Genomic DNA, 72,089 nt, shown 5'->3' with positions numbered 1-72,089 from the left:
CAGAAGGAAGACCTTTCTCTCTGTTTCTCTCTCTCACTGTCTAACTTTATCTGTCAAATAAATAAAAAATTAGCTGCTCTTTAAAAAAAAAAGGAAAAGGAAAATATTTTCTAAAAATTTCAATTCTGATGAAGCCAATATCTATGCAGTTTGCTGATAGGATTACCAATTGATAAAGTGATTTCATCATATATGGGCATAAATAGCATACCCAGTGTACCTAAGTTCTGGACTCTCTGTAAATGAACTGGGAAGAAGACTTTGGCCTCTGAATCCTTTTCCCTGTTAGAAGCTCTTATCTGCTTTGCCAGTACAGATGGATTCAGAGCAAGTCTCTGACCAAGTGAAGCCAGGATAAAGAGAGCTCTCCAAGGTCTTTCCAATTTGAGTTAAAACCCTCATTAAGACAAAAAATCCAGACATTTAGGGTAGGGAGGATAGAAAAAAATCGAACAGCAATGAATGAGATGAGGTTGACTGCTGAGCCATGGAAAGAAATAAGGGAAAAAATCCCTGGTTCTAGCCATTCCCGTCCACTTTGCTTCCTGCTGCTACATTAGACAAGATAATGTGTTAAAGTCTCCCTTTATTTCCAGGTTAGTTCGTGTCTCTTGGAAACAAAGGGAATCTGAATAATATTTGCTTCAGGAATTATTAGAAGTAGTTGTATAGATTTTTTTCCTACTAATTTCTCTGTTAGAATTTTCTTTTAAGAAAGCAGTCACAATCCTGGGGAAAAAATCATGTGCACAAAAATATACACATTGCAATGTTTTTCTCACTTGCAACAACAGAAATAGAAACAGTCTAAATACCAGTTACATGGAAATTTTCATAACTTGTAGCCTTAAGAATGTGATGTGTCCATTGCGTACGGTATATGTTTACCTTGTTTCAGCTTTTTTGTTGTTATAAACACAACTAATATTTATAATACCAGGTTTTTAAAAGTCAGGATAAACTGTGAAAACACCATGATTACAAATGTTCCAAAAAATATTCATTGGAAAAAAAGTCTAGAAGGAAATAAACCAAAATTACAGTGTGAATAATATATGCGAAGGCTTCTGGCCCCATTTTACATTTTTGTAGCAAGCAATCATTGGAAAATTGTTAGAAAATTAGTAGTTATCAATTACATAAGTGAAGAATATGGCCTTTTCTTCCTTTCTACACTCAGAAGAACAGGAAGTTGAGGGGGTGTGTTGGCCGTGTAACATTATAAATACTACAGTCTAATTTCTTGAATTCTTAACCACCGTTTAAAGATGCAAATCACAGGCAATTCACTGCTCTTTTGGTATTCAGTTAACCTACTTGTGCTTTGGAGAACTGAAATGCAAATTGAGATCATTACTGGACAAGGTTCATGTTATCCATGCCATTATTGTTTCTTAATCATGCAGTTAACCACCTAGGACGACCAGTTTAGCCATGTCCCATAATCATTCTGTTGAGGTAATTACATGTTCTCCAGTTTCACTTTTAAACAGCTTTTCAATAGAAGCAGAAATTCAACACCTTAAGCAAGTTATCTTTTGCCATATGTTTGGACAACGGAATAAAATCTTTGTCCACCAAATGTTAATAACTTCTAAAGTATTGAAAAACTATTAAAAATGTTTAATTATTAAATGCATCATGTACATCACTACATTTAAAAAAATAATCTCTCCCCAGTAATTAATACTTGTGACTCATTCCCCAGAACAGACTTATAAGGGAAAATGCAAGATAACTCTTCAGGAGATTCAAATTATTGCCCTAAAATTATTGTTAGCTATTAGAAGTTAATTGAGTATCAATTGATTATACAAAGGAGCAATTGCTGAATCTTCTCAAAGTGCAAAGATTAAATTAGCAAGTAGCTAGCTGCTCAGGTAGCACTTTCTTTTTCACTTCCACACCAATGTCTAAGTGTTCTACATATGACCTGGCTAATCAAATGAGTTAACACATGACTTTAGTGCTTATTATGTGCCACATGTGTGCTGGTGTTCCAGAGAGGAAAACAGTAGACTGGCTACCTGCCGAGGTGGAGCCGACTCTGCCCTCCTCTGCTCTATCCGTTGGCTCTCAGGCCCTCCCAATGCTCCACACACTGCTTTGCAATGTGGCACATTTTGTGGCTCCTACTTGTTTGTAGATCTGGCACCTGAGCCACACCTCTGACTTCTTTAGGAATCTTTCTTTATTCAGGACTAAAATAAGAAAACTTCTTCAGTCTTGGGCTGCTTGTAATTCCCCCAGAGCAAGGGTGCCCAGTCAAGCAGAGCAGAAAGTGACCAAAGACCGGACACCTTCTAAGGTGCTTTTCTATCAGCTCAATGTGACATCACCAAAAACTCCTGCATCCTTTGGTTAAAAATGAGTTTGTCCTCTCCCAGGGAAAAGGGTTGTGTTTAATCAGCTCCCCATCTATGTAAACTAGGTTAAGGGAGTAAAAGACTCAAAGTGAGAGTGAGCCAGGGAGGAGAAGCCATATCTATTAGCCAATTTTAGAAAAACTGATACTAAAATTTCTATCACTGTGTTTATCAGTGCATTGAGATTGTTTTAATTCAGAGATCAAATGTTCTGCAGATTGTGTTGTCTGTTATTCTGCCTATGAAGGTAATGGAAACTTGAGACACAAGCAGACATTTTTATCACTACAAGTAAAGATTGAAGCTTAGGGGCTGGCACTGTGGCTTAATAGGCTGAGCCTCTGCCTAAAGCACTGGCATCCCATGTAGGTGCTGGTTCAAGCCCCATCTGCCCCTATTCTGATCCAGCTTTCTGTTATGGCCTGGGAAAGCAGTAGCTGATGACCCAAGTGCTTGGGCCCCTGCACCTGCATGGGAGACTCAGAAGAAGCTCCTGACTTCTGTCTTCAGATTAGCCCAACTCCAGCAATTGCAGCCATTTGGGGACTGAACCAGCAGATGGAAGACCTCAATCTCTCTCCCCCTCTCTTTCGAATTCTACCTCTCAAATAAAATCTTAAAAAAAAAATTGAACCTCAGAATAACACTAATGGAGACCAAACAGAGAGATATAATTCTACAAACAGTATCGGTTCGGCGCAGCACGAGCTGTGGCGGCCATTAGGGGAATGAACCAATGGAAGGAAGACCTTTCTGTCTCTCACTGTCTTAACTCTCTCTCTGTATGTCTCTCTCTCACTGTCTAACTCTGCCTGGTAAAAAAAAATTTTAAAAAAAGGGGGTAAGGATGGATGAAATCAGAATTAATCTAAATATGAAATTAAAATAAAGCCATCTGGAATGATGGTTACAGACCAGAACACAATTTTATAGTACCACAGCATAATGAAAATAAAGCAGGGGTTGGTGCTGTAGCATAGCTGGTAAAGCCACAGCCTGCAGTGCTGGCATCCCATATGAGCACCAGTTCAAGTCCTGGCTGCTCCACTTCTGGTCCAGCTCTCTGCTGTGGCCTGGGAAAGCAGTAGAAAATGGCTGAAGTCATTGGGCCCCTGCACCTGCATGGGAGACCTGGAGGAAGCTCCTGGCTCCTGGCTTTGGGTTGGCGCAGCTCCAGCCATTGCAACCATTTGGGGAGTAAACCAGCAGATGGAAGACCTCTCTCTCTCTCTGCTTCTGCCTCTCTGTAACTCTGCCTTTCAAATTCATAAATAAATCTAAAAACATAAAAATCAAGTGGCTATCAAAAATCAGGAGATGAGAGAGAAGCGAAGGAATAAATGAGAGTCCATTAATTCTGCCTAAAATGTAATGGTAGTGTTTCTAAAACAATGACATTTGCTTACTAATGTTATTCCAAATCTTATTTTCTTTTTTTTTAAAGATTTTTATTTATTTACTTGAAAGAGTTACACAGAGAGAGAAGGAGAGGCAGAGAGAGAGAGAGAAGTTTCCCATCCGCTGGTTCACTCCCAGTTGGCCGCAACGGCTGGAGCTGCTGCACCAATTCAAAGCCGGGAACCAGGAGCTTCTTCTGAGTCTCCCATGCAGGTGCAGGGGCCCAAGGACTTGGGCCATCTTCTACTGCTTTCCCAGGCCATAGCAGAGAGCTGGATCGGAAGTGGAGCAACTGGGACTCCAACCAGTGTCCATATGGGATGCTGGCATTGCAGGTGGCAGCTCTACCCGCTATGCCACAGCACCGGCCCTTTATTTTCTTAAATTTAGAGGTAGCTTTATGCAAAAAATCATGAAGTGTTCATCTTAAGTTTAGCAATTCCTTCACTTTCTTTTTTAAGTGTTTTAAGTAAAGGCTAAAGTAACACTTTATTTTAAAAGTCATATAGAAAATAGTTTTATGTTCCATAACTAATCACGTGTCTTCCTTTATCTTCAGAAGTAGATGTCAAGCTAATAGTCATGAGTTATTGATGGCTATATTCTGAGCAGTCAGCTCTAAAGTTGGTCTTTACCTTTGTCTACAAGCTATGTGATTTGCATACATTGATTAGTGTGTACTTACGTAATTTTGTTGAACAAGTTTTTACAAAATTATAGCTATTGTTCTTGAGTAATTACACCTTCCTGTTATCTATGTATTTCTGACTCTCATTATATTTCCTTTGGTTACAAGTAAAACTGAGAATGAAGTACATACTCATTGTGCCGAGACAGAGCCAGGGCCACCACTCCTTATTCACATTGGTATTGCTCCCTACCACATTCCCAGTGCCAGAAATACAGTGGTTAGCAAAGAAGACAAAAATGCTACATTTACTGGAGTTTAAATTCTACTGAGGAAACAAGCACACAATGAAATAAGTAGTCGAGTGAAGTAACTACATACTATAACAAGGATTACAAGGGAATTAAACAAGGTAAAAACGCTGAGACTTGAAAAGCGGGCTGTGAGGTAATGGAGAGAGGAATGTCTCATCTTGCAAACAATTGGAAGGAAGCAGATTCTAGGCAGAAGGAACTGCATACTTAGAGGCTCCTGGATGGAAAAGACTCTTCTGAAAAAGAGGAAGAAGTGAGGGTTGGAGGGGGAGGGAGGCAAGCAGAGGTGGCATCTAGCTCTGCAAATGCAGGGTTTTGTTGGCGTGATGAGAACTTTGGTTTTTATGCCAAGTGAAATGGAGAGTAACGGATGGCTCCTGAGCCAGATGGCAACTTTGCATGATTTCTCTCTCAAAAAACACAGAGCATTTTGGCTGCTGTGTGGAGTTTGAGGGGAGGGACGAGAAGGCAGTTGCTGCAGGAGATTAGAACTGTCTGTTGCCATCCATCCCACTGTCCACGTTAGATTGCATGACTCAAGGAGAGAATACCAGGCATTCAGCCATGCATGTGACATCTGGAACCTAAAGGAAAATTTAAGCAAAAGATAAAATCTTAGGCATTGTTGACATAAGATTGGTTTGCATGAACATTATAGAAATAATCATAAAAGAAAGTGGAGAGAAAGAAGAGGCTCCAGGGCTGGTAAGTCGGGGGCAGAGAAGGAAGAGAGTGACTTTGTAAGGGGAAGACACTCGGAAGGGAGACAATCTGGAGAAGGAGTCAGAGGCTGGGCCTGAAGACGGCCTCAACGGTTCAGCAACTAAACAGTATTGACTTGACTCAGCTGTATGTGATTTTTCATTTAAAAGAACTGCCAAGAGCAGTCCCGAGGAAGCATAAGCAAAGGATTCAAGTTGCAATGTTTGTTAACAGTAAGAAAGTAAAGTTAAAGCCATGGAAACATGGCCTCTACCAGACAATAGCTCACTTTGCTCATGTAACATGACAGCTGGAGGTAGCTATTCTAGAACCCACACTGATGAATCTACAGTGTCTTCACTGAAACTATACAAGCGATCCTCAAAAGTTCACAGAAAATGGGTATAAGAGGGGAAAAAAACCGCATGATTTCAAAAAAAAGTTTGCTCCAAAACATCTTTTAATTCAGTTTTTATATAAGCTTTTTGAAATACCCCCATACATTAATATCTCACTCTTCTCGCCTTCCTGGCACTTCAGTTTTACCATAGGAATTCAATCCTCAAGTATGCCTCGTGGTCATACAATGGCTGCTAGTTTCAGCCATCACTTTCTGCATTCCAGTTAGGAAAAATGCAAAATAAAGGAGAGGCCAAATAGCAGCTACCAGCTAAGTACTCATTTTTTTTAACCAAGAAGCAGCACTAAAGATTTGCACTGTATCTCATTAGCCTCGTCTTTTGAACAGAATACCAGAACATGTACTCAGCACTCTTAACAGAACCAGGGACCTAGAGAGGAAGAGAATTTTGTTGCAGAAAATTAGCCATCTCTGCTACAGCCTGTTTGCAGAATGGTGGTGTAAATGATTCCACAGGAAGAGAGGAACTGCTTTGGGGTCAGTGTGGTCAGGAAGCAGAACAGTGTCTTTTTTTCACATTTTTTTAAAACTTTTATTTAGCCGGCACCACGGCTCAATAGGCTAATCCTCCGCCTGTGGCACTGGCACACAAGGTTCTAGTCCCAGTCGGGGCACTGGATTCTGTCCTGGTTTCTCCTCTTCCAGGCCAGCTCTCTGCTGTGGCCTGGAAAGGCAGTGGAGGATGGCCCAAGTGCTTGGGCCCTGCATCCACATGGGAGACCAGGGAAGCACCTGGCTCCTGACTTCAGATCAGCGTGGTGCGCCAGCCGCAGCAGCCATTGGGGGGTGAACCAACGGAAAAGAAAGACCTTTCTCTCTGTCTCTCTCTCTCTCTCACTGTCCACTCTGCTTGTCAAAAAAAAAAAAAAAAACTTAATAAATATAAATTTTCAAAGTACAACTTTTGAATTATAGCGGCTTTCCCCTATAACCTTCCTCCCACCCACAACCACCATCTCCCACTCCCTCTCCCATCCCATTCTTCATCACGATTCATTTTCAATTATCTTTTTATACAGAAGATCAACTTAGTATATACTAAGTAAAGATTTCAACAGACTGCACCCACAAAGACACACAAAGTATAGAGTACTGTTTGGATAGTAGTTTTACCATTAATTCACATAGTACAACACATTAAGGACAGAGGTCCTACATGGGGAGCAGGTGTACAGTGACTCCCATTGTTGATTTAACAGTTGACATTCTTTTTTATGACATCAGTAATCGCCCGTCGCCCGAGGCTCTTGTCATGAGCTGTCAAGGCTATGGAAGCCTCTTGAGTTCGCCAACTCCAATATTATTTAGACAAGGCCATATTCGAAGTGGAAGTTCTCTCCTCCCTTCAGAGAAAGGTACCTCCTTCTTTGATGGCCCATTCTTTCCACCGGGATCTCACTCACAGAGATCTTTCATTTAGGGTTTTTTTGTTTTGTTTGTTTTGTTTTGTTTTGTTTTGTTTTGCCAGTGTCTTGGCTTTCCATGCCTGAAATACTCTCATGGGCTTTTTTAGCCAGATCCGAATGCCTTAAGGGCTGATTCTGAGACTAGAGATTTTTTTTCACATATTTTTAATGAATATTTTTCTCTTCTTGCTCTAGATCAATGGCATTTTTTTGAGGTCAGTCCAGTCTAGAACAAGAGGTGAGTTTGAGTGGGGAATAGATGTTTCTGAGGCCAAAGCGCTTTTGAACTAGCAAAAGCTTGGAGCTAAAGAGAAAAGGTATTGTTCTCAAACTAAGTTGAAGACAGAAGTAGGCAGCCATAGCTCTCAGTGGGATAGGGAAGATTGAGGGATACCTCTTAATACCAGGGAAGGGATTATTAACATTGCCCATCCCTTTGGGTTTATTGTTTCCTTAGGCTTCGCTTTTGATGTATTTAAGATCCTGAAAAGAGGAGACAAATCAGAAAGAGTTGACTGTCCATGCAGGTGGAGGAAAAAGAGGCGTGGTTACCATCCAGGCTAATGACAGTGAGGGGTATGACACAGAAGTCCCCAATATTTCTTTAGGAATTTCAAGACAGAAATCTTAGGGGAGGCAGCTTCACAGAATGCCTCACCCATCATGGAGTACAGAACAGGAACAGGAGAAAGGAAAGGGAGAAGGATGGAGGATCCTCACTCACATTCCAGACTCCCTCATTTCCTATGAGGCAGGTAGAGGCCCAGAAGGTTCCTCTTACATCCTCCGGAGGAAAATAACTGAAAATTAGGAACTGGCATGTCCGCTAAGATCACGAAGGTGTGAGGTGAGTAGACCCCACAGCCCAGGTACCAGGTGGACAGCCCCAGCACGGAGCCTGTCACTGTCTATTTGCTGCTGCTGCTGCTGCTGCTGCTGCTGCTGTAGAATACCAGAGTGAGTGAATAAGCAGAAGTTTATTGCACGTGCGGTTCTGGACGTGGGTAAGTCCAAGACCAAGGAACTACCCCTGGCATGGGTCTTCTTGCTGTGTCATAACATGATGAAAGGTATCATGTGCCAAAAGAGTACCTGTGAGAGAGAGAGAGAGAGAGAAGCACTGAACATCCCCCTTTTACTAATTAGGCTATTCCCAAGATAATTCCTTTAATCCACTCATGACCTAATCATGGCCCCACTTCTCAGCGCTGTCGGGAGAAATTTGAACTGAAATAACTGAACCGTACCAGAGGCCAGTGGAGGATTCTTCCAAGTCTCAGGAATTTGCAGATCCGGGGAAGGCAGCCACCAACACCCAACAACAGAGGACACACGTGCTAAGCGAGCAAGTGTGGAGGAGCTACAACAGCAGTGACTGTGGTGGGAAACCCGCACATCCACAAGAGGAGGCCCTTCAGAGATGCCAGTCACCTGGGAACATAGTGCAAGTAGGGGAACGAGCTTTCCCTTGGCACAGAGCAGTGTGCTTCCTCCATGGCCAGGAAAATGAACTTTCACTAATGGTAGAATTACTGCTGGCGCCGCGGCTCACTAGGCTAATCCTCTGCCTTGCGGCGCCGGCACACCGGGTTCTAGTCCCGCTCGGGGCACTGGATTCTGTCCTGGTTGCCCCTCTTCCGGGCCAGCTCTCTGCTGTGGTCAGGGAGTGCAATGGAGGATGGCCCAAGTACTTGGGCCCTGCACCCCATGGGAGACCAGGATAAGTACCTGGCTCTTGCCATCGGATCAGCGCGGTGCGCCGGCTGCAGCGCGGCAGCCATTGGAGGGTGAACCAACAGCAAAGGAAGACCTTTCTCTCTGTCTCTCTCTCTCATTGTCCACTCTGCCTGTCAAAAAAAAAAAAAAAAAAAAAAAAAGAATTACCATAGGAAACTCTTTTAAAAGATTAGAAAAATCAGTATTTGGAGAAAAATGTAGCTTTGTGTTATTTTGCTGTGTTACCAAAGTGTGTTTCATTTTCAACCTGAGCTGTCCAATGGGCTAACCCCTACCCCATGTACTCACTGAGTGGCCAGTCTGAATGGGACTGCCTTGTACATGTAATATGAGCCCTGAGCTTCAAAAACCAAGCCCACAAACCATGTATCTAAAATATCTCTTCAATCATACTGTATATTAAATGACTTGGCTTTGCCATAGTAAGAAAGATATTATTAAAATTGAATTTTTTGTTTCTTTTCATTTCTTTTAATTTGGTCATAGAAAATTATATAATATCACATTCACATTTGTGACTCACACCATATTTTTGTTAGTCAAGTTGTATTTCTGCATATATTTATTCTGAATCAAGGGGCAAGTGTGGAAATAAAAATACTTTAATGTGTCAATTTATATATGGCTGTGTTAAAAAAAAAAAAAAACTTAGCGGGCTGGCATTGTGGCATAGCAGGTAAAGCCACTGCCTGCAATGCCAGCATTCCATATAAGCACTGGTTTGAGTTCCAGCTGCTCCACTTCCTATGAGCTCCCTGCAAATGAGCTTGGGAAAGAAGCTGACGATGGCACAAGAGCTTGGATTCCCGCCACCTAAGTGGGAGACTTGGAAGAAGCTTCTGGCTCCTGGCTTCAGCCTGACTCAGCCCAATCCATTGTAGCCATTTGGGGGAAAGAACCAACAGATGGAGGATCTCTCTCTCTCTCTCTCACTTTGCCTTTCAAATAAAATAAAAATTTAAAAAATATTCATGAAACTGGATTTCAGTCAATATTTATCATCTCACACATCTGTGTGTCAGGAATTTGAGTGCAGCTTAGATGGGTCTAAAGGCTCAGATTCCTCCCAGGATGCAATCAAGGCATCAGATGATACCAACCAGGATATAAACTGGAGCTAACCAGGATATAAACCATGATCTCATGAAGGATTCACACCCAACCTGGCCAAATGCTCATTGGCAGGAGGCAGTGCCTCGTGGGTTGTCAAACCAACTAACTCCATTTACTGATCCCATCGGCTCATGGTTGCCCTCAGCTCCTCTAAGGGGCACTCTCTATGAGGCAGCTCCCAGTAACGTAGGCGCTTCCTCCGAGCAAGCAGGTGGGAGAGATGGAAATAATCCTAACTTGAAAATGAGCAACGCAGCATCTGTGCCATGTGCTCCTCAATAGAAGCCACTGAGTAGGTCCAGCCTACACTCTAAGTGAGGAGCTTGCACCGGGAATGAATCCTAAAAGATAGGGATCACGTGGTGCCAATTCAGAAGCTGCCTGGACGGCACATGGAAGTGCATAAAACACACAGGAGATGATGATCAGTCTCAGAGGAAGAATGACTCCCCTATCACTGAGCAGAGAAGACACAAGCAGGTGAAGGTAGATGTGGATTGTTACAGCTGTTGATCAGAGGTAACAGGATTACAGTTGCTGACTTTTGTTTTTAATCTCCAAGGTCATCTGCTGAGGGATAAGAGGAAGGTTTGAAAAAGCAACCTCAGCAGACAGGAAAGAGTACCTACTGAAGAAACACAATGGGACCACCAGGCAATGCCAAAAGAAGTCTTAAAATAACTTGAAGGTCACAAACTAGTCAGTCCAACTGCATGATTTTTCTCCACCAAGTTTCAACTGCCAGGATACCAGCTCAGAGAAAGTGGCGAGAGATACATGCCAGCTCTAGAGTAGAAAAAATTTCGCATCTATGTGTGAACACAGCCAAGAAATAATAGTGTGAATTATACTCATTTATACATCTTCCTATCTGATTCTTCAAACCCACCCTGCCCAGCAGGTATCTTTCTCCTGAGCAGGCCAACAAATTAAATAGCCTGGTGTGTGAGCTTTTGATATGGCTCTCTTGGACCTGTAGTGCATGTTAATAAATAGCTTTTATTCCTCTCTGTACCCTCAATAGCAGCTCAGCGGGTAAAGCTCTCCAGGACTTCAAAGGAGATCTGCAGCGTGAACAGGCCCAGGAGCCCTGTCGGCATGTCGCAGATAAGCGTTGATGATAATGACCTCCAAAATACCATTAGGTCTTCCAAGATAAAATTGGCTGTTTAAGTCTAACATTTATGGTGGGAAATGTACAATACTTCAGCAATAACAGGCTCCGACCCATCTTTCAGACACCCAGACATTTGTTGGTTGGTTGAGTGGGTGGGTTTAAAGATGTAGAAAGAATAAACCCCCATAAAGATAGCAAAACACAGCCCTGTCGACCAGAGGCACATACTTTCTAGAATTGCCAACTCACGCTGACTTGTTGCATTGTGGGAAACTCATTAGTCCCAGCAAAGCTGGAATGGTTGGTCACCGTATAACTCACCTACAAACCCACTCAGCAGCAGACCGAGAGCAAAACTGACCTTGTGGTAACTTTTGGTTCTTTGCACAATCCCAGCCATAGTGCTTTCCTGACACCTCTGGCCCTTTATACAAAGCTGACAGTTTCCTACAAAGAAACACACTTTCTCTGCTTACCACTGCTTTCATCTTGGAATTAATCAAATCCATCAAAAAATATTTATTTGATGCTTATTATTTATACAGTACAGTGTTAGGAGTAGGGACATCAAAGTATAAAAAGCTATTCCTATATTCAGTGAATTTATTTAATTATGAATATGACAAAATTCCATAGAATTAAAGATATTAAAATAATAAAACTAACATAAAGGACAATGATTTTTAAAATGATACAACATGCCTTTGGGGAAAAAAGCGACTTTCAGAAGCAGAGACATTGGAGTTTTTTCATTTTTCTTTTTTTTACAAAACAAAGATAATATTTGTAATGAGTTGCTGCCATCAGCAAAGCAAAGCAAAGAGGAATGGGTGTCACTTAGGACAATTTTTCAAGCTTGACAACTGTGAACCCAGGTTTCATGCAGGACACACCTTGGTCTCAATGTCATTGTTGACACATGTGAGGAACTAGAAAAGTTGTCAAAATATCCTATCCTCATCAGAAACATGGGGATAGTTGGTGAGAGAATTCCTTGGAAGATAGTTCATAATCATTTAGTGGCATTGCTTAATGTTTACCCAGTGTTGAATAAAAAGTTGCTACTATGATGTGTGCAAGCATTATGATCATGGCAGGTGATCATCTCTCCATATTTCACAACTGCTCTGATCTAAAAAGTCTGATGTGATTAAAAGTTTATATTGTCATCAGTGTTGCTTCATTGTACTGGTGGACTAAAAGGAAACCATGAATGCTTGCATATTCCTGTCCAAATGCACTTTCATTAGAATGGCTTTCATTTTGAAATGGCCAAATTAAGGTTATATATATCAACAAAAAAAGTAGTATGGCTGGGAATACATTTAAATTATTTGTTCATGTATTTATTTTAGAGGCAAAAAGACAAAAGGGAACAAACAGAGAGCACCCATCCATTGGTTCACTCCCAAAATGCCTGGGCCTGGGAATCCAATCCAAGCCACCCATGAGGGTGGCAGGGACACAAGCACTTGAGCCACGCCTGCTGCTTCCCAGCGTGGCATTCACAGAAAGCTAGAATGGAAAGTAGAGCTGAGACTCAAACCCAGTCACTCTGATATGGAATGCAGGCACGCTGGCTGTCATCATAACCACAGGTCAAATGTCTATCCTAGCAACACATTTAAATTTGTGGAGTACTGGAATGACTTTGTAACTGTTAAAAGCTAGTCACAGAAAGCAAATAAAATCAGGTCACATGTTTTGGGCCAAGTGACTTAACTTTTTCAGATCTTGGTTTCCTGCTATCCAAGACTATGTCTCGGGCTCCTTCCAGCTCCAAAATGCACCCCCCCCCCCAAGACTTTCAGACTAATTATTACTGAAAAGTCTGCTGTGTGCTAAGGGGCTTCTCCCCACATCCAGGATCCTGCCACCAAAGACATAGCCTCAGGAGAGATAATGAAAGGTAGGGTGCAATTAAGGTCTTCATCTGCAAAGTAGAGCTCAATTTTCTCTCTCATTTTTACCACCCAGGAAGCTAGTAAAATTTATTAAAGCTTTTCAGAGGTTAAATGAGCATCTGGCAACAACAGCACCGCATCAAACTCTGAGAAAGGCTCAGCTGGGGAGGGAACAGAGAAAAAGGCTTGTCAATATTTCCTAGTGGAAACTGGCCCTGAGCCAATGGGGCATCCTCTGTTCTCTCCCAAGAGGTCTTGCAGAGTGGCATTAGCCAGCAGTGGGTGCCTAATAAACACTCATTGACTGCACAAAGAAAACTAGGTTTTCTTTTTTTTTTTCTGTATGCTTGACATGAGATCTATTGTTTTTCAGATAGAAATTCATAGTAATCAGGTACATAAGTCAAATATATGTCCACGGACTTGTCAAGATCCATTGACTCTCTAAACAGAAATGCCCTGTGTACCTATAAGAGAAACAAAGTGCTATTTTAATATGCATTCTGGTGAATTTGGAATCAGAAAAGGGGGATTAAGATTAACTGGAAATGCCTAGTGCCTCTCAAATCTCTGGAAATATCTCATCTCTAGCACAAGAACAGTGACATCAAGGTGAGTCTTTAGCATTTCAGTTTCTTGGATAAATTTAAGCTTTCTCTAGATAGTGCTTTGCTAGGGAGTGCCATGTTTGCCATGGGCCTCTCAATCCAAGCTTCCTAGTGGACACAATGTCCACTCAAAGTAATGGTGTTACTACATTTAATGAAAAAGTTTTCACTGAGTTAGAGGTTCGTAAAAGGCATTGTGTCTGTTTTAAGAATCTTCTGCATAATATTGTAATGTCACATGAGCTGATTTCAAAGTTTGATTCTTAGGAGGAAAGTGTTTTTCTAAGTTCCAAGGGAACAGGAGATGCTAACCTTCTCAACTAACCACCCAACCACCCCCGCCAAGTACTGACAGTTGTACTGGCAACTTTGCATCTATAGTGAGTTGAAATTTTTACTAAGTCTACATTCTTTTATGAGCCACAAAATCATAAGGCAGGAATAAAAACATAAGACTATAATGTATCCCTTCGACCAGCCCTTGGCATGTCTGGTTGATAAATTGCTCCATTTGGCAGCATGTATGGAAAAGGGATGAGACACGTCGCCTCCAAGCATACATCATACATATGGTCACAGTGTCATGATTCTGTGGCCACATAACCCAATGATTCCCTAATGATGCTTTCTCAACAATGGAAAAAATACCAAAAGGCTATAAATATGGTTTACTTCTCTATTTCATTACACTTAACATTATTTCTTTTCTTTACATGTGCATAAGCAGTAACAGCTAATGTAAAGTAGATATTGTAATAAAATTTCCATACTGTATCTTCTTGTGTCTACAAAATTATATAAAAATGTGCCTTGCCCTTTTGTTGGGACCATTTATAAGCCAGGGGGGCAATTACACAGAGTGGATTGGAGTCACTCACCCAATCTCCTAATGGCAGTTTGGCTCAGAGCCAAGCTTTAAGACAAACCTCAGGGAATTCAAATTTAAAAGTCAGATACATTAGAAGTAGTGATTCAGTTTGGAGAAGATATCATCTTTCATGATTTATTACTGCCAGGACTTTCAGTACATTTAAAGGATGATCTAGTTTAGTTGCATTTTCAAGGGAACACAACTGCATAAAATGAGAAACATCTGAACTGGGAGTTAGCAGAACAGGAACATTTGATGAGAGCTTAAATTATATGCAAAGCAAAAAAAAAATTTTTAGCAATAAGACTTCAAATACCCCAGAATCTTCAAAAGTGAGCCACACCTTCAACCTCCATTGGTTGAGATGGTAGAGGTGGGTCCGTTACGGCTAGTATTTTTAAGTGACAACAAATATATGATGTGAAGATAAACATTTAGCATCAAGAATAAATCTATGACTTGAAATGTTAATCTTACTGCTGCTTATAGTCTTTTAGCAAGCTGTGCTTACACTCAGAGAAAGATCCAAATTTTTCTTCTCTGCTACCGTAAGAATTTACATCAATCCTTAGACATCATGGATTCTTATGGTTTTCCCCAATGGATTAACTTGATGTCTTCTACCTTCAACTAGAGATTCAAGTATACTGGTTAGCCAGGGAAACATTCTCAAAATATTTGTGTTCTTTAATACTTAGTTCAGATTTACAGTGAAAAAATAGGAACCACGGTCCTATTTAGAACAAAACAGCTTAGAAAAAAAAAGGTTATTTCCTTCAAAATAAATCTATCTATCTTGAATTTTGGTTGGGGAAAAAAAAAGCAACACTATGAACTTAAAGTCAATTTCCCACTAGTGTCTTCATTTTTATGATTTGTTGCATTCCACAGCGGTTTTGAAAACAGCTATATAAGGAATATCTAAGAAGAATGTAAACAAGGCCTTTGCAGAGATTTGGGCTAGAACTCATGAGCATGAGTGGGAGAAAAGATTTTTAAGAAGAATCTCTAGGTTCCAAATCACCACGGAGTTCCTCTGCCCACACGTCAGGAAATGAAATCCATCTACCAGGAAAGACTCTCCTATCTTTAGGAAAACATCAACACCGTTGTCAATTAAAAAAAAATGCTTGCAAATTGTATACTTATCACTTCATGTCTATGTGTAAGGGGAAAACATGAGATATGAGGGCACTTAAAAATGTTCATGGAAAATGTGTTATGAAAAAAAAACTATGCCTGTATTTCAAAGATTTTTCACAAAACAAATTTGTCTTTAATCTCATTTTCCATGAATTTTTTTAAAAGACTTTTTTTAAAAAAAGACTTTTTTTTTTTTGACAGGCAGAGTTAGACAGTGAGAGAGACAGAGAGAAAGGTCTTCCTTCTGTTGGTTCACCCCCCCAGATGGCCACTACAGCCAGTGTACTGCGCCGATGCGAAGCCAGGAACCAGGTGCTTCCTCCTGGTCTCCCACGTGGGTGCAGGAGCCCAAATACTTGGGCCATCCTCCACTGCACTCCCGGGCCACAGCAGAGAGCTGGACTGGAAGAGGAGTAACCGGGACTAGAACCCAGTGCTCATATGGGATGCCAGCACCGCAGGCGGAGGATTAGCCAAGTGAGCCATGGCGCTGGCCCCTTCCATGAATTTTTTTAAAGTATACTCATTTTTTCATTTTTTTTAACTGGAATCTGTGCCCCTATAGATTTTTCCCCAAATAAGTCATTCCTAATAGCTAAAAAAAAAAAAAAAAATAACCCAAATGACAAGCAGCTCCACTTCACTCACTTATTCACCCATTATTTTTCTCAGCAAATATTTACTAAGAATCATGTATATGCAAGACCCTGTCCTGAGTGCTGAAAATAAAGCATTCAGCAAAGGAGACCCAATCATTATCTGCTCTACATTCTAGTTGGAAGAAATCAGTGAACAAATACATTTTAAAAGAAAATATTAAGTACCAGCTGATGAGAAGTCCCAGCTGTGGAGAGCCACCAAATCCAACAATGGGATAAAAAGGGCAGGAGGTGGGCTGCTGTCCTCACCATTAGTTTCAAAAGCCTCCATGTAGATCTAACACTGGAAAGTCATCCTCATATCAGCCAGAAGCTATGTGTTCTGTCTTGAAGATGAGATGAAGTTTGCTCAGGCAAGTGGAAAGATTCAGAGACAACAAGGAGGATTTGAAGTTGGCAGGTGTCTGAGAAGGAGCCGGTACCCTGCCACCCTCTACTTCCTATCCTAAAGGAGGACAAATGGGCTTGGACACCAGAGGTTCTGGACAAGCAACAGCACCCATGGGTTTGACTGGCCCTTGCCCCAGTGCAGAGAAGGAGGGATGGTTATGCCATGAATCATAGGTCAGTCTTCACTGCCCTTGCTGGAAGCAGGAGTGGATCTTTCTGCAGCCGTGCTTGGCTGAGATTTGGACTCTGATAGCCAGAGAACCCACCAGGACAGGGATCTGAATAAGTGAAAGCCCAACATGCCTCCAGAAATTAGTGTCCTCAGCTGACAATACTGTGCACTGATGGTGGTGACAGACAGACTTCCTCCCAATCCACCTGGCAGAAACACCATAAAATACTCCTTGGAAATGAGGTCAGATCCATTTAAAATGTGAAGGGTATGTGAGAGTCTAAATTGGCTTAGATAAAGGTTTTACTGCCTGCTAGAATGACTGCTTATAATAGAACTCAAATTCCATTAAAGAAAAATAAATTAAGTTACATTTCCTGCACTGAGGAATCAGGCTTTTGGTTTGCACCCACTCGGTCATATGTTAGAGAAAGATAGGGAAGAAGTGAAAGAGAAAGACAGGAGAGGGAAGAGAGAAATAGTCAGGTTTAATTCCAAGTCCAGAGAACACAAAAGAAGTGAGAAAAGGGAAGAGCTGGAGAAGGTGCCTCCCTCTCAGAAAGTTGGTCCCAGGGTGCAAAAGAGTATCTCTCCTCTCCTATTACAAAGCCCTCTCCAAGGCTGAGGCTCCTAGCATTAGGCTCCTTTCCTTTAGGGAGTTGGAGCTAGGGGTTGACCCACATTTTGCAGATGCAAGCTGATGAAATAGCCCATTTTTAAATTAAACCTACTTTTCACTTGAAATGCCTGTGGATAAGGGTAACAGGACTCCTCGGGTTTCTCTAAGAGTGGATTATTATGATTAGTGGGTTATTATGAACAGATCAATAGATCCATATCTGGAGTCATTATATACCATGAATCCCCATTGGTATTATCAACATTGCAAGGAGTCAAGTGTAATACTTGTAAGCATTTATCACACAGTAGATGTAATACAAGTGATAAATGCACATTAGATATTTTCATTTTCGAAAAATCATACTGGGTACAACTTGTTTAATTAAAAGAAAAAACTCATAAAGATTGTTAATCCAACCCCGCAGAAAAGGTTTTTGTGTCTGAGCCCCAAAGGGATGAATAAGCTATATTTTTAACTGCTTTATTTTTTGTAATACTCTATTGTGAATCCTCAGCATACAGAATGGATCAGAAGAAAGGGGTACAAAGAAAAGAGGGTAACGAATAGAGGACGAGGGTATTGCAAGGTCATGTTCAAGTGGCTGGAAGGCAGCAGGAAATGTCTGGAGTACATCATGCTGGACTTTTCAAATCTTAGACAATTTAAATATCACGGCCATTTGCTCTTTACCACCATCCACTTTTTGAAGTATGAAAATAAGCTCTTGTGTAGAAGTCAGAAATGCACCAGCCAATGCTCAGCCACATTAGGTGTTTGCTTGGGTCCTTCCTGTAGGCTGTCAGCCCCTTCCTGTTACATCTGAACACAAAATCCAATTCAGCAACTCCCAAGGTCTCTCCAGTTCTCACATAGAAACAGACTGATGCAGACCCTGGGAAAGAAAAGCCCACAGAAGCCAGTAAAGAACATACACCACACACAAACAAGACTTCCAGGTTTTTTTTATGTCCCATTGGAATAGAGAGAAGGTGGAAATGATGGAGTTATATAAATCCTGAGAGGGGCCGACACTGTGGCATAGCAGGTAAAGCTGCTGTCTGCAGTGCCGGCATCCCATATGGGCGCTGGTTCGAGTCCCAGCTGCTCCACTTCCGATCAGCTCTCCGCTATGGCCTGGGAAAGCAGTAGAAGATGGCCCAAGTCCTTGGGCCCCTGCACCCACATGGGAGCCTCAGAATAAGTTCCTGGCTTCAGATCAGCACAGCTCCAGCCGTTGCAACCAATTGGGGAGAACCAGCAGATGGAAGAATGATCTCTCTCTCTCTCTCTCTCTCTCTCTCTCTCCCCCTCTCCCCTTCTCCCCCTCTCCCCCTCCTTCTCTCTGTGTAACTTTCAAATAAATAAATAAATCTTTAAAAAATAAATCCTGAGAGAATTTCCGTAAGAATGGCTGGAGGTCAGCAGTTTGGAAAAAAGAAATGCAAACCTGCAAGATGCTTGCCAGCAAGCAAAACGAAGTAAAAATGAATTGTCAAAGAGTCAGTCCAATTTATGAAGTACAGAAAAACAGCCATAGTAAGGGCACAATCTGATCCTTGGTACCATTTCATGATTTTTTGGTAGATCTTGGTTTGCAATTCCTCTGTCATTCTAAAGGAAATAGTTCAAAACCTTAACCACTCAACACCTGCCTTCTTCACCCTCATCAAAAAAAAAAAAAAATCAAATCACTTCTCTTTTCACAAAGAAAGATGCTGTGATTTGATTTGTATTAGCTAAGCACTGTTCTGCTCTGTTTCACCACCATCACCATCACCAGTTCTGCCCATTTCTATTCTAACTTCTTCCCCCAGGAGGCAGAGGGCCAAGCTCACCTTTTCCTGTTTGAAGCTAGTTCATATTTACCCTGTGTGTTCTATCTCTACTACTCTTACCTCCCCCAGGGCTTTTGCCTGTCCACATGAGGGGACTTTAAAGAGTTCATAGAAAGTGAAATCATGGCCGGCGCCGTGGCTCAATAGGCTAATCCTCCACCTTGCGGCGCCGGCACACCGGGTTCTAGTCCTGGTCGGGGCGCCGGATTCTGTCCCGGTTGCCCCTCTTCCAGGCCAGCTCTCTGCTGTGGTCAGGGAGTGCAGTGGAGGATGGCCCAGGTGCTTGGGCCCTGCACCCCATGGGAGACCAGGAAAAGCACCTGGATCCTGGCTCCTGCCATCGGATCAGCGCAGTGCGCCGGCTGCAGCGGCGGCCATTGGAGGGTGAACCAACGGCAAGGGAAGACCTTTCTCTCTCTGTCTCTCTCTCTCACTGTCCACTCTGCCTGTCAAAAATAAAATAAAAATAAAAAAAAAATTAAAAAAAAAAAGAAAGTGAAATCAAAGGATAAGTTTATTTGGCTTCAAAAAAAATTGGAATCACACAATTTTCATGATTCCCATTTTCCATGAACTTTTTGAAGACTTCCTGGAACTCTTTTCTCAGCTGTATCTTCACATATTCATCTTTATTAGCACCTGTCCATCAACATTTAAAAGGATTCAAGGCCTCCATCCTTATAGAACTAAACATTCCTAAGAATAATTTTAGGCCTGTGCAGCGGCTCAGTAGGCTAATCCTCCGCCTAGCGGCGCCGGCACACCAGGTTCCAGTCCCGGTCGAGGCGCCTGATTCTTTCCCGGTTGCCTCTCTTCCAGGCCAGCTCTCTGCTGTGGCCAGGAGTGCAGTGGAGGATGGCCCAAATGCTTGGGCCCTGCATCCCATGGGAGACCAGGAGAAGTACCTGGCTCCTGCCTTCTGATAGGCGCGGTGTGCCGGCCACAGCGTGCCGGCTGCAGCGGCCATTGGAGGGGGGGGGGGAACCAACGGCAAAGGAAGACCTTTCGCTCTCTCTCTCTCTCTCACTGTCCACTCTGCCTGTCAAAAAAAAAAAAAAGAATAATTTTAAAGATACCATTAAACTAAAAGCAGAGAATTAACTTGTCGCTCCCCCTCTTCGTGGAGGAACGACACTAAACCCTGCCTAGGTTTCCTATCCGAGTCACGGCACCATTATGTCGCTCCCCATCTTCGTGGAGGAACAACACAGGACCCTGCGCTGTTCTTTTGTCTGCTCGGCCCTCCCCGGGTTTGCTGCTGGTTCTTCTCAGGTTGGCTACCGTCCCTTCCACCTCCGTGGAAGGGCGGTTCCCCCTGCCACTTTCCCCACTTCCGCGGGGGAGCGGCACACCGCCGGCTGGCTCTCTCGGGGGCTGCTCAGGTGTTCCTTCAGATAGATGTTCCTGGTGCATGTTGTCTCTCTCCTCCTTTATAGTCCTCTTCCACCAATCCCAACTCTGCTACCCACACGCCGAGTACGCTGCTCTCCTCCAATCAGGAGCAGGTCCTGCTGTTTATTGGTTGAACTGGAGGCAGCTGTGTAGAAGCTGTTTCCTCCTCTCCCAGCGCCATATTGTGGGAGAGCAGATGCATAGAATAAGTCTTAATTCGAGTAACAGTCTAGTCCGAATTGCTCCCCACATAACTGAGGAAAAAAATGCATCTAGTATATTACTATAAGGCTTCTTACAGCAACTTTAATAGCTGTTATCAAGTAGTTTAGGTCCTCAAACTGGATTACATAACACTTTTTAAGTTGACATCTCAAAATTTTAATTCTTTAAGTTGTTGCAAAGAACATAATCTTCGCATATATTTAAACTATAATACTTTGAAGTAGAACAATTAATTTAAATACTAGAGCAACTTAATCAACCATCACCAGTTTTGAAAATATATTAATAAGCTCTTTCATAAAAGTCAGAAACTTGGGGCTGGTTCCATGGCTCACATGGTTAATCCTCCGCCTGAGGCGCTGGCATCCCATATGGCGCCGGTTCTAGTCCCAGTTGCTCCTATTGCAGTCCAGCTCTTTGCTGTGGCCTGGGAAGGCAGTGGAGGATGGCCCAAGTGCTTGAGCCCCTGCACCTGCATGGGAGACCAGGAGGAAGCACCTGGCTCCTGGCTTCGGATCAGCCCAGCGCGCCGGCCGTAGTGGCCATCTGTGGGACGAACCAATGGAAAGAAGATCTTTCTCTCTATCTCTCTCTCTCACTGTCTATAACTCTACCTGTCAAATAAATAAATAAAAAGTCAAACTTTAGATTATCCCATTTTTCCTTGAAATCATGCTTGTGTTTCATTTTCCTGTATAATTTACCATAGGTGATATGTTTTTACGTTTGAATGTCTTCTGTTGATTACCATATCAGCAGTGATTTAACACAGGCAGATAAGTTTAAATTTATATTATGTGCAAGTCACTGTGTTCATACAGCTCTGTGTGTTAAAATCTAAGGGGAAGGGGTTTTAGAAACCCATAACATTAGGCCAGCGCTGCGGTTCACTAGGCTAATCCTCTGCCTGTGGCGCCGGCACCCCGGGTTCTAGTCCTGGTCGGGGCGCCAGATTCTGTCCCGGTTGCTCCTCTTCCAGTCCAGCTCTCTGCTGTGGCCCGGGAAGGCAGTGGAGGATGGCCCAAGTGCTTGGGCTCCTGCACCCGCATGGGAGACCGGGAAGAAGCACCTGGCTCCTGGCTTTGGATTGGTGCAGTGCGCCGGCCATAGCAGCCATTTGGGGTATGAACCAACGGAAGGAAGACCTTTCTCTCTGTCTCTCTCTCTCATTGTCTAACTCTGCCTGTCAAAAAAAAATTTTAAATATTAAAAAATTAAAAAAGAAACCCATAACATTAGTCCACAATTGGTCAAAATAATTTAAAATGTAATAAGTTTTAGAAATTAATAATTAAAATGTAACATCTTGATGTATCTTTTTAGAAATTTTTTTTTCAATTTGCCTATTTGAGAGAGACAGAGAAAGCTATCACCTGTTAATTCAAAATTCAGATGCCTACAGTGGACAGGAGAGTTCCAGGCAGAAGCCTGGAAATCAATACAGATCTCCCACAAGGGTAGCAGGAACCCAAATACTTGAGCCATCTCACAACCTCTCAGAGTGTGCTTTTTTAGCAGAAAACTGGAGTCAGGAGCCAGAGCCAGAAATCAAACCCCCACACTCTGGTATGGACACAGGGGCTGAAGACCTGGTCTAGAAAGCATCCCTTAATGAGATGGATAGGCAAGTTTTGGTGTCTAGATTAAAAGAAACTCCTCTGGCCGGCACCACGGCTCACTTGGCTAATCCTCCACCTGTGGCGCCGGCACCCGGGGTTCTAGTCCCAGTTGGGGCACTGGATTCTGTCCCGGTTGCTCCTCTTCCAGTCCAGCTCTCTGCTGTGGCCCAGGAAGGCAGTGGAGGATGGCCCAACTGCTTGGGCCCTGCACCCACATGGGAGACCAGGAGGAGGCGCCTGGCTCCTGGCTTTGGATCAGCGCAGTGCGACAGCCGAAGCAGCCATTTGGGGGGGTGAGACAATGGAAAGAAGACCTTTCTCTCTGTCTCTCTCACTGTCTAATTCTGCATGTCAAAAAAAAAAAAAAAAAAAAAAGAAAGAAAAGAAAAGAAAAGAAAAAAAAAAAGAAAAACTCCTCTGACAGCAATACAGTATGGAGGTTGTTCATTTTTTGGCCTTCCTGATGTTTAGTCATCATAAATAAAGCCAACAATAAGAACTGAAATAAAGAGGACCACGCTGTTCCTTAGAACATAATAAAAATAAGATTTGGAAAAGAGAAACAGAAAAGGGAAAGGCAGAGCCCCTTCTCGGACATTTGCAAGGCAGCCCTTTTCAGAGAAAGACAAATGGAAACTGGCTATCCAGAACCTTTATCAAAATGTCAAGGCTTCCCCCAAATTTATCAAAATTTCTATTATGCACCCGCTGTCTGAGGCACACATGCCCTGGCTTGGATACCACTGGGTGGGATTAGTGCTCATCCAAATCCAGCTGGGCCTCTTTCACTTAATTTCCTTGTGTTTTCTTCCCTAGGCATTGCTGAAAGGGAGGGGAATCCACAGCTACAACACAAATGCTTTGCTCCCCCTTGATGAAAATGAAGTACACTATACTGATCAGGCTGCGTGACATTCGACATGACATTTCCCCTGTATTCATCCCATAGTTTGAGACCTTAAGTGCTATTTAAAAGGTCACATCGCTAGTTCATTCATGAGCATATGCCTCACGCATGTTGCAGGGGGCATAACTGCATGTCAGTATTAGAGTTCTCATGTCAAAGGCCATCTACCAGATGGGGGTGGGGTTGGCGGGAAAAAGCAGGCCAACCAAAGCATCACATGAAGTCATTGTCACATTGTTTGTCATTACAGGGGACAACTTCTGAGTATGACTGCTCACTCACAACACAATGAGCAATGGCAGGATATATGGAAGCAAGAATTGAAAACATTACAGGTGCCAACGCTGTGACTTAGCCGATAAAGACATCATCTGCTGTGCCGGCATCCCATATGGGCGCTAGCTTGAGACCCAGCTGCTCCTCTTCCAATCAAGCTCTCTGCTGTGGCCTGGGAAAGCAGTAGAAGATGGCCCAAGGCCTTGGGCTCCTGCACCCACGTGGGAGACCAGGAAGAAGCTTCTGGATCCTGGCTTCAGATCAGCCCAACTCCAGCCGTTACAGCCATTTGCGGAGTGAACCAGCAGATAGAAGAACTCTCTCTCTTTCTGCCTCTAACTCCACCTTTCAAATAAATAAATCTTAAAAAAAAAAAAAAGAAAAGAAAATATTACAGTGGGTAAATATCACAAATTATCTTCGTCCTCTGCTGGAATCTAGGACAGAGGTCAAGAACAGATAGCTGGCTGGCGCCACTAGGCCAATCCTCCACCTGTGGCGTCGGCACCCCGGGTTCTAGTCCCGGTTGGGGCACCGGATTCTGTCTCGGTTGCTCCTTCTCCAGTCCAGCTCTCTGCTGGGGCCCAGGAAGGCAGTGGAGGATGGCCCAAGTCCTTGGGCCCTGCACCCCATGGGAGACCAGAAGCACCTGGCTCCTGGCTTCAGATCAGCACCCATTGAGGGGTGAACCAACAGCAAAGGAAGACTTTTCTCTCAGTCTCTCTCTCTCACTGTCCACTCTGCCTGTAAAAAAAATAAAATAAAATAAAAAATAAATAAATAAATAAATAAAAAGAACAGATAGCTGGCAATGGCTTCTATTTAGAAGACTGATGTGAAGGATTATAACTTGGGACAAGTTGCCTTAGTTGGCTAAAACCCCTGGGTAAGTCATGCTATCTCTGGATTTACATGGAGATACAGTCATGCACCACATAACAGTTCAGCCCACCTTGGACTGCATACATGCTCAATAGCAGTGTCATGAGAGCATAATAGAGCTGAAAAGATTCACATTGCTTAGTGACATCTTAGCCATCATAACATCTTAATGCAAAACATTACTCATGTATTTGTAGTGAAGCTGGTGGAAACAAGTTTACTGTGCCAATAGTCATATAAAATTATGCATGGGACATAATAGCTGATAATGATCAAAAGTGATTATGCTCCTGGTTTGTATTTACTACATCGTAACTATCGTTATTTTAGAGTATAGTGCTTCTACTTATAAGGAAAGTTTGCTATAAAACAGTGTGCCAGCAGCCTTGTACACCCCTATTTATGGCATCTCCTGATGGCATCAAGAGGCCACATCGAACAATTGACCTATGCTATGTAGGTGCGTGTGAGGATATTTGTACGACAAAATCACCTAGGGATGTTCTTCTCAGAATGTGTCCCATTATGAGGCAATGTATGTCCTATGGGGTACTAGGGGAGAAAACATTGTGTTCTTTTCCAGCATCCTTTTTTTTTGACAGGCAGACTTAGACAGTGAGAGAGAAAGAGACAGAGAGAAAGGTCTTCCTTCTGTTGGTTCACCCCCCAGATGGCTGCTACGGCTGACATGCTGCAGCCGACACACCACGTTGATCCGAAGCCAGGAACCAGGTGCTTCCTCCTGGTCTCCCATGTGGGTGCAGGGCCCAAAAGCACTTGGGCCATCCTCCACTGCCTTCCCAGGCCACAACAGAGCAACCGGGACAGAATCCGGCACCCCAACTGGGACTAGAACCCAGGGTGCTGGCGCCACAGGCAGAGGATTAGCCTAGTGAGCTGTGGCATCAGCCTCTTTTCTAGCATCCTTTCAAGGACCATTTGTGAACTCTACTAAAACACAGAATACAGGACAGACCCAAGTATATCTGTAAGGAGACTAGGGGTGAGAAGGAACAAGAATCAACACTTCTGACAAGCAACCCAGGCTTTGAGGACCAAGGACTTAGGAAATCAGGCTTAGCAAATAAGATGTGGGGTCAGGGTTGTGGCATAGCAGGTAGAGCCATGGCCTGCACCACTAGCATCCCATATGGGCACTGGTTCAAGTCCCACTGCTCAACTTCCATTCCAGCTCCCTGCTGGTGCTCCTAGGAAAGCAGCAGAGGATGGCCCAAGTGCTTGGGCCCCTGCACCCATGTAGGAGGTCTGGAGGAAGCTCTTGGCTCCTGACTTAGGTCTGGCCCAGGCCTGGCTATTGTGACCATATGAGGAGTGAACCAGTGCATGGTTTTTCCTCTGTCTCTTTTTTCTCTGTAGCTCTGCCCTTCAAGTAAATAAAAGAAATCTTTTAAAAAAGAAAGAAAAGTAGATGTGAGCCTGTTACATTTTTGGATCAGAAGTCTCAAATATTTTACTGTACAGCTGGACTTATTTTTATATCATGTACATATTCATGATGTTAATATTATAACAACAAAAAAGAAGATTTGAAAAGGAAAGTGTAACTCCTGGAGTTGGTGCTATAGCATAGTAAGCTAAACCTCCACCAACAGCACCAGCATCCCATATAGGCGCCAGTTCATGTCCCGGTTGCTTCTCTTCCAATCCAGCTCTCTGCTATGGCCTGGAAAAGCAGTGGAGGATGGCCCAAATGTGTGGGCCCCTGCACCCGTGTTGGAGACCTGGAAGAAGCACCCAGCTCCTGATTGGCTCAGCTCCAGCCAATATGGCCATTTGGAGAGTGAACCAGTAGACAGAAGACCCTTCTCTCCATCTCTCCCTGTCTCTGTCTATAACTTTGCCTCTGAAATAAATAAATAAAAATCTTTTAAAAAAAAGTATAACTCCTAACATTCACTTCTCACTCTCAAAGAGATGGTCTGGCCTCTTCACACTCAAGCCTAGCAAACATCCCACTTTGGAGACTGCAGAAGTCCAGGCAAAAAGGACAATGCAGAAATGGGATGAAGTCGCCAAGGGAAGGGAAGGTTGTGAGGAAAGTATGGCACATGGAAAAGGAAATTTTTAGCTTTTTTTAATGTATGTATTACAGTTTTGCTTTTTGTTTTTAGTTTTCTTTCGTTAATCATGACTTTAATAATACATATTTGTGGGTCACATGTATATAATGTGTAATGATCAAACCAGATCAGAAAGCGTTTCCAATTCCTTACACATTTTTTAAAGTTTTGATGAGCACTTAATATGTGCATATATTTATAGAATACAGTGTAACATTTCAGTAACTTGTATATAATATTTACACAATATTTAAATAATGTAAATGTATTGATTGAATCCAGGGAATTAACACTTCCCCTTCATTACCATTACCTTATGTCTGGAGATTTTAGGCTCCTAGAAAAAAAAAATTAAGATTTATTTATTTGAAAAGCAGAGTGGCAGGGAGAGAAGGAGATTTTCCATCTGCTAGTTACTCCCCAAATGGCCACAATGGCCAGAACTGTGTCAGGCCAAAGCCAGGAGCCTGGAACTCCATCAAGGTCAACTATGTGGGTACAGGGGTCTAAGCTCTTGGGCCATCCTCTGCTGCTTTCCCAGGTGCATTAGCAGGGAGCTGGACTGGAAGCTGAGCAGCCAGGACCCAGAGCTGCTTTGCAACATGGGATGCCAGTGTGCAAGCTTCAGCTTAACCCTCTGCACCACAATACCAGCCTCTTCCCAGAAAAATTGTTGAATGGAGATTGTTGTTTATACATCCTAATACCTTCTCTGTGGTCACAAGTTATTTCATTCTTGCCATTTCCTTCAAAATGTCTGGATAGACTACTATTATTTTAAAAATTAGTCAAATTTGATTGAAAACATGGATGAGCCATCCTTTAAGAAACTGACAGGATTTTGTACCTAAAAGAGAAATATTGGATTGAGATCCTGTTCCTTATAGGTGAGCCTAATGCTTTTTGAGATATTAAATGGTTTTTGTCCCCTCTGGTATTTTCCCCTTCCTTTCCAAAACTCCCAGAGCACCTTTGCCCATCCCAGCTCATTTCAAATAAAGTCCTGTTTGCATGAGCTCAGAAGCTCGGAATTTCTGCTCTCCCAAGCCCTCTTTCCAAATTGAAGCAAAAGTCTTTTAGAATTTACCCTGGGGGCTGTGTAGAATGAGAGAAGGAAATCTCAGAAGAACCATCCCTGAAGTAGAGATTCCTCTGTAAACACCAGGAAGCCATTCTTCTAGGCTAAGAAAAAATAAATGAAGTGATATAAGGGAAAAAAAATATATGGGGGTCCCTAATGAAAGGGCTGGACATGGCAAGTCCATGTGCGCAGCAAGGAGAGATTCAGGGGCTGTGCTGGAGCCCCTGAAGCCTTAGAGCCACGTGGTGCACCTTCTCCAGTCTGACAGCCCTCAGGCCACGAGCCCACTTTGTCCAAAGATAAGCACTGCAGCTTCATCATTTGATGAGGACTTCACCTCTGAGGTCCAGCCAGCAGCTCACATTCCCTACCCTGCTTTAAAACTTCACAGATATAGTGCTCTTAGACTTTCGAGAAAATGAAGACCACACCCAAGATCAGCATACTGGGGAGGAAACTGCCCAGTGGAAGCTGTTCAAGCCCATGGAAATGAGACAGAAGTTGGTGCCCACACACATGGGCACACATTCTCCATTCTTTCTTTTGAAAGAAAACATGAGGGGTCAGCACTGTGGTGTAGTGGGCTAAGGCTCTGTCTGCAGTGCAGAGATCCCATATGGGCACCAGTTCAAGTCCCGGCCGCTCCACTTCTGATCTAGCTCCCTGCTAATGTGCCTGGGGAAGCAGTGGAGGAAGGTCCAAGTTCTTGGGCCCTTGCACCCATGTGGGAGACCCAGAGGAAGCTCCTAGTTCTTGGTTTCAGATTGGCTCAGCTCTGGCCATTTGGGCCATTTGGTGAGTGAACCAGCAGATGGAAGACCTCTCTCTGTCTCTGCCTCTCTCTGTAACTCTGTCTTTCAAATAAAAAATTCTGAATATATCAAGGAATGCTTCCAATGCTTCTCTTTCTTCCCAGTTTATTCTCGCCCATCCTCCACAAATGCAGGGACCGAATGAAATCTTGTAATCTAAACAAGCTTTGCCGCCATAAAACTCAAACCACATCATGTCTTTATTGTCAAATAAGTTGAGACAACCAGTCAATTTGAGATAATGAAATCCACAAGACAAGAAAGAATTACCCATACTTTCATTTTCTGGATTCTCCATATCCATACCTATAAATTCTAACTCCAATAAAATAAATGTACTAGGGGCCAGTGGCATAGTGGGTAAAGCTGCCACCTGCAGCTCCAGCATCCCATATGGGCACGAGTTTGAATCCCAGATGCTCTGCTTCTGATCCAGCTCTCTGCTATGGCCTGGGAAAGCAGTGGAATATGGCCCAAGTCCTTGAGCCCCTGCACCCTGGGGGAGACCCAGAAGGGGCTCCTGGCTCCTGGCTTCGGATTGGCACAGCTCTGGCCATTGCAGCCATTTGGGGAATGGAGCAGCAGACGGAAGACTGACACCTCTGTTTCTCTCTCTCTCTCTCTCTCTCTCTCTCTCTCTGCCTCTGCCACCCTATAACTCTGCCTTTCAAATATAAATAAATACATCTTTAAGAAAAATGTACTAGAGCTTTGTCCTCATTTGTGGCAGAGAGCGTCCAAAACCCTCTGCATTCATGAGCATTAGCAGAGTCTTCTGTTGCACACAAGGAGCCCCTGTCAATCACACCTGGCTTTATGTTAATGAGATGATTCCTGGCAGGGCTCCTAGCTTGCTTCAGGATGGAGGCTGGGTTGGTGGCCAGAGGAACAAAGCTGATCAGAAGGCTGCAATGTTCTCCACCTCACATAAATCTCCAGGGAAGGGAAGAAGGCTAGAGATTTCACTCAATTTCCAGTGGCCAGCAGTTTCACCATGCCCACACAATGAGCTTACAGTAATAATTCCAAAATATTAAAAGCTTCTGAGTTGGCAATTGCACTTCATATGGTGGGGGGGCTGCACGCTGACTCCATGCTCAGGACCCTTCTGTATTTCACCCTACAGGAACTTGCTCATCTAGATTGTCACTTGTACCTTTTATAAAGAGCACTATAATCCTAAGAAAAGCACTTTCCTGCATTCTGTGACTCATTCTGGCCAATTACTGAAGCAGGCTATGGTGAAATCATGGGAACTTGTGCATCTGCAGAATCTTTGGCAGGAGTAGGAGCCACGTGGAGACCCCACCAATGGTTGACATCTGAAGCAAGGGCTGTTGTGACAGACAGAGCTCATAACATGTGAGATCCGCTCCACCCCTGCATGGTTAGTGTCAGAATGGAACAGAACTGCCAGACACCTGAGAACCGGCACCTGTTAGAACAAACCACCAAGCACATTTCAACAATTCTGGCCTCACTCTCGAACTGCACTGCTACCCTTCTGGTCCAATCTGGCATCACCTCTTTCCTGACTGCCCACCTAACAGTCTTTCTGCTGCCTCTGTGAACCTGTAATGCATCTAACACTCAACCAGAAAAGTGTGGTCTTGAAAATATAAATCACAACATGAGTACATCACTCTTCTGCTTAAAACCCTCCAACTGCCTATGACCCCTAGAATAAAATCCAATCATGTTATTTTAGCTTTCAAGGCCCCTGCCTACATGTGGCTGCTCATCTCATACCATAAACTCTTACTCATAAGTCCTCTCCCTGTTGGCCTTCTTCCTGGTTTTCTGTTGATTAAATGTACAAACACCCACCTGGCTTGGGTGCATTTGTACTCTTCACTCCTGTGGCCTGACAGTCTCAACCTCTTTTCCACATGCCCCTCTGAGCTGTTTTTCCCAAGCCAGCCCAGGGAAGCTGTCCTGGACTCCCAGAGATTAATACCACAGCACACTAGTTTAACTCTCTGCATGTCCTTAGCAGCCAACATAGAAGGTAACCTCCATGGGAAATGGAACCTTGCCTGTCTCTTGCCTCACTCCATCTAAAAGACGACCTGACCCACTAGCCATATGTGCAAAATGAGTGGATTTGAAGAAAGCTTTTACATTGGGGAGCGGGCGAGGGGGGATGGGGTGTCAAAAACTAGGGCTTACCAATAACCAAACGAACTTTCCAGAGAACAGGAGAGGCCATGATTACTCTGTACTGTTTCTCTGCTGTAGCGTCTGACTGATAGGGACTCGTGCTGGGAAAGAAACTATTTCAAGGATTTGCTCCATGAAAGGGGCTGTTTATTAGAGCATCAGCAAATATAAACAAGTTCTCTGAAGCCAAACAGGAGGGCCAGCACCAAACGAGGTTGCTGGCAAGCTTCCGTGCTCAGCACAGTGCTTTCAGCGCCGTTCCCAGGAAGACCATTCATCGCACGAGCCAGTCAGCCTCCTGTCTCCTTGGGCACTAATTGCTCTGCCTGGTTAGACAATTTAGAAAAATGCACCACTCTCAATAAGACATAGGCAAGGGGAAAGGAGAGGGCCTGGCTTTTCAAAAGTACAACAAGTTCTGAGTAAAAGAACACAAAAAAAATTTTCCGAGAGAGGAGAATGCTTCTAATTGGAAACGAACGTCTCATCTGAGACCAGAAAGGGGCTTCAGCGCTGTGGCCTTGATGTACTCTGGGAAGCCCAGAGTTCCTGCAGCACCAGTAGGAAGCAGAATCTCAGCGTTTCTTGTGAATCTGGCATCTGAAATGGTAAAAGCTTTTTCCTAAACAGACCCTGAGTGCCACTGCTGGGTCTGTTTGCTGTTCAGGACAGAAATACAACATGGTGCACACAGATACTCAAAAGCACAGGTTCCACATCTCTGGCCAGCAGCCAGGCCGGTGATTAACGCTGCATATTTTTTCTGTGCCATAATTAATGCATCCCACAGGAGATATCACAAATTTCTGAAGGGAAATCCACTCACCGTGTATATTTAAAGCCTTAAGATGGCCACAGCCTTTCCTCCCATAACTCCACAGCCTTAAATTCATTCTGAGAGAAAACCATAAGGAATACAGATGAGAATTTATTCCCAGGGACGTTCAGAATCCTAAAAACTTATGAACAACCTCAATGTCAACAACCAATACAGAGACAATAAAGAAAAGTTACTGAATGTGCCCCTGTTGGAATGCTAGATAGTCATTAAAAATTATACTTAGGAGGAACTTTGAAAAGCACCCTTGTAGCTTAAAGAATTCCACCATACTCCCAAAAGGTTCAGTGAAACACTGGTTAATCCCAAGGAATTTGAGTTTCCTCATATCCTTTTTTTTTTCTTTTTTGAAATCAGAGATGTTGCTGTGCCGTAGTGCGAAAACAGGGAGGTTTGTTGGAAAGGAGCATAATCTTTGTGTAAATCTATATCCACACCAAAGAAAGAACACCTCTGTCCTTGGCAGAAAGGATGGCAGAGCCAGAATGCGGAATGCCTCCTCCCACCATCTGCTGACACGGTTCTTCCACACGGCTTCATAAGCAGCTGCTTGGCAGCTGTTTCGATCCCTGAGACAGGTAGAGAGAAGAAATGGAAGAGGAACCAGACTCTACAGGGACTCCCACACCATCCAGACCCCCTACTAGAGTTTAACATTATGGAGACAATCATTCATTTCCTTATACAGAGACTCCCCAGGTTGGGTAAATGCTTGCTTAGGTAAGTTTATTTGGCAGCTGGCCCTCCAGGGCCTGTGGGTTTGGCAGTTGGAGCTGATCTAAACTGTCCTGCCTACAAATGGGGAAGTTAGGGGAAGGGTGTTAGTGAGGAGCTATGTGGATGAAAGATGAAGAGAGGACCAGAACTGAAGGACTTCAAGAAAGAACCAGAATATTCCATAGGAATGGATTTTTAAAATATGGTCTATTCATATATTCACCATGGAATATTATTCAGCCCCCCTGAAGAAGGAAATGTCATTTGCAACAACATGATGAACCTGGAGGACATCATGTTAAGTGGAATAAGGTAGGCAAATGCCGTATGATCTCATTTATACATGGAATCCAAAAAACTCAAACACATAGAAGTAGACAGTGGAACAACAGTTATCGAGTAGGGGGAGAGGGATGGATAGACAAAGGGGAGATGCTGCCCAATGGATACAAAGGTTCAGTTACACCAGAGGAATAAACTCTGGTGAGCACCCTAGCGAGGCAGCACATGATGGCTCAAGTAGTTGGGTCTCTGATACCCACAGGGGAGACCCAGATTAAGTTCTGGGTTCTTGACTTCAGGCTGGCCTAGCCTTGGTTGCAGTGGGCATTTGGTGAGTGAACCAAAAGAATACAGATATATTTCTCTCCCTTTCAAATAAATTTAAATATATGTGTATATATTTATGTGTGTGTGTATGTATGTATATAGATATATATATAATTTTATTCTCCCAAGACCACCAGAAAGAAAATCTAAATTTATTAGATTTGCTGTATTAAAGGAGAACAACACTTGACAGAGCATAGCAGTGTCTCAAAATGGGAAAATGGGGAAAACTACCTATAGTTTTGGGGCCTGGGTGATTTTAAGGTGAGTCTTGAAGGTAGGGAAATTGAGATTGGTCATATTTACAATATAATACCCATGGCAGAAGAGGCACCATGAGGCAAAGGTTTTGAAAAGAGATCTGAGGAGCAAGCTGTTACCATTGAGAAATGAACTATTCTACTGTTTCATAGTTTTGTCTTCAAGGAGCAAGTATGTCCTAGAGCAAAGGGCTAAGATTTTTCCCTTGTTCATTTGGATATTGGGATTGTTTCCAGTGTTGTTTAATGCACAGATAGAAAAGTTTGCCTGATCAAAATATTGTTTAACACGGAGAATCATATTGGTTTTAGTCCTTATTGGAATTGAATGAAATTATGGGCAATGTAATTGATACCCTTTCCTGCAGCTCCCTGGGTGTCTGGAAAAACTTGCATTGTTCACTAACGCTTTGTAAAGAACTTCCTGTAGTGGCTCTCAATGACTGAGACAGCATGGTTCCAGTTTCTGTAGTTTTATGAGATAAGGGCATAACCTGTGTAGCCATAGGATCAGTCCAACGAAAATAAAGAGGTTATTCAAGAGAAACAAAAGTTCATGGAAAATGAAGCTAGACCAATGGGTTTTGGAAAACAGACAAATGGACTTAAACTGGGAGCTTTTGAACAGCAAAGGCAGGACAAGAGAATGTTTTTAAAGAAAACAAGTCAAGCCACAGTCTTCTGCTTGGAATATAGAATATACAGGAATATAATGAGGAGTAAGAGAAAAGAAGAAGCCAATAAGACGACTGACATGCAGAATCAACAAGGCTTAGAAAAGGACATTCAAATGCTAGTGGGAAATACAGTAGGGATACAAGCTTATGATCCAACAAGCCACAGAATTCACAGCAAGGTAAATATGAGTTATTAGACATAAGGAACCATGCAGTTAAACTCAGATGCTCAAGTCTCTTGGTTTGGAGAATAATGATGCTTTTGAGAATGAGGAACGTGACACACAGTAGGGAGAGAAGGGAGGAGGTGCACAACGGGCAGCTTAGGCTTCTTTAAGTATTGAATGACCCAAGTCATAACTTCAGTAGGCAGTTAGGAATGTGATGGTGAAGCTTCCGTGAACAGACTGGAGAGAGATGACAACAATCTACCTCTCAAAGGCACCCCACAGGCCAGATCCTGTGCTACATGGTCACAGGTGGGACCTCTGCGTGTCTTGCCATTGCAGCGAGAACAGTTGAGCAGTCTTCTCCCAGGAGAATGCCTGGTCCTTCACCAACATGGCAAACACAAAGGATATATGGAACGTGGTTATACTGTTCCTAAGGGCACCCTCAGCTCCTGCACACTGGGGCTCACCTGGGCAGCTGAACAATTCAACATAATTCCATGCTTTGTTATAACTTTTAAAAATTTTTTCTTCTTCTACACAAGGGGCAAGAAAGATAGAAGAGTGTATGAAAATTTGGAAATAGGCAATTTGTTTACCAGTGGTGAAAAAATTATTCCCTAAAATTATTCTATTCTTGGGAGCTCTTAAATTTCATTCTATAAAGAAGAAAGCTATTGGGGCCAGCACTGTTGCACAGAGGATTAATGCCCTGGCCTGAAGCAACAGCATCCCATATGGGCGCCAGTTCAAGGCCCGGCTACTCCACTTCTGATCCAGCTCTCTGCTATGGCCTAGGAAAGCAGTAGAAGATGGCCCACATCCCTGGGCTCCTGTACCCATGTGGGAGACCCAGAAGAAGCTCCTGGCTCCTGCCTTCAGATCAGCACAGCTCCAGCCATTGCGGCCAATTGGGGAGTGAACCATCGGATGGAAGACCTCTCTCTCTCTCTCCCTCTCCCTCTCCCCTCTCTGTGTAACTCTGACTTTCAAATAAATAAGTAAATCTTTACCAAAAAAAAAAAAAAGATGAAGAAAGCTATTGTGCAGGCTACTGGGAAGCAGGAGACATCAGCCAACCAGAGGGAAAACTACTGATCAGAGCAAAAGACTGTTGAGAAGCAATGTGCTGAAAGGGGTAGCCTCAGCAGGAGCCCTGGAGAACAAGGACAGGTTCAGTCACTCAGTTTGACAATGAGAGACGTTGTGACCTCAGCACAAAGGAGCCACAATGCTTTCCTTGATGTAAAACACCCCAGATCATCTCCTCTACTCCCATACTTCCTTGACAGAACCTCCCCAACTTCTAATAAATCACTACATGCCAGACTCCCCAAATTCCACCAGCTAGCTCATGAAAGCAGAACTTTATATGATTAATAAAACTGTGGGTTTAACAGCACTCTGATCATTTGTAAGACCACATATTTTAATATGCACACAGAAAATTCACTTGCAAAAACACACTTGTGGCCAATTTTCTGTTCTCTGTCACAAAGTAGCTTCAGGCTGAGTTTCCAAAGACCACATATTTGTAGCTGCATTTCTGGAACAGTTCTAATAAAGAACGCTACACTCAGCACCTTCCCAAGCAGATCACTTTAAGATTTTATTTATTTATTTAACAGGTAGTGTTACAAGCAGTGAAAGAGAGACAGAGAGAAAGGTCTCCCTTCTGTTGGTTCACTCCCCAACCGGTTGCAACGGAGCTGTGCCGATCTGAAGCCAGGAGCCAGGTGCTTCTTCCTGGTCTCCCATGCGAATGCAGGGGCCCAACCAGTTGGGCCATCCTCCACTGCCCTCCTGGGTCACAGCAGAGAGCTGGACTGGAAGAGGAACAACCGTGACTAGAACCTGGTGCCCATATGGGATGCCAGTGCTGCAGGCAGAGAATTAACCTAATGCACCACGGTGCTAGCCCCAGCAGACCACTTTTGATCATCATTATAAAGATGTTTTATTTATCAGTTCATATCCTAAATATTCATGTTATTCTCCACTTTAGTGTATTTATTGGGAAAACTTACCTATATCCCTCAAGTGGTGTTTGGTTTGCAATTAATCCAGCTTCTGGTATCCTCTTTTAACACACTGGAATTCCATGCTTGAACTCCATGCACCTATTATGAGGAATGATCTTAATCCCCAGTTTCACATATGTTCTACTATAGGACAGGGATATCCATGTCATCTGCACCTGATCATTAGTTTAGGCATTATCCTTAGTCTATTTTCATTACCAGACATTCAATTCCAAGGAATATTTGGCAACTACAACTTTCAAGGTTGAATCCCTCAGGCAAACAAATTAATGTTATTGTCTAGTTCAAAGAACCCTACATTTAACCCAACATGCAAAATATTTTCCAAATCATTAACCATTCTCAGTTTAAAAACTCTTTGGTCTATACAAATAAATCCACAGCAGCATGAGCAAAATGATCTTTTATGTACATTAGATTAAGCAATTTCATAAAGATAACTGATTTTTAACAAATGCATTCCAAGTTCAATAATGCAAATGGATGAGTCAAACAAAACCAAATTGAGAGAGCAACAGAACCAACAGAATACACTTGCAAACAATTATGTATGCATAGACAAATAGGATTAAAAGATAATGGAAGTAGGAAAGCTAACGTGGTGATATGGGATGTGCAGCTGGATGCCCCTTCAAATCCAGCTTCCTGCTAATGTTCCTGAGAAAGCAGGAGAGGATGGCCCAAGTGCTTGGACCCCTGCCACCCATGCAGGAGACCTTGAAAGAATTCCAGGCTCCTGGCTTTGGCTGGCCCAGATATGGCTGTTGTAGGCATTTGGGGAGTGAACTATCAGGTGGAAGGTATCTCTGTCTTCTGTCTCTCCCTCTCTCACTCTTTCAGATAAATAAAATCTTTAAAATTATAATGTGGGGTAAGCATTTAGCCTAGCAGTTAAGGTGCCAGCAACCTATAGTACAGTACCTGGATTCTCTTATTGGGTTCCTAACTCCAGCTTCTTGCTAATGCAGACCCTGCAAGGCAGCAGGTAATAGCTGCAATAACTCTATTCCTGATACCCAAGTAGGAAACTTGGATGCAGTTCCCAGTTCCCTGCTTCAAACTTGGTCCAGTCTCATATTTCAGGCATCTAAGAAGTGAACCAGCAGGTGGAAGGAAGATATCTCTGCCTCTCTCTCTCAAATAAATGGATATATAATTTTTCATGCCTTTTTGAATCTCTCATGCATGTGTGTTTACATGTTTATCCAATTGTACATGTTTTATCCATAATTTTTTCAGATTTACTTCCAGCAGCTGGCTTGTATGAGAGTGTGAGCTGGTAAGTCTGAAGTCCACAGGCTGGGTGAAAGGCTAGAAGCTTAGAAAGGATTTCATAATTTTTTTTTTTTTAGAGAGAAAAAAGAAAGTGTTTACTCTTACAACCTTCACCTGACTAGATGAGGCCCATTCATATTATAAAGTTCATCTCGCTTATTTAAAATCAGTTGATTGCAGATGTTAAACACATTTGCAAAATATTTTCCTTCAGTTTACTGTTTAAGTAATTTGGTACTGTGACCTAACAAAGCTGACACATAAAACCAATTGTCACAATGTTACAGTCCTCATTAATCCACAATATCCTTAAAGTTCCATCATTAGCCAAGACTATCATATGAGGGAGGATGCTACCAGGACATCACACACACTGCTTTCCCTGTGCAAGAGGTCAACTAATGATAGAAACTTATGTCATAGGAAATTGCAGAAATATATAAATGCTCTAATGATGTAGGCTGTAGAGAGACATTCCTCTAAAGCCAAAACTCAACACTGACTAATTCATTTTTCATCTTTGATGCACTTTTGCTGTCAAATCCAATCATTTATTTGAAACAAACCAAAAGCACATTAATAGAAAGTGTTATCTTAGACGCAGTCTCAAATTATACCAACTTTAATTTCATCCAAAATATGTAATAATTTCCTATTGTAAATTTTAAAATATTGTATAAAATAATTATGAAGCAAATTCTAAGCCTTCCACTTACTGAATATTCTTTTCAGCTTTCCTCATGGTTTAATCATGTAAGAGTGACATAAACAAGAAAAAGACGGGAAGAAATAGAGGACATAATGTCAAAATCACTTACTCTAGCTGTTATATTTCTTTCACATTCCAGTTAGCTTCCTTTTTATTCTTTATATATTTTAAAATTGCCCTTTGAAAGTTAGAATATCACAAATCACTTATCTTGAGCTTCACGACAGTTAATTTTAAGTGTCAAGTTGGCTGTAGGGTGTCCATTTGGCCACCATAGATGTTGCTTGGAAGGTGTTTATGGACGTGACTAGCATTTGAATCTGCAGAAGCTGGTAGCAGAGATTACCCTCCATAATGCCATGGGCCTCATCCAATCACTTGATGGTCTTAAGAGCAAAGATTGTAGTTACCTGGTCTTTTAAGAATTATCATGACAGCAATATACAAATCCTGAATGATCCTCTAGCCTGCCATCCCAAAGAATGCAAACTCAAGACTGCAACCCCAACCCTTAGCTGAGTTTTCAGCCTACCAGTCTGTACTACCAATTTCAGAATTGCCAGCCTTCAGAATCAATCTAAGCAACCAATCAATAGATAAATTTATGTATGGTGACAATTGTGTATATATGTGTGCGTGTGTGTGTGTGCTTCTCTAGAGAATTCTAATTAATGCAAGTTCTTCCCTGATTTTAGCATTAATATTTTAGACAAGATACCACCTATTGTAACAAAAAAGGTTTCATTGATATTATATACCTATTTTGCCATTAATTCGGTAATTTAATTCAACAATATGAGGTCACTTAAGTCTTAAGCTGAGAGATTTGGTGTATGTTTATTTTATTCTTTTTGACCCCTCAAGCAGCCACGTACCTGTTGTTCATCCTTATACCGTGGTTAGGAAAACTGGGTACACTCTATTCTCCATCCAAAACCTGTGACTTTATTGCCTAAGGCTTGTTAGGTAATGGATATTGGCTGGTATGAATGGATGCCAGGTTTTCAACATGGAACCTGCATACCTATTCCTGGAAGGCATAAGGATTTGCCATGGTGCAACCAGGAAAGCAAAACAATATGGTAACTTCGGGCTGTGGACTGTAATGGCTAAGGACAATTCTATGAGGCTTTCTTAATGTCCGCTTCTGTGGAGCCATTCAATCAATTGGCATTCACCTAATTAACAGGGTGAGAATTACCATGATTAAGGAACAGAGGAAACGCATAGCAGACGTTTAATGATGTGAACATGAGTCTCTTGTGACACTGCTTTATTGATAAGGTTTTGCTGAAATAGGGAAGATTTTCCCTGTTGCTAAGGCAACCTGCCTACAGGAACAACCGATCTATACATCATTCCAGCAAGTGGTCTTTGCAATTTAATTAAGGGAAAAAAAATAAATGTAGCTACAGACCCAACATCAGAGAGAAGATAGCAAAATAAAATATAGAAGGGGGAAAGACAGTGCCCAGGATGGTGGGTTTGAAAAAACATGTTGGTGCCATCTGGTCTCTCTCCCTCGTCCCCTACCCCACAGGTCTTATTTCTTTCTACCTCCCTGTGCTTTCTGCTTTCTAGTCTCACTAGCCTGTTTGTTATCTCTTAATTATGCCACACAGCTCCTGCCCCAACTCTACATTTGCCATTTAGTCTGTTTGGAAATATTCTTCAATAGATACACACGCAGCTCCCTTCCTCTCACAGCCTACAGACCTTCTTATTGGAGAATCCCTTCTGGCTACTATGTATAAAATAGCCCTTGCCACACCCTATCATTTTGCCCTACCTCATTTTTTTTCTTCAGATTATTTATCACCATGTGATATTAAACATGCATGTACTGTTTACTGTCAGTGTCCCTTGCTAGAATGTAAGCTCCATGAAGAATAAATGATGGCTGTCTTGGCCCCTTGCTCTGTCCTCAGCACCTTAAACAGTGCCTTGTTCCTTATACTTATAAATTTATGTGTATTAATAAGTGAGGTTCTGGTCTCAATCTTTAAAAATCCAGTCAGGGAGATAAAAACCTGGACAGATAAAACAAGCATATAATATTAATATGATAGGAAATGGCAAGACAAAACATAATCCCAAAGCAGGTGCAACAGGACATAGTCTGAGTTAGATGCTCACATCAGAAGGATCCTTTCAGCACCTCATGGATGATTGCAGCTGGTATTAAGCTGTTATTCGATAGACAACAATAAAGTCAATATCTCCTTATTACTAATAAGACCTTGAACAGGCTCCTCATTTGAGACAGCATTGCCATGCTGCGCTTTGAACACTGACGCACATCTGTGGCTTTGGATCTCTGTCCCTACCAAATCAGATCATCTTTATTGTGATAAATTCCATTATTCAGAGATATTTGCAAACAACATAAATTGGCACTTAAGCAGAAAAACGAGTTAATAAAGGATAATTAGCAGCTCTTGGAATCTTCAGATGAATCAGAGAACAGGTTTATTCATAGGCAAGTGACCAGGAACAACACTTACGTTATACCATCTTGCAGTCACAGGCCACTGACAATGTCCCAAAGCAAAGGCTCAGGCAAGCAACTCATGTGTCTGAAGCCAATCATGTTTGCCACCTCTGATCTCAGTTGCCAGCTTCTAACAAAGCCAGCATGAAAACTGCATGCAATGCCCTTGCTTCCTTTGGCTGCTCTTTCTAAATCAAAGTCAACCCAAGGGCACCTCATTGTTCAGTCTGAGTCTTAGGCCTGTGCCTACTTGCAAAGGGTACCATCATGCCAAGCCATACTGGAGCCAGTGGCATAGTGGAGATCTGTATTGCTGATCCTGACTTTTTTAAATTTTCTCCATCATGGATTTTTAGAACTTTCAGTTTTAAAATATTGCATTAAAATTATTTGTTGACTACTGAGAATTTTTGGTGTCCCCTTGTCTCCCAGGGTGAGTACCTCACTCAACCCCACCCACTCACTCACCGTTCAGCTCTGGCAGAAGCTACCAGGAAAGTGGCCTTCTGGGCTGTGGTATACACAAGAATGACCCACAAGATGTCATCATGCCAATCCCCATAACCTGGGAATGGCTTACCTTATATGGCAAAAAGGAATGTGACTAGGGAGCTCGAGATGCAAAAAAGTGACCCTGGGTCATCAAGATGGGCCTCATCCAAATACAAGTGTCCTTGCAAGGGAAGGTATGGGAGGCAGCGTTAGAGAGAAATACAGGTGACAACAGGACATGGGACAGAAAAAACTTGAAAACTCTGCTGTGGCTTTGAAGATAGAGGACCAGGCCGAGAAGATGGGCAGCCTCTGGATGCTGAGAAAGGCAAAGAAACAGCTTCTAGAGGCTCCAGATGGAAGGCAGCCTCCATCACTCCCGTTTTACCCCCAGAGAGACTGAATGCGACTTCCAATCTCCAGACATACAGGATCATAAATTTGCTGTTTATAGGCCACCACGTTCATGGCAGTAGGAAACTAATACAGTTATGGAATTCTTTGGATAGCGTAACATGGTTTGATATGAAGGGGAGATCAGAAGGAATACAAGGCCGGCGCCATGGCTCACTAGGCTAATCCTCCGCCTTGCAGCACTGGCACACCAGGTTCTAGTCCCGGTCGGGGCGCTGGATTCTGTCCTGGTTGCCCCTCTTCCAGGCCAGCTCTCTGCTGTGGCCAGGGAGTGCAGTGGAGGATGGCCCAAGTACTTGGGCCCTGCACCCCATGGGAGACCAGGATAAGTACCTGGCTCCTGCCATCGGATCGGTGCAGTGCATTGGCCGCGGCGGCCATTGGAGGGTAAACCAACGGCAAAGGAAGACCTTTCTCTCTGTCTCTCTGTCTACTCTGTCAAAAAAAAAAAAAAGAAGAAGGAATACAAATGTCCATCCCTCAGCAATTGTAAACTTCTACCTATGTTTTTGTGGGTTTGTTTGTTTGTTTGTTTGTTTTTGGACAGGCAGAGTGAACAGTGAGAGAGAGCGAGACAGAGAGAAAGGTCTTCCTATTCCATTGGTTCACCCTGCAATGGTTGCTGCAGCCGGCGCACCGTGCTGATCTGAAGCCAGGAGCCAGGTGCCTCTCCTGGTCTCCCATGCGGGTGCAGGGCCCAAGGACTTGGGCCATCCTCCACTGCACTCCCGGGCCACAGCAGAGAGCTGGACTGGAAGAGGAGCAACCGGGACTAGAACCCGGAGTGCCGGTGCCGCGGGCGGAGGATTAGCCTATTGAGCCACGGCACCAGCCTCTTGTGGTTCTTATAATCAGTCTACAGACAAACATTTGTCAGGATAAATTATTTCTTTGCTTGGGCTCTGGTCATTAATTCAGCAGGTATATTGAATCATTTTGTGTGTACAAAGGGATTCAAAAAGTGCATGGAACTAAGAGATGAAGCTTATTTCATTGCTAAAAAAAATTGAAATCCATCATAGTTTCTCGATAATATATTTTCCATGAACTTTCTGAAGACCTGTGTATATGTTCAATCATCCTAGGTTGACTCAACTGCTGGTGAATGAGACAATTGCCTTCTACTACTTTGCAAATCTTCCAAACCAAAGCACAGGGGGCTGGCGCTGTGATGCAGTGTTAAAGCCCTAACCTGCAGCACCGATATGGATGCTGGTTCAAGTCCCAGCTGTTCCACTTCAGATCCAGCTCTCTGCTCTTGGCCTGGGAAAGCAGTAGAGGATGGCTCAAGCCCTTGGGCCCCTGCACCCACATAGGAGACCCGGAAGAACCCCTTGGCTCCTGGTTTCGGATTGTCCCAGCTCTGGCTGTTGCGGCCATTTGGGCAGCATACCAGCAGATTGAAGACCCCCCCGCCCTCTCTCTCTCTCTCTCTCTCTCTAACTCTTTCAAATAAATAAAATTAAAACCTTTACCAAAAAAAAAATAATAAAAAAAAGCACAGAACTACAGAACTTAAGTCATAGGTTCCTCTCATTAAGAATAACAACAAAATGACAGAGTAGTGCTTCTTGTGCTATTTATTAGAAAACAAGGACTTTCTGTCTTTATTATCAGTGATTTATAATGTGAATTATTATATTATATATTATATATGTGAATTATTATATTATAATGTGGAATAAAAATAGCCCACTTGAATTGTTTGACTAATGTTTGATTTTCTATGAAAATATAAAATGCTATGAGAGTATAAAAGGTAATTTTTCTGTTTCTTAGAAAAACCATATTTACCTCCAGAAATTTAAGTTCACGGTGCTTCCAGCAACCAAATGAAGACTACACTTGTGAGTTAAATAGATAAAAGACAGTCCCTAATGTAAATATAGATTATATTCCAAAACTGTGTTTGTTGGTCAGGATTTTAGAGCTAAAAATTGAATTATCATAATCATAACACTATGATGATTAACACATAACAAACATTGTAATTGAATTATTGCAACATAGACGAATTACTGTGTGTGTGGAAGGTGGTATGTGAATTCCATTCTTGGGAGGGCTCAGCTGTATCCAGCAGATCATTTGAATAGCACATAGCAGGGTGTGCCCTAAGGATGGAAACAACTTGGAGAGAGAATGGAGGCTGAGAGAGGTGAAGCTAGGTTTAGGAGAAGGGCTTCTGAATATTTTGTTTAGCTCCCTTCTCCAGATCCATGAGGAATAAATCTCAGTTCTTTCTAAGTCACCCAGGCCATAGTATTCTGTTACAGCAGCCTGAGTAGACTAAGACATACATATATAAACATTACACATATACACACATGGATAATAGCTTCTGCACAGCCTCTGGAGCCTGGGCTCTACACTGGAACCTCTGGCCTATTCTAGCACAACTCCCTCTTAATGGATCTCCTTATTTCCACTCTCATTTCCTATAATTCATTTTCCACAGGGCAAAAGCAAGTTTGATCACATGATTTTCTCTGCTTAAAATTCTCCAACAGCTTTTCACTGCACTTTAAATTAAATCTAAATTCCCTCCCTTGACCTACACCAGTTTCCATGCTCTGGTCTTACACACTTCTCAGAGCTACTATCTGAGTCCCAGCCTCTAAGCTTAGTCACGTGGTCCTTTCTCCTAGCCTGCCAACATACAAACCTTCATTCCCACTTTGAGGCCCCTGAACCAGCTCTTCTCTCTGCCCTCAATGTTCTTCACAAGGCCTACTCCTTATGGTCGTGTAGATCTTGTATGAATAGCTCCTCCTACAAGAGAGTACTCATATATACAATTTCAAAATTTTTGCACCAAAAATTAACTCACCCTTTTATTCCATTTTCTACAAGTCTAAGTCCCCTTGTACTCTAAGGTCCCTCAGTTGATCCTGTCACTTACTAACCCATTACCTGGGGTGAATTCTTAGCCTCTCTCTTACCCTAACCTGATGTTCAATTGCACATATATGTTCACATATGTTTATATACTAGTATATTCTATCAGATAAAATAAGAGAACTTAGCTATCACATTAACTACTCTACTTGGCTCACAGCAGAGTCTCAGTGAATATTTGCTAAATAAGTGAATTAATGAAGTACTTCATTTATAGACACGTGATAAACCATTGATTTGAAGTCAGTTGGACTGAGCAGGGAATGATTTTAGTGAGCCTATTTTTATTTAATTCCTTCTAACAAGCAACCTATTGGGAAAAAAAGAAGTAGGTAGCTTTATAAAAATAGCCTGACAAGGGCTCAGATTTCTTTGAAACACCTACAAGCAAAGGAGTTTCAGACTAACAAGAGGATCACAGGTTTCCAAAAATAAATGTCCCTTTGAAAACAGGCAACCTGCCATGCTTTGTAATGGAGCTCCATGACTGGGCCCTTTCTAGGAAACCCCAGTGATGCGCATCTTATTCAACAGCCTCTAATTGGCTGTGTTCCTAAAGGGCCTTAAAATAAATAACAGGCCTTATCTGATCTGAACTGCAGCCAGCCCTTGTCATCTGGAGGAGGCAATGCTCTGGTGAGAGATATCACATTGGGAAAGGAATGTTCAATTTTCCTGTGTTCCTGAACAAGATGTTTGCATGGAAAAAAATGTTAATTTGTATGTTCCTATTTAAAAGAACCAAGCTGTGATAGAACAATCCTTATAGAAGGTTGATACCCAGACAACTTGCTAAAATAAATAGCCAAGGACTTTAGAGTCAGCCACTGGATCTTTATTATTTTGCAGACAGAATTGCCATTCAAACACCTGAGTTATAGATTAGGCAGAATCTTTCACATATATACTTACACAGAGGAGGCATACATGTGTGTTCATACATATGCCTTATCCAATAAAAATAAATAAGTTACATCAAATGATATCTTGTTAACACTTGGATATGAATATAACTCAGTGTCCAAAATCTTCCAGAAATATTTGTCATTTTTTTAACCACAGAATTAAGTACTTTGTCTCTAACAGAGGCATTTTGATATTAAATGTGGAGTTGAGGATGTCATTTTAGAGTTGGAAACCGATCTCTTTCCTGAGGCCACACTGTTTGTATGGCTACTTTCCTAGTCCCAGTGTGTTGTTTTAGAAAAAGAGCTCTGCTCACCTAGAAGTGAGTTCTGCCCTCACCATCCAGTTGGAAGACACTCACAGGAACTTAGGCTCCCACTTGTGTACCTAATGTCTGCAAGCACAAACACACTCACACCCTCATCCACCTCTTTTGACTAACAGCTCAGATAATAGTATCAGTGTCTTAGTCATTCTGACTACTTCAGTGAAAACAAAGACACTTCTGCCTCCCCTGACTTTCCTCACATTTTCCTTCAGAAGAAAGATCCTGTCAGAAACTATTATGACATGCTAGAAACTGAGTGCTTTTTGCAAGCTAGGTGCTTTTTTTTTTTTTTTCTTGACAGGCAGAGTAGACAGTGAGAGAGAGAGACAGAGAGAAAGGTCTTCCTTTTCCATTGGTTCACCCCCCAATGGCCACTGCAGCCAGCACACCACACTGATCCAAAGCCAGGAGCCAGGTGCTTCTCCTGGTCTCCCATGGGATGCAGGGCCCAGGGACTTGGGCCATCCTCCATTGCACTCCCAGGCCCCAGCAGAGAGCTGGACTGGAAGAGGAGCAACCTGGACAGAATCTGGCGCCCCTACCAGGACTAGAACCCGGGGTGCCGGCGCCACAGGTAGAGGATTAGCCTATTGAGCCACGGCGCTGGCCGTCAAGAGCTTTTATGCATGGAGCTGGCATTCTAAAGAAGCAACCCAGACAGAAATGGTAGACTCAGCTAAAGGCAAGAACAGAGGCAAAGAACTGACAGGTGAAGAGCGTAATGGGAATCATACAGAGTTTCCCATAACGCAGTCTCTCCCACGCCTTTACTGCAGAACTATTTGCAATAGGTTCTTCCATTTGCGGAGTAGTTTGGGACTGCAATTGAGTTTATTAACCCTCTGCCCCACCTCAAAATGGCTACCACACCTTAAGCAGAGGACCTGCATTAGATTTATATTTATATTATACTAATAAGAGTTGAATACAGGAATTGAAGACACGGTGGTTGGTCCAGAAGTCAGGCTTGACCAATTAGAGCCCTTTCTTTGATTTTTTTTTTCTAAAAGATTTATTTATTTGCAAGGCAGAGGCAGAGACAGAGACAGAGACAGAGAAAGAAGTCTTCCATCTGTTGGTTCACTCCCCAAGTGGCCTCAACAGCCGGAGCTGGGCCAATCCAAATCCAGGACCCAGGAGCTTCTTCCTGGTCTCCCACATGGGTGCAGGGGCACAAGGATTTGAGCCATCTTCCACTGCCTAACCAGGCCATAGCAGAGAGTTGAATTGGAAGTGGAGTAACCGGGACTTGAACCAGTGTCCATATGGGATACCAGCACTACAACCGGCGGTTTTACCTGCTGTGCCACAGTGCTGGCCCCAAGTTAAACTTTTATAGCTCACCATATGATAAGGGTTCTAAGCACCCTCTCATGTTTTGTTTTCTCAACCATGCAGTAAAGGTGTTGAGAATAAGAGTTCATCTCTCACTGTTTCAGTAGCCTCCATGGTATCCACTATGGTGTTTGGTGCCAGGCTCTAAATCAATTAATGATGCTTTTGAGATAAAGTTCTTACTGTCTCTCCCAATTCATATTCAAACAAGACAGGTATAGGAAGAATTCTGGTAAAAATGGAGCTGAGAGTATTAGACAGGTGAACTGAGGTGATGGTGGCTCCTATCATGGCCAGACTCCAAGTTATGGAAATAAAAGGAAAAATCCTGATGAAGGAAACATGGAAGAGCTTTTCAAAATGGCATCAGGAGGAAACTGGGGAAGCAAGACTGATAAAACAATTCCAGCTCCTCCTGGAGTGTACACTGTTTCCCTTATACTTTAACTACAGCTTTCTAGAACAAACAGTTATATTGTGTCCAGAGATTCAACATTAATATTAAGGGTTTACCAAATTCTTGTTTTATTGACAATTTTACTAAGTACATATATTCTTTTTTTTATTGTCTACTGGTCTCATGACCCCTGTCACACAGCCCCTGTTCTCAATTGCGAAAGAGTTCTCCCAATGGGGCCGGTGCCATGGTGCACTAGGTTGATCCTCCGCCTGCGGCACTGGCATCCCGTATGGGCGCCAGTTCTAGTCCCGGCTGCTCCTCTTCCAGTCCAGCTCTCTGCTGTGACCCAGGAGAGCAGTGGAGGATGGCCCAGGTGCTTAGGCCCCTGCACCCACGTGGGAGACAAGGAAGAGGCATCTGGCTCCTCGCTTCGGATCGGCACAGCTCCAGCCATTGCGGCCATTTGGGGAGTGAACCAACGGAAAGAAGACCTTTCTCTCTGTCTGTCTGTCTGTCTCTCTCTCTGTCTAATTTTACCTGTCAAATAAATAAAATCTTAAAAAAGAGTTCTCACAACAAAAGATTCTTTACTATTTTAAAGTAAAACACTCTTTTCTCATATAAGTTCCCACCTTTCTAAGTTCCCTGCCTTTTTTGGAACACTTGAGAGCTAGCTGAAACTGTATTTTCTAAATTACATCCTAATATCTTTCTAACATTTGCAGCTTCCTGCATTTCAATTGATTGACAAAAGTGGCCCCCTATAGTGCTGATCCCCTGATGTTCAAACATTATAAACCCCTTCTATCCTATGTCAGGACAAACAGCTTACAACAGATGAGATGGACTTTCAGTTTTGGTATTCAGGTATGAAAGGATAGTTTCCATCTTGGGAACTCTCTAGCTTCATGGTTCTCTTGCTGGGATATCACTGGGTCTGGAGAAAGCCAGAGACCACATTATGAGCAATCCAATGGACAGCCCATTGAGCAAGTAACTGAAGTGTCCAACAACTGCCAGTGAGGAGCTAGAGGCTGCTGAAAACCATAAGTAAACCAGTTCCCATGGTCCTATAAATAAGTCAAGGATCCAGAGGCATCTAAGATGACAATTTAGCATCCAGGCATTACATAGTCTCAGTTGCAGAGTTGACACTGGGGGCCAGAAAGTAAACAAACAAACAAAATGTCACAAAAGAAAAGGGGTTGATGAGATCCAGAGATCTTGGAAGGAAATCAGAAAGTCATTTTTGCTATGAACCAATCAGGTTTTTGGGACAAGAAATTCAATGCCAATGTAAGAAACAGAACACTGAGGTCTTAATAGCTCAAACTGGCAAGTATCTAAAAGCCAAAAGGGCATGAGAAATCAGAATATGAACAATAGTTCATCCTAGGATGAGAATGATTTGTCCTGGATTCCAATGACTTTATGTTAAGTGTGTGTGTGGATCTGTGTCTAAAAGAAAACAGCAGAACGTTGTGAAAATATGAATGACTGGGGCTGGCGCCATGGCTCACTTGGTTAATCCTCCGCCTGCGGCACTGGCATCCCATATGGGCACCGGGTTCTAGTCCCGGCTGCTCTTCTTCCAGTCCAGCTCTATACTGTGGCCCAGGAGGGCAGTGGAGGATGGCCCAAGTGCTTGGGCACCTGTACCCACATCGGAAACCAGGAAGAATCATCTAGCTCCTGGCTTTGGATCAGCATAGCTCTGGCTGTGGAGGCCATTTGGGGAATGAATCAATGGAAGGAAGACATTTCTCTCTGTCTCTGTCTAACTATGTGTCAAAAAAAAAAATCATTCATATATATATATATATATATATATATATATATATATATATGAATGATCAGTGTGTCATCTACTGCCAGGTCAGAGGCTGGAGACTTTAAGGCCAGGTTACAAACTTTTCTTCAGGAATTTACATTTGCCAGATGTCTAGCAATTGATACTGACCAAACCATAAACACATGTCTCCTCATCAGACACTTCACTCCCATTGGTTCACTGACACTCTTGTCCATGTTTTCCAGTGCTGGATTATCTGTCCCCTTCTTCCTTGACTTTTTCAAATAGTACTGGCTCTGTTACATTCCACATATACCTCTCGTAATGTGTGATATTTTGACCAGCCTTCTAGTTTATGCTAGTTTTTCCATTCTCTGAAACCCTCTGGTACTTAGGATGTAAACCACAGAATTTAGTGCTTGGTTGTATATTGTGTTATTGATTTTTCTTCAAAATGTTTCATCTTTTCCTAAGACTATAAGACCTACTTCTTTGGAAGTAGCAAAGTCAATGGTTTCCAAATCCAACCACATATTAAAATCACCTTTGATGTCTTTTCAAAGATTTCTTTTAAAAAGAGATTCTAAGTCTCTGTGTCCAATTTATTGAGTCAGAATTTGGGAGGCTGGAGTCCAGGAGAATATCAAATTAACTGCTCCTGAGATGGTTGTTGCAAAGTTATAACTGCACAGCTGCACAGAATTATGTTGGGTACTCCATTAAATATTCATGAAGCATTTTCTGATAAACTGAACTGACTCTTCTAATCTGATACACTGGTTTTCCTTAATGATAGATGTTACAGAAATAGGAAAATAGCATAGGCCAAATGGACTGAAGTCTGACTACATAAAGTTGACTTGCTCATTTCTTGCTTGGTTAGAATTAAAATCTTTATGCATCCAAAGTAGAGAAATGGATAGATATAAAGATAAAGCAAATATAGGAAAATATTAATAGTATAGTCCAGGTGATAAGTATATAAGCATTTATTTAAAATTCTTTCAATTTTACTATACATTCAACTTTTTCTTAATAAAGTGTTAAAAATGAAAAAAAAAATCTACACCTTGAGAATATTCAAACTAAATTTATTCCCACTGGATTATGTTAGTCCATCCTTTCTTTTCTCCCATCCTTCCACCTTCCTTCTCATTTTTGAGTATAGTCACTAAAACAATCTTAAAAGTATAGGAATAGGTCTCTTAGAACTGAGCTTAGCTGGGTATTTTATGAATGAAATATTTTAATCTTGCAAAAACACTAGCTCTAAAACTTGACCATCAATACTTTACTAAAACAAATCGATCTACATGAAATAATTCCATACTTTGATAAAGTCAATGAAAGATATGAGAAGGGGGCTGGTGCTGTGATGTAGCAGGTAATCTGACGCCTACAGTGCAAGAATTCCATATGGGTGTTGGTTCAAGTACCAGCTGCTCCACTTCCAATCCAGCTCTCTGCTATGGCCTGGGAAAGCAGTAGAAGATGGCCCAAGTAGAGATGCAGAAGAAGCTCCAGACTCCTGGCTTTGGATTGGCTCAGCTCCATCCATTTCAGCCATCTGGGGAGTGAATCAGCAGATGGAAGACCTCTCTCTCTCTCTCTTTCTCTCTCTCTGCCTCTGCCTCTCTGTAACTCTACTTTAACAATGGGAATATTATATGTACCCCCATGTTTATTACAGCTCAATTCACGATAGGTAAAAAATAGAATCAACCCAAATGCCTGTGAACTGTAGACTAGATAAAGAAATTATGGGATATATACACCATGGAGTACTACACAGCAGAGGGAGGGAGGGAGAGGGAGGGAGAGGGAGGGAGAGGGAGGGAGAGGGAGGGAGAGGGAGGGAGAGGGAGGGAGAGGGAGGGAGGGGTTAAATCATGTTGGTGGGAATGTAAAGTAATATAACCAGTACAGTAAATATGGAGGTGTCTCCAAAAACTAGAAATAGAACTACCATATAATCTAGCAATCCTGCTGCTGAGTATACTATTATAGCCAAATGAAACAAAATCAGTAGGAGTAGGTTGAAGAGATGTCTGCACTTGTGTGTTTATTACAGTGCTATTCACAGTAGCCAAAATATAGAATCTACCCAGATACTCCTTGATGGATGAATGGATAAAGAAAATGTGGCATATGCATGCAATAGAATATTATTCAACCACAAAATAGAACAAGATTCTGTCCTTTACAGCAATATGGATAGAGCTGGAGGGCATTGGGTGAAGTAAAGTAAGTCAGGCACTGAGACACAAATATTGCATGGCATGTTCACTCTCATATGATCTCATGGAAGGAGAGAGTAGAGTGAGGACAGGGGATAGCAAGGGAGGATGAAGAGAGGATGCTTAACAGTTACAAGACTACAGCTGGATAAGAGAATAACACCAAATGTTCTAGAGTGTGGAATAACCATAGCTGACAATAATTAACCATACATTCCAAGATAGCTAGCACAGGGAATGTTGAATGTTCCCACCACAAAAAAATGATAAAGGTCTGAAATGATGGATATGCCAACTACCCTGATCTGATAAACATGCATTATATACATGTATTATAATAAAATATATCTACCCCATAAATATGTAGAATTATAATGTATTAATTCAAAGTAAAAATACATATGCCAACAAGTTCCTCCTCTAAAAATGACATTAATTTGTTTTCTTCCCCAAATAATTACCAGTAAGACACTTCCCCACCAACAAATGAGATAATTTACTATTCATCAAATGCATCTTGCACTTTCTTGCCCCCATGTCTTTTAATCACTCCTCCTACCAAATGCTCTAATAATACTCCCTTCACCCAACTATTTTCACCCTAACTACACTTTTTGTACTTATCCCAGTCATTCTGATGTGGGGTAACTAGGCGAGGAGCAGGGTCCAGGTGAGCTGGAATTTTTGCTAGTCCTGAAAGGTAACTTAATCTCTTCACCTGTCAGGTTGATACACCCACATTCCCAAGGTGCACTTAGGTCTCATCTGGGACCAGGAAGGAGAAGACAACATGATGAACACATGGAAGTTAAATTCCATGTGGAGGTGCCATTAAAATCCCAGATGGCTTCATGCATCCTAAGACCCCACTCCATTTGTTCCCTCAATTAAGGCACCAATCTACCTCAAAGATACTGAGCATACATAGAGCAAGCATACTACTTGCTAGAGTAGTACTCAGACTTCCTCTTACTCTTTCTCTCTCCCCTCAGAGCAAAGCTCTGGCCTACACATGAGGGGTGGCCTACGCTCACCCATGGATGTGTGTTCATTCTCACTTTTAAATAAAACCTGTTATTTGTGCACGCTATATATGTCTCAACTTTGACTTCTTCTAACTGGGGGAGAGATAGGTGCAAGAACTTGGATCCTAGGCCCATATCAATTCTTCCTCTGTGAAGCCTTGCAGACCACTTCATCCCAGAGTCACTTCTCTGCGTCCTGAATTTCTTAGATATATACACCATGAAATAGTTATTTGGAAATCAGTGAGAAAGTCTTTCTTATAGTTTCTAAATCATCACTCACTGACAATTCATCTTACCAGTTGTTTTGAATCCTTTTAGATACAGAAAACGTTCTCATATTTCTTTGTGAGCTCTACAATGTCCTACACCGGGAGGACAGTGTGCACTTCTAGCATGATTATTGTTCCTTTATGGGAAAAGAACCAGGAAAAAGACACACAAAGCAACAGTTAATATTTACCAAGAGTTTACTTGTCTACCAGATACTTAGTGCTCAAGCTACTATTTATATATTATATGACTTAGTCTTCTTGACATATTGGGAGATAAGAAAATCTTATCATTTTACAGCTGAGGGGCGTCAGGCACAGAGCAGTTGAGTGTATGGACCGTGGTCCTGCAGCTAGCAAGTGACAGAGCATTTGAAGTCAGCTGCCTGATTGGCTCCAGAGCCATGTTCCTAACAGCTATGTAGATGTCAAGGCAGAGGGCGAGTACCTCTCTGGTGGGGACGGAGTATTTGTTCTGACGAGTTTTCATCCCCTACACAAGTATCCCAGACAAGCTGTGCTTTGTGAAATTTGCCCACTTTCAAATCAAAATTTGCTTCTCTGCACCACACGGCCTCCCACCCCCAGGTTGAGTTCAGGCTTCTGGTGAATCCTGGAAGTTCTGCCCTACTTGAAAGTCTGGTTCGACTGCAAATGGTCTTATCTGCCTTGTTTCTAAACCTGGGGGCAAACACAAATAGCTCAGTCCTATCTGTTCCCATTTGAGCTTGTGGTAAGGGAAAAAATGACATTGTAACAAAAGTAGGCAGAAAACCACAATCTTTAAGATAATCAAATATTAAGACAAATGTAGTATTTTGTATAAGGGAAATATTTTTCTCAAACTAATTGCCAGAATAACCCTAACTTTAAAAAAAAAAGGCAAACATCTATTTGGTCAAAATTCCTATGTATTTCATGAAGTTAATTTAACTATCAGAAGCTGCAGGGCCACCACAATACTTGGTCACCTTGCTTTGACCTGTGGCCTAAAATTAAGACAAGGAACTTAAACTATTACAACAATAAAAAGAAAACCCACCACGTAGTGGTAATCATTAACCATTTCCTTCTTAAAGAGAGATATTTTAGACTGCAGGAAAACCACATGACACAGTAAGGCAAAATATGTAGCTGCATTAAGAGCCTCTTAGCCTAAACTGCATTAAATGCACTGATTTCACCAGTCCCCCTTTAAGGGATATTTGGGACATTCATAACTTAGAAGAAACTTAATTATGAAATAATGCATTCAGGAATTTCCCCATATTCACATGAAAAATTAACATTAATAGCAATAGTGTTTCCCTCCACAGCACCTGCCCCTGACTGTCCCAGTTAATTAAAGCTTACACAGTGCCTTTAGCCTTGGGGAATCCTTTGATTCATATAGCACACCATCGTCCTCTGTTCTCAAAGACGCTGTACTGGCAGTTCTATTTCCCTGATGAGCTGAAGTGATTGAACCAAAGAATGCAAAACAAGCAGTCCTAACCCTGGTGTTTCCCCTTATAGTCTGTCCTTGGGAGGGGATGTGATTCTCTGGTTGGCCAGAAGGTGATGAAGAACCTGCAAGAGGATGGAGTGTGAGCACCTAGAAAGGATCTTGAGATATAATTTTGAAGCAAAAGTATGTAATCTTATGCTTAAATTATACATTATGCTGTCCTAGTTTCACAAATGGTTAAGCTGATGACAAAGCTGCATTTGCAAGGAAGAAAGAGAGGGAGGGAAGGAGGCAGGGAGAGAGCAGAAAGGAAGAATCACTGATCACCAGAATTCTCAGACTTTGTTCTCATCATGGTTATAACCAGCACAATAGGACAGCAAGCCTCCAAAGTCAAGTCTATCACCAAAATGTAAGGAGATGGTCAGAAAATATCATGTCTGCAATAGAATCCAAGAATCATAGGGGAGTGGGTTATGGGAAGAGAGAGAAAAGAAATAACCCTACATATTAAAGGAACCAAGTTAGAGATGCTTTGAAAGTATGGCACCATTGAAATTAATTTACTTTACAATTCTGTTTGGGAAGACAATATCAGCCATAGCGTGTTCTGAGTATTGTAAGGTGACTTACAGCAATGTGGCTGCTCAGCTGTTACCAGGTTCTTTGCGCTAACATTGGGTAACACTTTGGTAACCATTAGTACTATTTACAAACATTCAAATTACTTCCCTCTCAGAAACATGTACTTCCTGGCATGAGCATTTGACCAGTCCTAGGTAGTGAGTTGTAAGAAGGCTTTTAATGGGGCCAGTGCCATGGCTCACATGGCTAATCCTCCACCTGCGGCAACGGCACCCCAGGTTCTAGTCCTGGTTGGGGCGCCAGGTACTAGTCCCGGTTGCTCCTCTTCCAATCCAGCTCTCTGCTGTGGCCGGGGAGGGCAGTGGAGGATGACCCAAGTGCTTGGGTCCCTGCACCTGCATGGGAGACTGGGAGGAAGCACGTGGCTCCTGGCTTCAGACCGGCACAGTGCCAGCTGTGGCAGCCATTAGGGGAGTGAACCAACGGAAGAAAGACCTTTCTCTCTGTCTCTCTTTTACTCTCTAACTCTGCCTGTCAAAAAAAGAAAGAAAGAAAGAAAGAAAAAGAAAGAAAGAAAGAAAGAAAGAAAGAAAAAGAAAGAAAGAAAGAAAAAGAAAGAAAGAAAGAAAGAAAAAGAAAGAAAGAAAGAAAGAAAAAGAAAGAAAGAAAGAAAGAAAAAGAAAGAAAGAAAGAAAGAAAAAGAAAGAAAGAAAGAAAGAAAAAGAAAGAAAGAAAGAAAGAAAAAGAAAGAAAGAAAGAAAGAAAAAGAAAGAAAGAAAGAAAGAAAAAGAAAGAAAGAAAGAAAGAAAAAGAAAGAAAGAAAGAAAGAAAAAGAAAGAAAGAAAGAAAGAAAGAAAGAAAGAAAGAAAGAAAGAAAGAAAGAAAGAAAGAAAGAAAGAAAGAAAGAAAGAAAGAAAGAAAGAAAGAAAGAAAGAAAGAAAGAAAGAAAGAAAGAAAGAAAGAAAGAAAGAAAGAAAGAAAGAAAGAAAGTCCTTTAATGGACACCACCATCACACCTGCCAGCGCTCTTGCCCATGTGCACTATAAGCGTTTTGCTCCAGATGGCCATCGTAAAGGTGACATCAGCCACAGTGCAGAGCACAGCCCTTAGCTGATCCACTGCAGACGGGTAGAGTGAGCAAGAAAGAAAAAATGTTGCTTTAAGCCACAGCAAGTCCCAGCCCAGGGGTTCTCAAAGAGCAGTCCTCAATCAGCAGTGTCAGTATCACCTGGAACCTTATGCATAGGTAAATTCTCCAGCTCCCTCCTACAAGACCTACAGACACCAAGACCTACAGACACAGAGCTCAGGGCCTGCACAAAGCTATTTGCATCTTAACCAGATCTCTGGGTAATGCTGATGTTCACAAAGGTAGAGAACTAAGGACCTAAGAAATTATCCCTCTGGACACAGAACTGCATGCCCCTTGCTGAACACCAGGTGGTAGATTACAACACAAGCAAGTCTTACTTCATTTTCTCACAAATGTGGAAATAGTTACTAGCAAGCAGGTGCCAAATAGTCACAAGACCTGATCTCATAGCTCAGGAAGCTCTCCTCTGTGGCATACTGACTAATACCTTGTACAAAATTTTACTCTCAGTCAGATTATAAGATAGGTTTTTAGACAGGCCCATCCAGGTCTGGGAAGGTGTCAGCATCCTCCACAAAACAGAGTGGTACAGGATAACATGGCTCAAGACCTTGATCAGTGCACTGACAATATCAGCCCCCCAGGCTTCCTGGATTCTACACTGAAGACACTAGGACTCATCCGATGTTTCTAACCAGTCTGAGCTTGAAAATCATTCACTTCACCATTGAAAAATTTTGGCCTACCTCCCAGTTGCTAATTAATACATCTTTGAGTGTATGTTTCAAAGGACTTAAATCAGTAAGTGAAGAGTCAGATGCTTGCTACAATAATCTCAATGCCAACTTTGCATCCTAGAATACAGATTCTGACTAAGGAACTTCATCTGCCTTGAAGTTATGGACTAACACAGAGGTGCCACAATGTTTGCACATAAGGAAACATGATTGTAGCAGATCAGTTTCTAAAGGATTTAGTGACAGAAGAAAACAAGGTCTGAATCCATCATGGTCTGAAACTCCAGCACAACTCAGAAAAGTCCTCCAAGAACCAGGACTGCCTATCTGGATAGAAATGTTTGTAGAGCACAAAGGCTATTTGTCAAGCTACTATAGTTCCTTGGCCATATCTATTGTCCAATGATATAATTTCATATCCACCAAGCAAGCTGTTATTGCTTGATCTCCTCATTTAACCAATTTCTCTGGCAGAGAATATCCTAAGAAAAAAAGGCAATTCCCATTATTGCACCAGAGAGTTTAAAATTTAGTATTAAAATTATCTTTCTGGTTTTTAAATCAGCATACTGTAAGTTCGGTTGGAGTGATGGGCTGAATAACCCAGCCACCAACCCTCAAAGGGGTCCACATCCTAATCTCAGAACCAATACATATATTACATTACAGTTCAGGAGAAATGTGATTAGGTTAGGGATTTGGGGAAGAGAGAGTTATCCTGGATTATCCTTGTAAATGCAGTACAATCAAAATGTCCCTCACAGGAGGGCCCAGGAGGTCGAAGTCAGGGATACAGATGTAAGGATTGGAGCCAAGTTCAGACTCTCAGGATTTGAAGATGCTATAAGGCTGGCTTGGAATATGAACGATGGGGCCATGAGCCAAGGAAGCCAGGTGGCCTTGAAAAGCTGGAAAAGACCAGAAAACAGATCCTCCCAGAGAGACTCAGGGAGAAGCCAGCCTGACAGACATTTTGACCCAAGCCAAGGAAGACTGGTTTTCAACTTCCAACCTCCAAAAATATAAGATAATAAATGTATGTTTTCTAAGCCGTTATGTTTAGAGTAATGTGTTACAGCAGCAAGCCAAAATGAATGTAGACAGTATTATTTAATTTTCCAAAATATGACGAACTCCAGATGAACAAAAATGTTAAATTCCTAAAACATGAAGCTGAGCACTTAGGCTAGGATGAATCTCTGTGACAACCTCTCGTTCTCTCTCTCTCTCTCTCCCTCCCTCCCTGCCTTCCACCCTCCTTCTCTCCCCTGTCCGTCCTCCCTGCCTGAGAAAAATAGAAAGTAGGATTCATCTTGGAACTGTATTCCTTACTCTGAGCTTCAAAAATGATGAAAGACCACATCACTTCTGTAGGTTTACATATCTTACACCTTCAATTACCTGTAACCAAAAAAAGTCCAGAATTTTCAAAACTAGCTAAATAAGATACAACACATTCTATTCATGAAATTTCCTCCATTTGACTCCCCAGGAGAATATAACACCATGCCTTTCACTCTTACGTGAATTCCTGTAAGCTTAGTAGTCTGCTTGTCTAGTCCACTGTAATATCTGAAGCCACAGGTTAGAAAAGGAGTAGGAGGAGTAGATTTATAATTGAGACAGATCATCTGCAAAAAAGAAATGAGATGGCAACCTGACAGCAAGAATGAACAAAAAAACTCTTTAAAAACAGACATCAGAATGTAGGAAGAAAATAAGGCAGCAGCCTGGGGACTTTTGTGAAGGACCTAGTAGACTATTCACAGTAGTTTCTGGACATATCATTGTGCATTACGTGCATTAAATGAAAGTGCAATAGCTGGGCTTCGTAATGATGAGCCTACCTTACCAACATAACATTAGACTGAAATTTTTATAAAATCTTAATAAGGCAGAGAAGTATGCTCTGTAGCTTAAAAAGATGATCAAATACACATTTTAGTGTTTAAAGGGAAAAGATCCCTTAATAAGTAGCTTCTCCTTCCCTAACTATACCAAAGAAATGGCATTAAAACATTATTAATTTAATTCCATGCCAATCTGTAATACTGAGAAATAAGACTACTGTTTTGAATCTCAAGAGTTACAAAGATTGAGGACATCCTAACACCAAAAGCAAGAACATCCTCAATTCATCCTTTTCTTTGTGGCCTTGCCAACAGCTGCATAGGAGGTGATTTGAGAAGTGGCTCACCCTAAAATCTGGAGAATTTATCTGGCTAGCTGTATAGAAGTACTCTGATCCTGCCCGGAGGAGAAGGAAGAAAGGCCTGGAGAGCATTTCACTCATCCGTTTTTGTTTTCCTGAGCACTCAAAACCTGGTGTGGGAAGCGCAAGATCAAGCCCTCAAGACTGGTTGGATACGTGTGATGTCAGCTGGAGTCCAGTTTGAAAAAGTCACATTAAAATTTCAGCCCTGGGCATAGCCCTAAGCATTCACTTCCAAATGAAAGCGAGGCCAATTTATATAGCCCTGCAGGCTTGCAGATGACCTAAGCCTTTTACAATAAGAAAATGAAGTCATGTTGTTGGCCCCTGGAGCACTCCACCACTCCCAGCCCTGACTTTCCTTTTAGGCTAGCAGTCAGTCTCCTGAGCTAACTTGGTAGCTATCACTTTGCATATCTCAGAAACTAGTGTGTTAGGTAAGCATTTAACTCTCCCTGGGGACTGTGCTGCAGGAAGAAAATGGGTGGCAGCAAGAAACAGAAGGGAAGGGCCTGTCAGACAACATCTTGAGCACCCCTCAATGCCAGCCTGCAGTTTCAGCATGTATCTTGGTCTCCCATCTCCAGGTGCCAGATCATCCTGAGCATCTCCAGTAAAATCCATCCTAGAGAACGTCTTCCACATATCCACCTGATGTCCCAGTCAATAGGGAGTTGACTGTCTCCTTTGTAGTCAGGCTTAGTGACTCTTCATGACTCTTCATCATAACCTCATGCTCCCAAGATGATGCTCCAGGGACACTGTAGGTCTTCTCCAATGCAGCTGGAAGGTCTGGACAATGAGGATACACCAATGGATAAAATCTCATAGCCCTTGCCCTCAAACAGTACAGATACTGAAAAGGGAAAAAAAGAAAACTGAACAACGTGAAATGTGCTGTAACAAGAGTACTGTAGGATCCTATGAGGGTTTAAGAGGGGTCACATCTAATGTTAACATTGAAGGACAAGTAGGAGTTACCAACTAAACATGTCAGTTGCCAAGGGAGGAAGGTCTTCCATGAAGCCACATTGCAAGAGCCAGAGGTAACGATGAGAATGCAAGTTGGGCTCAACTGAAAGAGGCTCAAGTCAGTTCCCCCCATGAGCTATGTTAGAGCATTGAGAATACTCAAAGAGCAAGGAGCAGTCAGTGAAGGGTTTTAAGTGCTATAGATACCATCAGGGTTGCATTCAGAAATTCAGCTCTGGCTATAGCATTGTAAACTGGGAAAAGCCTGAGAAGAGAGACTTTTTGGAAGATGTAAAACCTCTCCCAGAAGATCCTCATAGCCCCAGAGCAATAGTGGAAACACATGTGTAGCATCCCATTTTCTTGGGTGTACATCTAACCAGTGGCATCAACTGGACATCCCTGCAGGTCAAATATAATGGTGTAGGAATGTTCTTGATCAGTATACTGATTAAAATACCTATGAGTTTATTTTAAAAAAAAATAAAGTCGGATATGCCCCTCACCACTATGTTTTCCTAAAGTCCACTTAAGTTACAATACTGGGATGGCTTCTGTGAGAATTTAGGGTTTGAGAACTTGTGAGATAAAATATGAAACTTTCGCTCCAATTACTCTATAAAATCATCATCCTTTTAGTCATATGGACCACGATAATGGGAACAACCCAATCACGTAACAGCTGGAATGGCTGCTGTCAGCATTTGAGTCTGGAAACTGTTCAGATAAAACATCGTACTTTTTCAAGTTATTCTATAAAAATCACCATCCTTTTGGCCAGAGGGACAATGATAATGGGAATAACACATCTATGTGCCAGGCAGCCATGTGGGATTCCAAGAAGTAAAAGGTCACCTCTTTTGGAGAAGATACACATAAACAATCAGCAAAGACTTGATTAGATACTTGACCAATGAACAGGTACATTGAAAAGAGATACAGAACCATTACTAATTAGGGAAAGGTGAATGGAAGCCACAATGAAGAACCACTTCACACTCTCTTGGACTGGCTATGACAAAAAAAAATAAAGACAACAACACATGTTAGCAAGAAGGACACAAAGAAACTAAAACCTCACACGTTGTTGGGGTATAAAATGGCACAGCCACCAGATAATAGTTACCCTAAAACCCAGCAATTCCTCTCTCAGAACTTCTTGTGATAAAAATAAAAGCACACATTCCCTGCACATGCGCAGCAACATTATTTATAATAGTCACCTGTAAACCATCCAAGTGATCATCAACGAGTGACTGGATAAAACAAATGTGGTTTATCCATATGGTGGAATACTGCTCAGAAACATGAATGTATGAGTGCTACTACACACCACAACATGCTGGGACCTCAAAAAGCATGTGAAGCAAAAGAGGTCAGTACCCAAAGACCATGTGTCGCACAATTCCCTGTATATGCAAAGTCATGGAGTGTCACAAATATAGAGATAGAGAACAGACTGCTAGCTGCCTGCAGTAGGAGTGGGAGCAGAGACTGACTTCCAAGGGACACGTAAGATCTTTAGAGAATACTGAAGATGATTAAAGATCAGTCACTTAACTCTACAAGTTTACCAAAAATCACTTAATTATATCCTTAAAATGACTCAATATTAAAGAATATAAATTATACCTCAAAGAGGCTGTTTTTAAAAGATAATCACATACTGTGCAATTCGGACAAATGTCTCTCCAATGACTAAAAAGGCCTCCAAAGTTTTTTATGTTACCACACACTTCTCATTAAATACATGAATGTTCTCTCAATATGTGCATTTCTTTATAAATATTAATATTTTTACTATAATATATGTATAGCATAAATTAAACCCCAGAGGTAAAATTAGAAGATTTCAAACATATAAATGGTAATATTTGAATACAAGAATGTTGATGTGACCACAATGTTCTTAAGAATAAAGAATACAGAGGTTAAAATTAGTGAATAAAGTGAACTTCAGAGTAATAACCAAGCGCCATCAGAAGTTGCCAAAATTGGCTGGGGATTATGTTATGGGCAAGACCACCCATGCTTAATAAACCCTCAGAACATTCATCAAATTGAAACCCATGTTCAAAGTGATGCTGTGTTTGCATGATGAGCAACGGACATCAATCAAAATAAGCCCAGCTGTTCTGAGGATGGCAAATATTCAGAAGCATGGGATTGCAAATGCTGTCAGCAATAAATGTCAGAGAGGGAAGTTCAAAAGAAGAGGACAAAAACTGGAGGATGGGTTCCTGCGAAGACGAAGCTACCTACACAATGCGTCCTGCTTCCAGGTGGGATGAAGTTGGTCACATCATTCTACCTATTGTGATCAAAGAGTTATTTATAAGAAATATTGTGACAGGCCGGCGCCGCGGCTCACTAGGCTAATCCTCCGCCTTGCGGCGCCGGCACACCAGGTTCTAGTCCCGGTCGGGGCGCCATTTTCTGTCCCAGTTGCCCCTCTTCCAGGCCAGCTCTCTGCTGTGGCCAGGGAGTGCAGGGGAGGATGGCCCAAGTGTTTGGGCCCTGCACCCCATGGGAGACCAGGAGAAGTACCTGGCTCCTGCCATTGGATCAGCGCGGTGCGCCAGCCGCAGCGCACCGGCCGCGGCAACCATTGGAGGGTGAACCAACGGCAAAGGAAGACCTTTCTCTCTGTCTCTCTCTCACTGTCCTCTCTGCCTGTCAAAAAATAAAAATAAAAAAAAATATTGTGACAAATTTATGTAGAGTTATAATAGCTATTAAAACTATAAATAAGTTTGCTACATCTGATACTGTTAGTCTTTAACCTTTTCTCCTGGAGTTGTATGTTACAAAAATAATTTCAATCAGCTTTGATATTTACAATGTGATCCTTGTGGGGAATCACAAATAATAAATGAATACAATCAAGACAGATGGGTTCCTATTAGTGAGTTGGAAGAATCAGAAAAAGTTGGATGGGTGACTTGGGGATTGTTCCCGTAGAGCCTTAGAACAAAATTATGGAGTTTGGGGACTTTCTGTGTAGCCCTCATGGGTACCATTTGATAGCTTTGAGAGCAGGACATATTAGCTGAATGGTTTCTGGGGAAATTAAAGGAATGCCACATACAACGTGGACAGGTGTTGGGAGAGAAAATAATTCTAACAGACTACACCAGCCAGCGCAGGATGGAGTCAAGGGCCTCAATCCAGGATGGCAGCAATGAAAGCAACATGAAGAACAAAGCCCAAAGTGACACAATTATAGATGGTCGAGGTTGATACAGGAATTTGTAAATCTGTGCCAAAAGCCCTCCAACACCAAGCAAGAGGGAAAATTCATCAGAAATGCAGAAAGATATGCTACTGATCCACTAGAATTAGGTAAGCTGGAGCTGTGGCCCACAGCACTTCGGAGCATACTCAAGCCCAGGAACCACTCTATCTTCTTGATTCCAAGACCTTGCTATATTTGCCTATTTGTCCTGCTTTGTTGTATCCAGTGATTCAAAATGAATGTGTTGGGGTTTATGAACTTGTTCAGTCACTCTAAAAGAAAGAGGGTATTTTTTTTCCAGCAGCTTGACTTCTATATATTCAGCACATGTATGGAAATTGTATCTAAATGACCAAAATGGACATAACAACTCCTTTATCTCTGAAGAACATGCTGTGGCACAATGGGTTAATGCCTTGATCTGTAGCACCAGCATCCCATAGGGGCACTGGTTAGAGTCCCAGCTGCTCCACTTCTGATCCAGCTCTCTGCTGTGGTCTGGGAAAGCAGTAGAAGATGGCCCAAGTCCTTGGGACTCTGCACCCGCGTGGGAGACCAGGAAGAAGTGCCTAGCTCCTGGTTTCCAATCAGCTGAGCTCTGGCCTTTGCAGCCACTTAGGGAGTGAACCAGTGGATGGAAGACCTTTCTCTTTCTCTGGCTCTACCTCTCTCTCTGTATAACTCCATCTTTTGAATAAATAAAATAAATCTTTAAAAAAACTATCAATATTTTAAAAAATATGCTAATTTTCCATCCATGTATCCTTATTGTCAGTATGGAATCATTCTGGGAGAATGATTTATGAGTGAATCAAACTGGAAAAATAAAGATGAATAATTATTCTTTATTACCCAATATTACAATAAAAATTTTAAAATAACTACATTTACCAACATTTTTATGTTCTAACATCAGTAAATGTGCAGCTTTGAGTGACTACCACCATGTACAGTCAAATTGCAGATCTGGGCTTCCTCCATGGGAGAAGTCATAAATGCCAGACACTTGGCTTCCCATCAAGTATACCTTAAAGATCACAGCCATAAAATTACCTTCATCATCTTTGTGGGGAGCAACTCGGACTAGACTAAGTTACTGGAATTAAGACTTACTCTATGCATCTGCTCTCCCACAATATGGCGCTGAGAAGGGAGAAACAGCTTCTACGCAGCTGCCTCCAGCTCAACCAATAAACTGTAGGACCTGCTCCTGATTGGAGGAGAGCAGCGTACTCGGCGTGTGGGTAGCAGAGTTGGGATTGGTAGAAGAGGACTATAAAGGAGGAGAGAGACAACATGCACCAGGAACATCTAAGGGGAACATCTATCTGAAGGAACACCTGTGCAGCCCCCGAGAGAGCCGGCCGGCAGTGTGCCGCTCCCCCGCAGAAGTGGGGAAAGTGGCTAGGGGGAACCGCCCTTCCACGGAGGTGGAAGGGACCGTAGCCAACCCGGGAAGAACCAGCAGCAAACCCGGGGAGGGCAGAGCAGACAAAAGAACAGCGCAGGGTCCTGTGTCGTTCCTCCACGAAGAGGGGGAGCGACACTAATGGCCTGGGAAAGTAGTGAAAGATGATCTAAGTCCTTGGGTCCCTGCACCCACATGGGAGACCCGGAAGAAGCTCCTGGCTCCAGGCTTTGGATTGGCTCAGCTCCAGTCACTTCCTCCACGAAGAGAGGGAGCGACATAATGGTGCCTCGGATATGAAGCCTAGGCAGGGTTTAGTGTCGTTCCTCCACAAAGAGGGGGAGCAACAATCTTTCACTTCCCTTATGAAATATCTTGATTGTGGGTCTGTAGAAACATCTTCCTGTACCAAAAAAACAGGAGCCATTTCTTCTGAATATTTATCAGATTCATTGCCCTTGTTTGGATGGATAAGCATCCTTTTTTTGGACATAATTGCAAGACAATCAAACATTTGGTATATAACTGGATGAAGCTGGTATTCGTTGAATGTTTTTGATAACAAAAAATACTATCCTGCAAGTCTTATGCTTAGCTATTTCAAGACAGAAAATTAAACTCAACCCTTCAAGCTGCCTGTTCCCTACTGGAAAAGCAGTTAACTTCTTGTTTGAATACTTTCTCCTCCAATCCTAGTGAGATTTTTACGGATGATCTCTTTTTGGCAGTATAGTCCCCTTATGCTGATTTCCCCAAAAGTAAAACCTGGAAACACTGGAAAGCCAGGAAGTCCAAAACTGTCTGAATTCTGAGGATTTTGTACTGAATTTTGGAGGTGCAATAAAGTCCAGGTCCCATCTAAGCTGGAAATCAAATAGGAACCCCTTTACCTTAAGTTGTGATTCCAAAAACAAGAATTATATCATGTACCAAAGAAGACAAAAAACAAAAAAAAGTATATCTTGAATATGGGATTGAATGAAGTGAAATTAAGTCTACTTTAAGATTTTGTGATCAGACTGGCCATGTGTCTTCAGGCTAAATTTATACATCTGTGTTATTTGAAACACTTCAACAGAGAACTGGAGTGAAACAGTCTCAGCATTGTTGCACAGAAGCAAGATCACATACTGTCTGGAAGTTCAAGATCAAACCAAATCTCGAGGGTTACAACCAATAGAGTTCCAAAGAAAAGGAAGATTTCATTCAAAATTCAGGAAACATACAAGAAACAGGTACTTTGATTAGAATCAACAAAAATAGCAAAAGGCCGAAAGAGCTATATAAAATTTTAGATGTTGGATTTACTAGACATCATATAGATAACAACTATGCTTAGTAGTTTTTAAATGAAGCTTTAGAATATGAGCAGGAAAGAGACAAATTTTTGAAATAAAACAGAATCTCAGGGCTGGCGCTGTGGTGTAGTAGGTAAAGATGCCGCCTGCAGTGCCGGCATCCCATATGGGCACCGGTTTTAGTCCCGGCTGCTCCACTTCCGATCCAGCTCTCCGCTATGGCCTGGGAAAGCAGTAGAAGATGGCCCAAGTCCTTGAGCCCCTGCACCCATGTGGGAGATCCAAAAGAATTTCCTGGCTCCTGGCTTCAGATCAGTTCAACTTCGGCTATTGGGGAGTGAACCAGGATGGAAGACCGACCTTTCTCTCTCCCTCTGCCTCTCTCCCTCTCCCTCTGCCTCTCTCCCTCTCCCTCTGCCTCTCTCCCTCTATGTGTAACTCTGATTTTCAAGTAAATAAAGCTTAAAAAAAGAAAATAGAGTCTCAAAGAGAAACAACATAGTATTTAATAAAATTCAAGGATGGATTGCTTTAAGCATAATCATGGTATTCAGGAAAATATCCTTATTTTCAAGAGATTATGGATAAATCATCTATGAATCAAGTCTGATGATATCTGCAACTTATTTTCAAAAGGCTCTAAATGAAGAGAGAAGTGGAAAAGGAGATTGTTGTAAGTATGGAATATGAAGGATAAAGATAAGACAGAGACATAGACAGATGGACAAGGGATGGATGGATAGATTGGATCCATAGAGGAGTGCATAACACAGACATAGGGAAATATCAACAATTTGTTAACTCTAGCTGGGTGGAGACATAGGCATTCATTCACATATTCTTCCAATTTTTCTGTATCTTTGACCTTTCTCATAACCTTTCTCATAAACAGTCATCTATGTAAGTAGAAGATGCCCTTCTCAGTCCTGAAATCTTTCCTCCCAAAACTGCCCACGCTGTCCCATCTTCCTCTTATTGCCATCTGAATTTTTTGTAAAACTTTTCCTTCTATACTTTTTATTGCTATGTCTGCTACTCAAGCCGAGCCTTTCTTTCTTAAGAGGTACATGTGCATATAAACACACACCACAGCATTCTCTCCCAACTACACCAAATCACAGCACAGCTGACCCTAGTAGAATCAAACAGTAAGGTGATGAAGCAGACACAAATATTCTAACTCTGGCTTTTTGGAAGAAACTGAAAATCCATTCACATTTCCCTAGAGAAAAGTAAAGTAAAATGATATTCTCGTTCACATAATTAAATTAATGTGAAATTAAAACCAAAATGAAATATTGGTCTTCATGTCAAAAGTGGTTCATAATCCATGTACCATTGGTTTCCTCTGCAGCACATTATTAAGTGATTTAAAAGATTAATTTTAACACATATCAGTTTCAGTGGTTATGAGGCCAGCATTAAGCAAATAAGCACACTGCCTCCAAAAATGTTGATGGTTGCAAGGCAGAGGAAGAGAACAGAGCTGTCTTGTTTTGCCACTGACTGACAGTATAACTGCTTTCCTATTCTTTACTTCAGTTTGCAGTGTGTGGATATGTCTTTGCACAATATTAGGAGACCTTCTCCAGGAAGGGGGGGCCTGAACTTGGCAGACATACAATCTCATATAATGTAATATATAACACATAATCTCATCTAGAATGATAACTGTCAAGTTCCCTAACCACAAATATTCATTTCAACAATCTGTGATAATCTATCATGTGCATTATAGACAGAACTAACAGTAGCAGGCCTGTATTCCGTCCCACAGTACTTTCCTCTAAAATCAGATCCATAATCAAATGCTAAGAAAATATATGCCTTAAATCCTGCAACAAAAATGTGAATGCAAACTACACGGGAGTAGAGTTCGGTCTGGACAGATACATGTAAATCTATTTGCACATGAAAATCGAGGTTGCTTTGCTTCCCTACACCAGCATCGTCCTAAAACCAAGGTTAACAATCTCTTTGACTGTGAGGTTCATCAGCACATAGGAGATTATCACAGACACCGAATGAAGTTGGCCTCAGTTGGGAGTGGGAGGTGCAGAGGGAGGCTTCCTTCAATCAAAGAATGAAGGGTTTAGGGCCCAGGTAAGGTAGAAGATGGTAAATATCTTTGTCTCTGTTGCAGCTACCCTGCTCTGTTTTTGCACTGCAAAAGCTGCCATAAGCCATGACATTCTGGAAATGAATGGGCATGACCATGTTCAAATAAACCTGTATTTATGGACACTGAAACTTAACTTTTAGATAATTTCAACATCACACGAAATGCATTCACTCTTTAAAAAAAAAAAAACATTTAAAATATAAAAACCAATCTTGGTTCACCAACAATCAGGCAACAAACGACTTGCCCCATGCACCAGTCTGCAGATCCCTCATCTAGAACATTAATTTACATGCTTAAAGTCAGTCACCTGGAGGATGAGTTAAAACAGATCCATGGGTCCCAGCCCAGAGTTTCTGATCCTATAGGACTGGGGTGGTCCTAACCATATGAATTTCTCACTAGTTTCCAAGTGATACACATGCTATTGAGACCTCTGTGAAGCATGGTTCCAAGACAAATCAACCAGGAGAGAGGGGTTAAAAAACGCCCATGTAGGTCAAGACAGAGCTGAAATAACCATTCTGATGTCACCCAGGTAAAGCTGTGCAAAATTTGCACAGAAATTGAGGAGGCAAAAAAAATCAACACAATAGAATTTTAATAATTCACAACTACCATCTCTGCCTCAGCCTAAAAGTCCTGTAGATGTCTGAGGACTTACTCAGATGAGGAATAACTCCCTCATCTCCTTCAAACCTTTCCTCAAGTGATGCTTTCTCTGTGAGGCTGATACCCACACACACACACCTGTTAACTTTGTGATCTGCCCTCGCTTCCCACAACCCACTCCCAGCCATTTCCTGTTTCTTAACAATTATCAGCTCTAAGGCATTACCTAATTCACCTGGTTATTACGTTTACTGTTTATCATCTGCCACACCACTCCTATATTCCTAGAAGAGAAACTCCATTAGGAGAAAGGAAAACATGAGTATATCTGAATCCCAAGAGTTGAAAACCATGCCTGGCATTTTTCTAAGTATTTAGATATAAATCAATGGATCTATAAGTGATATCAAGCTATTGGATTAAAATAAGAAAACATGATAACAATATGACTCAGAAACTTTGATACAACCTTTTACTTGCTCATAGTGCATCTAAAAGTCCAGAAAAAAAAGTGTTATTCTCTATAAACTTTATAATCTGAAGTTGCAAATATAGTCTCAAGCCTCCCAAATGAGCATTAGAAAGAGCTTGGGTAGCACTCCCATTCAATCATTTCCTGTTACAGAAGTTCAGTGTCCTTAACAGAAAGCCATCAACAATTTCTAATTTTATGATGACCTTTCTTAGTCTGCTTGGATTATCATAAGACAATACCATTAACTACTTGGTTAAAGCAACATACATTTGTTTTCTCACCATTCTGGAGGCTAGAAGCCTAAGATGAGGATGCCAGCGTGGTTAGGGTCTGTTGAGAGCCCTCTTCCTGACTCGCAGACAACCTGATCTTCCCTAGGTATCTGCAAGGAGAGAGAGCTCACACAAGCTCTCCGGTGCCTCTTTTTATAAAGGCACGATCTCATCATGACCTCAGCTAATCCTAATTACCTCTCAAAGTCACCATCTCCAAATTGAGGGATGGCCTTTCAGCATTTAACTTTGATGGGGGGGCTGGAGGGGACAAACATCCAGCCCATAACAACTGACTTTTCTCCTTCTATCCCTCTCCCCGTGGTTACCAATCCCAACAATCACTTAGCACCAGAAAGACTCACTACACACCAAGCCTACCACTTTCCACCGTACTCTTTTTCCTGGTGTTCTCACTTCTATGCCTACAAAGCATGAATTCCATATTTATTTTTTATAATATCCCCTTAAATACATTCTCAACCGCCAGAATCCCCTTCCATTATCCTATGTGGTAGGTATTATTATCCCCATTTTATAGATAAAAGAATTGAGGTACAAAGGGAAATCCCCAGTCAAGACTCAAACCCAGACTCCACAGCTTCCACTGCTTCTTGTTTGATTAGCACTTATCCCCCTGGTCTTTCATGTACTTGGTTTACCACTGATTACACTTCAGAGGTGTTATAGCCAGTGCCACTCCAAGTGCGGCCAGAAGGCTTCAGCCTACAGTGAACTGTTCATGGTTAATCCAGGAAGAGGCAGGTTCAGAAAATGGGAGTTAACACTAAGAAACGTAAATTGGCAGAGTAATTGTATGTTGACTCTAGTAATAAAAATCAGTGCTCATACTGTATACATCTATTCTATCCTGTTTTTCTAGTAATTAATTTAATTGCACTTTATAGAAGTTAAAGTCCAGAATGGATCTGGATATTAAAAACAAACAAAAAAATCACCATTCTTCTTTCATAGATTTATGAAGCATTAAACAACTAAAAAAAAAACAGGTTGGTTTACTGCAGTATGTTCTAGATTCCAGTAATATTTAAAAAAGACAATGCCTCTTGTGTGACTATAGTGTATTTAAACCAAACTGTTCAAATTAAACTGCATGGAAACTCAATCAAAGCTTTTAAAGCAAAAATATTATTAGATCTCTTTCCTAATGTTGTTTTTTTCTAAACTCCTCATAACTCGCTTATATTAAGTCCTTTCATCTTATCCTGTGAATTATCATTATGACCATATTTTCAAACCTATGAAAAATAAATGACTTTTTCATTTTGCCTACCAGGCTATCTATCTATCTATCTATCTATCTATCTATCTATCTATCTAGGTATATATATCCCATATTTTTTCTCATTGAAATTTGAAAACTACTTATTAGAACACATGGAAAGTACACAGTCTCATCTTCCAGTTTCACTTAGATTGGAGATTCTAAGCTTTAAGCATGCACCAGAATCACCTGGGGAGCTAGTTAAGGCACCGACCCTGGGCCCCTACAAAATTCTGATTAAGTAGGAGTGGACCAGGACCCATCAATTTTCCTATTTAGCAACCTCCCAAGTAGTACTGATGCCGTGGATATGTCGACCAATATAAAATGCCAAAAACATGGATTATTTTGTGAATTCAGTCAAAATATGTTTATTCAATAATATTGCATGGTAAATACTTTTAATATTATTTTACAATTTGGAAATGCAGTTAAAACAAATTTGGATTGAAACACAAAACCTTAGAGAAGGGCCAGCTCTTGAAAATGACTTCTGCCAGTGATAAATTTCAGACTTTTCAGTACAGGGCATTAGACACTGTACGTGTTTGCTAAATGTTCTCAGAGAAGAAAAGCTGTCAGGAGTGACAGAAAGGGAATGGGTCCTAACTTAGTTCAATAAAATGATTGTGAATGGGGCTACTGATATTTGTGATCATGCATATTTTAATTTTAATCTATCCTAGCATAATGATGTAAATAAAATTAAACTGTACTTTGCCAAATAATATTTTCCCTTAAATTTGACCCTTCCTCCAATTAAAAAACATTGGCAAGAACCTCTAGCATTGTTGAAAATGTCACAAACTCTCAGGTCACAACGGCAGTTCTGAGGTTTCCTGTTCTCTGTCTACCCCTTTCCCAAGCGTTTTCCCAAGGAACACCCCCGCAGACCTCCCCAACCCTCTACTTCACACAGCCTTGCATCTGTTGGAAGTTGCTGCTAGACCACAGTGTTGCGTCCAAAATCAAGCCAAACCATCAAGAGGAGCATTAACTGTTCCAAAAGGCACACTCCTTCATCTTTGAATTACATATGATTTATACAAACACATTTCATTTTTTTAAAAACATTCCTGGGGCCCACACTGTAGCGCCGACACCCCATATGGGCACTGGTTTGTATCCTGGCTGCTCCACTTCTGATCCCAGCTTTGCTACGGCCTGGGAAAGCTGTAGAAGATGGCCCAAATGCTTTAGCCCCTGCACTCATGGGAGACCCGGAAGAAGCTCTTGGCTCCTGGCTTCGGATTGGCCCAGCTGTGGCCATTGAGCCATTTGGATAGTGAACCAGCAGAGGGAAGACTTTTCTCTCTGTCTCTCCCTCTCTCTGTCTGTAACTTTACCTCTCAAATAAATAATAAAATTTTAGAAAACAAATTTTCCCAGCCCTGATGACCATGAGACTATAAATTACCTGCAAGGAACTGTTGGCTAAGAAATGTAATAGTAAGCTACCTATAGTTCTTTCATCCTTCCCTTCTTCAGTTCCCTGCTGACTTTGCTTGGTAGTGGATGTGTTTTATAAACTGAGAAGGGAGTTTCATTTACTTGGCTATTAACCCATCAGCCTCCATAGAAATTGATGGGAACTCTTAGAAAAGCAAAAA

General features: G+C 42.0%; 1 long non-coding RNA gene across 8 annotated transcripts; it reads right to left on the bottom strand.

Annotated features, from left to right (window-relative positions):
* Positions 1-18,002: 18,002 nt before the first annotated feature.
* On the bottom strand, positions 18,003-69,486 carry LOC149122315 (uncharacterized). 8 transcript variants are annotated; one of them, XR_016220648.1, is made up of 4 exons: positions 69,190-69,486; positions 36,140-36,232; positions 31,668-31,735; positions 18,003-18,463 (listed from the first exon to the last, which is right to left on the bottom strand). It is a non-coding gene; the product is annotated as an uncharacterized LOC149122315 (long non-coding RNA). The 8 variants fall into 8 exon arrangements; XR_016220644.1 differs by having other exon boundaries at positions 18,023-18,463; positions 69,204-69,420; XR_016220647.1 differs by lacking the exon at positions 18,003-18,463 and adding an exon at positions 27,869-27,970 and having other exon boundaries at positions 69,204-69,425.
* Positions 69,487-72,089: the final 2,603 nt, after the last annotated feature.

This window comes from Oryctolagus cuniculus, chromosome 14 (genome assembly GCF_051225735.1).
Source record: "Oryctolagus cuniculus isolate XC-2025 breed Fujian yellow rabbit chromosome 14, ASM5122573v1, whole genome shotgun sequence".
NCBI classification, from domain to species: Eukaryota; Metazoa; Chordata; class Mammalia; order Lagomorpha; family Leporidae; genus Oryctolagus; species Oryctolagus cuniculus.
Note: the sequence above shows the minus strand (reverse complement) of the source record. Positions and strands in the feature narration are given on the sequence as shown.